At 43.4% G+C, this 68,841-nt stretch overlaps 1 protein-coding gene and 1 long non-coding RNA gene across 8 annotated transcripts; one reads left to right on the top strand and one right to left on the bottom strand.

Annotated features, from left to right (window-relative positions):
• The first annotated feature begins 13,795 nt into the window (after nt 1–13,795).
• Nucleotides 13,796–18,896, top strand: LOC135099665 (uncharacterized). Its single transcript, XR_010268234.1, has 3 exons — nt 13,796–13,937; nt 15,202–15,459; nt 18,730–18,896. It is a non-coding gene; the product is annotated as an uncharacterized LOC135099665 (long non-coding RNA).
• Nucleotides 18,897–26,835: 7,939 nt separating this feature from the next.
• On the bottom strand, nt 26,836–42,308 carry LOC135099666 (uncharacterized). 7 transcript variants are annotated; one of them, XM_064002075.1, is made up of 10 exons: nt 42,164–42,305; nt 37,702–37,886; nt 35,213–35,460; nt 33,006–33,282; nt 32,081–32,248; nt 28,854–28,980; nt 28,090–28,275; nt 27,756–27,931; nt 27,517–27,639; nt 26,836–26,948 (listed from the first exon to the last, which is right to left on the bottom strand). In XM_064002075.1, exons 5-8 carry the CDS (start codon nt 32,132–32,134, stop codon nt 27,897–27,899), a joined length of 402 nt encoding a protein of 133 aa, XP_063858145.1. In that variant the 5' UTR covers nt 32,135–32,248; nt 33,006–33,282; nt 35,213–35,460; nt 37,702–37,886; nt 42,164–42,305; the 3' UTR covers nt 26,836–26,948; nt 27,517–27,639; nt 27,756–27,896. The 7 variants fall into 7 exon arrangements, 5 of the variants coding, with proteins under 5 accessions (XP_063858145.1, XP_063858140.1, XP_063858143.1 ...); XR_010268235.1 differs by lacking the exon at nt 28,854–28,980 and adding an exon at nt 30,039–30,146 and having other exon boundaries at nt 27,517–27,931; nt 42,164–42,298; XM_064002070.1 differs by having other exon boundaries at nt 27,517–27,931.
• Between the last annotated feature and the right edge of the window lie 26,533 nt (nt 42,309–68,841).

The following is a 68,841-nucleotide window of genomic DNA, read 5'->3' as shown; positions in this document are numbered from 1 at the left end:
ATTACACTACTTCCCTGGCATTTGAAAACATTTTGCTCTACATGAACTCATATGGAAGCTTTACTGCAACATTAAATCTCAGCTAGATGCCAGATGGTGCAACCTCCATCACAGAGCAAGGTAATGATATGAGAGAGCTTAGTACTTTGGTCAACACCTGAATAGGGAGAACATTTGAGATGCAGCAGAGATCACTAACCTGCCAGCAATTGAATAAGAAGTGTGTGAGATGCAGCAGAGATCCACTAACCTGCCAGCAATTGAATAAGAAGTGTGAAGATCCAGCAGAAATCACTAATCTACCATGACATGAATAAGAAGTGTGTGAGATGCAAAAGAGAGCACTAACCTACAGAGTGGTTTTGCTTCATTTCCTCTCATTCATGATGGAGGCTGGCAAGGTCTAACCTAGCGTTCTCCCGAGCTTGTTGCTTCATCACTCCTACAGCACCACCAGCTGGTAGATGGTGATGTAGTCACCTGAAGAAGGATAAAATTCTTCGACAAAGACCAAGGAAATGGCATGCAGTAAACAGTAAACACTTCCTCCACTTCCCTTTTACAGATGATTCAAATGAGCAAAAAACATGCACTCACCTGATGGACTCTGTCTCCTCATGCCTTCCAGCATGCTTAAGCTGCTGCTTCCTGGTCATAAAGCTCAGCCACCTCTCCTTCATGCTGCAAGTTAACCTGCTCTGGGGACCCTGTGAGCCTCCTGCAGTTATTTTTGCAGAAGCTGTTAAAGCTCAGTTCCTCCCAATCCTGTTGTTTCTCCTGATAAAACAATAAAGTTTGTTTTCTCTCAACTTTTCTTAATACAGCCTCAATAAAACAAATCCAATAACAATGCTTTTATTTTATTCTTCAGTCAAAAAATTGAGCAACAGTGAGGAAAAAATTATTTGCTTTATTATTAGAGAATATAAACTTTCTTACCTTTTGGTTCCAGTTATGACATCTTCAAGACAACTTTTCATGAGCAAGAGATTCTCCCAGCCAGTTTGTTATACTTATCCCTCTCTCAGTCTAGCTGAACCTGAAGACTGCTGCACTCCACTCTCCAACCTGCTAACCTCAGATGTCAGTGTAGCCACTTGACCCAGCAATTTCCCCTTGGTATCTGTACCTGGAGGTGAAGAAAATTGGTGCAACAGAGAGCCAGACTAAGAATGACCAATGGAAGTAATTAGACGTAATGTAAGAAGTGGGTATAAGACTAAGGGAAATAGAAGGGCAATGGAGAGAGGGTTAGATGCACCAGAAATGTCTGTGGAGCCAGGAAAAATTTTAACTTGTAACAGAGATAACTAAGAGCAACTGTGAATGAATAAATGTGATGTAGCCTCATCCCATGACTGGGAAAATGCAAAAACAGCACCTCAGACACCAGGACCATGATGACTGGCAGCTCCCAAAATTAGCTGCTGGCTTTTATTTCTCCTGGTCACCACAGGAGGCTCCATCCACAGCTGAAATCCTATCAGCTGATCATCTTGGGGTGGAAGTTAATTGTTTATCAGTCTTGGCTGTTGAGTCCTGATGCAGAGATGTGTGTGTGTGTGTGTGTGTGTGTGTGTGTGTGTGTGTGTGTGTGTGTGTGTGTGTGTGTGTGTGTGTGTGTGTGTGTGTGTGTGTGTGTGTGTGTGTGTGTGTGCACTTTGGAAAGCCTCCCTCCAAGGAGAATGTCAGTTTGATATACAAATATATATTCATGTGGATGGTAGCTCTACATTTGGCTTCTGAGTTCTCACATGAGAAGACATGCCATCCTTGTCTTTTTTCCTCTGAGGGAGTGACTTTATTACTCTGTGATAAGTGCATGCAGCTCACTATTCTGTCTTGTGACGTTTTTGATTTCTATCTGTGAAAGACACAAGAAGGCAGTAAGTTAACTTGTTTAACATACCACATCATTTTATATATATTATGCCAAGTTTAAACAGGAAAGCCTCACCAGAAGCATCAACTAAAGGAGCCAAAGTGATTAACAAATCTTTCACTTTACCACCCTTAATGACAAAAGCTGCTGATGTAGCATCCCATCCTGCTCCTGCATTTTTACACCTTCATGATTCCATTAGATGCATTAGATTACATTTAGAACAGTATGTGACCAATGACGTCTCCATCTCTATTTGCTACATGTGACAAGAATACAGGGCTTTTACTAGACACACGAAAACCAAGGACGCCTCCATTCTACATTGCCATGACAAGAATACGGGGCTTTACTGAACATAAACCAAGGACGCCTCCATCTCTACATTGCCATGACAAGAGCCCCAGGCTTTTACTGAACATAAACCAATGACGCCTCCATTCTACATTGCCATGACAAGAATACAGGGCTTTACTGAACATAAACCAAGTTTCCCTCCTCCTCTCTCTAAGGGTTATGGTTCTCTCAACAGTTACAGCGTGGTGTGAGAGATGCAGTGCTGTCAAGGCTTTACTATTTTAGGAAGCAACACACCAATAAATAAATGTTACTTTGGAAATGAAACTGAATAATCAAAGGCTTTATATCTCATGAACTTCCCTTCTTTAATAAACTGTCTTCAAGCTGACAGACTCCAGTATTATTGCATCTTAGTGGAATATTCTACAGCTGATTTCATAATAACTGCTCTCTAAAACTGACTACATGCACTCCTTCCCTGCCTCCTACAGACTCTACTCAACAATTGTTGTTATTCTGTTCATGCTGGTGTGACAGTTAACCAGTATATTAATTCCTTAGTTATGTACACTCTAGAATGGTGGTTCATTTTATCTACCAGTGATTTGAATTCCCAACTTCTAAGTATTACATTATTATTTGTTGATTGGTACCATTTGTATGCAATCAGAGAAAGATTTCAATATAAAAACATACATCCATGTTACTGTTACCTTTCAGAATGTAAAACCAAAAATGAAAGCTATGTAAATTCTTACTTTAGATTATGTTGTCATTTCATTGAATGATGTAATTTCTTGGTTCTTGTGCTTCTTCAAATACAGTCCCTTGTCTGGTTTTCTCTGTCAATTCTAATTTCCTTATTGCTCTGTGGAAAAACAAAGTGCAAATGTTTAGGATGAACTGGATTCAATAATATTGCTTTCACAATTTCAATATTGTTCACAATTTCTGCAGGAAGTTTACTCCCATATATTTTCCCTCTGATTAAAGAAAAAATGTTTGGCCTTGTGGAAGTTTAAAGCGTTTGGGTATAATCTTGAATCTGTCATTTCTTGTTCAGTAGAATGAAGGAGGAGGAGGAGGAGGAGGAGGAGGAGGAGGAGGAGGAGGAGGAGGAGGAGGAGGAGGAGGAGGAGGAGGAGGAGGAGGAGGAGGAGAAGGAGGAGGAGGAGGAGGAGGAGGAGGGAGAAACAAAGATAGGAGGGAAGGAAGAAAGGAAGAAAAGGGAATAAGAGAGAGAGAGAGAGAGAGAGAGAGAGAGAGAGAGAGAGAGAGAGAGAGAGAGAGAGAGAGAGAGAGAGAGAGAGAGAGAGAGAGAGAGAGAGAGAGAGAGAGAGAGAGAGAGAGAGAGAGAGAGAGAGAGAGAGAGAGAGAGGAGTTGGTACAGTAAAATTATTACAGTAATTCAAGGTGAAGAACAGGGACTGGAATGAGGAAGTGGAAGAAGCATATAGAATTGGAAAATATAGTGAAGGAGGTAAAAGACCATTGGCCAAAAGTGAGAATGAGATCCCAAGTTACAGTAAAGGAGATCCTAGTGAGAACTGGGAAGCTGGCTGAAAATTCAGAATACAAAGAATATTTGGGTAAAAAAGAGATATGAACTTGGAAGAAAGGGAAAAAGAGAAAAGGATCTGAGGAATGAAGCCAAGCAAAAAAAACGAGAGAAGTACAGGGAGCCGAGAAGCAGAAATTTTATTGGAGTGGTACTAGATATGAAACTAAGGAAATGGTATATTCAGGAAAGGGGAACAAGAAATGAAAGAACCACAACAGCAGACAGACAAATTGCATGTGGTGGGAGAAGTAGTATATTAAGAGTAATATATATGAAACAAGCTTCATGTAAACAAATAAAATTTTCAGAAAACTTGTCACACAAAACAGCAGTAACAACTCACCTTCTCCTTCTGCGGCATTTCCTTCCTTCTTATCTTTCTCCTTTCCCTTCTCCATCTTCCTCCTCCTCCTCCTCCTCCTCTCCTTCCTCTTCTTTCCACCTTCCTCCTCCTCTTGTGACTCTCTAACTCTCTTCCTCCTCGTCCTCCTCTTCCCCTGTGCTTCCCCTCCTCTGAAAGAAAAGGAGAACTTTTATTTTAAAAAGCAAGCAAATATAGTAGTAATAATCAAAAAAAAGTCAATGAAATGAAAGTTTATACACATATGAAATTAGTGAAAATTTGACACCAAACATTCTCTATCTGTAACATTACCTCAGAATGACGAGAACACAAGATATAGAAAGTGAAAGAGAATGATGTATATAACAAAGAAAAACATTGTATAATGACATATGACAGGAAAATAATCTTGTATACTTGTCCCTTAAATACTTACTTCCTTGTATATTAACTCCCAAAATGCTCATTCCCTCTTTGTACTCTCATTTTCAAAACACCTCTTCCTTATATATTGTCACTCAAACACTCCTTTCTTGTACACTTATTCCTAAATCACTCCTGTCTTCCTGCTGTTCTCATTCTCCAAACACATCGTGCCCTCTGCACACCCAGTTCCTCAAAAACATTTCTTCATTGTTTACTCATCCCGCAAACACAGCAACTTTCTTGTATACTCAGCTCTCAAAGAATTAATTTTTAAACCTCCATAACTCCTTTTATTTTCATTCCCCAAACACTCCCGGCTGTGCACACTCCAGCACGTTAACACAATAACCAAGCAATACACACGACTACTGGCACCATCCAGATCTGGCCCCAGCACCCCTGCCTCCTTGCGTGCCAGCTCCAGCAATGCACGGCCACAGCGGCAGTACGCGCGTCACCACACTGCGGGCGCCTGCTCCCCACACAGCTCCACCAGGGACTCTGTTGCCTCCTGGAGTGGTAAGGAGTGTCAGTTAAACCTAGTGTTTACTTTCACCTATGATATGAAACAATTAACAACACAGAAAACAACACAACTAGGTAACATGCAACACATACCACACCTAAGCAACAGACACACCTCGAAGGCAGCGACCTTGGGTGGATTTGAAGTCCCCCACCAGGAGGTGTCGCTTGCCCCTAGAGAAACGGTCGAACGCTGCTGCACTTGCCGCACGTCCAAGGGGAGCAAGCAAACAGGCCATCATCAAACAAGTCTCGACTTTAACCATTCGTAATTTACACCATCATATATTGTGGAGTAACTTCATGTTTAGTATATCTTAACATGGAACATTATCAAGAATGTGTACATGCTTGTACTATTTGATAAATTATGTGGTCAGCTACACTTTCCACTCACACTCTCATCCATCACCAAAATTAAACTAACCCCCTATTATACTTTCCCTCCCACCCTCAGAATTATTAAACTAACCTCCAGTCACATTCTTCTGACACCCTCATCCCTCACTAAAAAATTAATACCAACTGGCAAAATTACTCAAACTAACCTCTAAATATCATCCTCCCACCATCTGATCTCTCACTAAAATTAATCTCATAAACACGATTATCAAGCTAATATCCAATCACTCTCCTCTGACCCTCAAAATCCTTTCCAGCTGGTAGAATTATTAACCTATACTCCAGTCACTTCCACCCTCTCATCCCTCATTAAAATTAATCCCAGCCTTTCAAAATTGTTGAACTAACCTCCAGTCAAAGAAATATCACTGGTTTTGTGGGGGGATATTGTCACTGCACTAAGGGATGCACACAATTTCTCGTAAGTTTTCACATTTTGCGTTCAACTGCTTTTGGTCTAAGTGGAGGAGTGAAAAAGCATGACACCTAATGAATAGTTGCCACAGAGCTTATTCTCATTACTTTTTGTTCCTTGTCATTTTTCTTTCAGGCTTTTTTTTAAATCACAGCAGCTTGAAATTTTGAGAAAATACATGCTATTTGAGGAGGTAGCTGTACATGTGAAAAAAGAAAAAGAAAGGAAACAAACATCCATACTTGTGACTGATATGAAAAATAAACTATACATATAAATGTATATTTCACTTTTCTTTTCTAGCAATTAAAAAATGTACATACGACAGTATTTCTTTCTTTTCCTCAATAAATACGACAACAGTATTTTTCCTTCCCTTCAGTACACCCAGCCTTTCCCTTAGTACATATCACCAGTACTTTTTCCTTTTTGCTCAGTCTGCATATGAGAATAATTTTCCTTTTCCTCCATGCATATGACACTACTTGCCCTTTTCCTTTTCTTTCCCTAAATAGAGAAGACAGGAACAGAAATTTTCTTTCCCTCAATACACATACTATTTTTTCTCCCACTCTCTCTCTTGTACAGAGTCAGTTTCAATGTACTGGGAAGGTTATGCCTACGGGAAACTGAAGGACAACTCAAGCAACGAGTGGACGGGCACGGTAGGAGCTCTGCAGTCAGGGGAAGCTGACCTCACTGTCTCTAATTTGTGCATCCCACTGAGGAGAGGTTGAAAGTTGTTACCTACACCCAGCCTATCTATATCATCAGGTGAGAGATACAGGTGATGATCAAATAATATTTTAAAGATGTTGAACAAAGTGCTCCGCCAACAGATTAATTGGATCAGCAAAATGTTCAGAATATGAAATGTCAAATAATTAGATTGATCTGCTCTATATGCCAGGCTGGCAGTCCTAGTACAGGGTGGCCCAGACACTACACTATACACTCACATACAACGACATTGACACTGTCCCCAATCCAAATTCTAATCTGTTTATCTATATGCCAGGCCAACAATCCTCCCCAAGACACCGCAGACAAATCACCACACATTCACACTCTTAACTTCATTATTGGTAACGATTTAGCTGTCGCCATCCAGGCTGGCAATCACACACAAAATGGCCCAAGCAAAAGGCACCACACACACATTCATTCACTCTTAATATCATCTGTCAGCCCCTAGTGGGAAAGGGACAATCTTGTGGCCCACCATACTACACCTCAGGAGGTCAGACACAGCATTCGGTTAACAAAAAATCACATTAACACCCACTCCCCCACAGAACACTAATGTAACACAAAATCCAGATTAACACTCACCCCAATGTCACATTCACAAGACAAGTTCTCGCCATCCCACAGCCGTAAACTTGTTGAGGCCACCCACGAGGACCTTTGCCAAGGAAGATGTTTGCCTACACAACCCCAACGGACACAGCTCTGTACCGGCGCATCCCGGCTGGCTGCATGACAGGCCTCGCCAGCATCCCACTCTTGCTGGCCATCGGGCGACTCCTCCAGAGGGTGCTACATGCCCACGGGGAGAAGCCTGTTAGCATGGGAGTTGCTGCTGGCTGGTACATGTTGTCAGCTCTCCTACAACAAGGTGAGGACCTGTTGAGGAGCCAGCAAGGAACTGGTCAGTTCAAGTGGTGGAGCATTTTACAGTGTTTGGTAAGATGGCTGGTACATGTTGCCAGCCTCTACCCCAACAGGGTGAGGACCTGTTGGGGTATGAGACTAAGTTGAATGCAAGGGTAGTGGTGTTTAATGTTTGATAAGATGGGAATACAGAAAGACAGTTATTAAAGGATATATTTAAAACTGAGGAAACTTTACATGATGCCTGGTGTATTTTCTTAATTGAGCTGATATTAACTTGAATTAGTTCTGGCATGAGCAATATAAGCAAGTGGTGTTAATATGACTGAAATATGGATATCAAGTAATGTATTTAATTTTATCAGTAGTTCTCTTCATATGATGATATCAACAGTTTTCTTAGTTGAGATATGAGATATGAATATTTTAGAAATGATGAGAAAAACTATGAAATTGCATTTTCATCTCTGAAACATTTTTAAAAATGGTCTTTTCTACATTTTTTAAATTTAAAAAAGATGTGTTACTTTCAAAGATTTTTAAATTGTACCTTTGCATCATCCTCCTTGTCTTAAAATTTGCCTTTTCATGGCATCTTTCCCTCCTCCTCTTCCTCCTGCAGGCTCCAACACCTGCTTCCAATCCTGACACTGCAGCACGGGTAATCTGCTGGGTTGGCTCCCAGGTGTGTCCCTCATTGTCTTCCCATCACCTCTGCCACACTGGTCTCACATCACACTGTGGAGACAGCCTGCACCTCTGCTGTTCAGCAGCCTCTGCGGGACCTGTCTAGGCAGTCAGGCCTGGATCACTGGATGTAACAGCAATGACCTCTTCCAAGTGACCAGCCTGGGTGGGTCCTTGGCTTCTTGCTCATGTGAACTGATATACCATCCAGTGGTTGAGAGTTGAGGAGAGAGAGAGAGAGAGAGAGAGAGAGAGAGAGAGAGAGAGAGAGAGAGAGAGAGAGAGAGAGAGACAGAGAGAGAGAGAGAGAGAGAGAGAGAGAGAGAGAGAGAGAGAGAGAGAGAGAGAGAGAGAGAGACAGAGAGAGAGAGAGAGAGAGAGAGAGAGAGAGAGAGAGAGAGAGAGAGAGAGAGAGAGAGAGAGAGAGAGAGAGAGAGAGAGAGAGAGAGAGAGAGAGAGAGAGAGAATTTTGTTCAGTGCCAGATTTAAGAGTCCACAAAGGAGCCAAGCTGCCTAGGAGCCTCCACAATCTGGGGTCTCCACAATCTGGGGAGTCTCCCCACATAAATATTCTGTGAAATTGAAGAGAAACTTAAATTAATCAAACACTAGTTTTCTATGAACTAAATATTTTTTATTACTATCAAAATAACACTTGTTTCCATTTTTACTAAATAACATATCATTACTTTCACTGCATAATACATATTATATGTGTTAAAAACTGCATGGAATACAGATACAAAAATATTAATATAAATAACAGTGGGAGATGGCCTCCACACTCAGGAGGCTGCTCACAAGCCTCCACTGAGCCTAAAATCCAGCCCTTGATTTGTAAATTTAATTATTTTTATTTAGGTATTTATTTTTCCTTTGTAGCAGAGGAGCACTTGCCTTAGGGAGGGAGAGAGAGAGAGAGAGAATAATAAAAAACAAAAAAAAAAAAAAAACAGATGCCATTTCTTTAAATGAAAATGGCATCTGTAATAATAATCTGTTTATATGCCATAATAAATTATGGCATATAACATAAAATGTTATATACCATTTGATAACAAGGGTTTTCTATAGATCTAAGTGTAAACTCAGTAGAGGTTTGTAACACAGTCTCCCTTTCCTAAATCAGAATTTGCTTTGTTATGCTGGAGGAGGCAGGGATGGACTGGGAGAGGCTGGAATGCACTGAGGAGGAGGCTGGGATGGACTGGGAGAAGCTGGGATGGACTGGGAGAGGCTGGAATGCCACTGGGAGAGGCTGGGATGGACTGGGAGAGGGCTGGAATGCACTGAGAGAGGCTGGGATGGACTGGGAGAGGCCAGGAAATGCACTGGGAGAGGCTGGGATGAGGCCTGGGAGAGGCTGGGATGGACTGAAATGCACTGGGAGAGTCTAGGATGCACTGGGAGAGGCTGGGATGGACTGGGAGAGGCTGAGATGGACTGGGAGAGGCTGGAATGCACTGAGAGAGGCTGGGATGGACTGGGAGAGGCTGGGATGGACTGAGGAGAGGCTGGAATGCACTGAGAGGAGGCTGGGATGGACTGGGAGAGGCCTGGATGCACTGGGAGAGGGCTGGGATGAAAAGGCAGACTGGGGGCTGAGGCTGGGGGAAAAGGTCAAGGAATGTTGGGGTGTATCTCCAAGACAGTCAGGAATACGAGTGGCGTGTTTGCACCAATTGCTCTAGGTCATGGAGAGATGGCAAAAGTGTGGAGCTGCAGGTTCACCAGGATGGTCAGTGAAGGGAGAGTGAAAGCCAAAGCTGGTGGTGAACATTCAAGTCTCCAAGAGATGGAGATCTCTGCAAAAGGAAGAGAGGGTCAGAATGTGCTCCACTTTGGAAGTTAAATGGATTAAAGAATTTCTTATAATCAGAGGGGAGTTAGGTGAGAGGTATACAGCACAGATAAATTTAAAATATAAGGAGTGGCTCTCCTTAGTATTTAGTAGCCAGATGGTGGAAAACTCAGAAGATTCAAGAGCGTGGGGCACGAGAGCAGGTTAAATCATTGCGCACATAAACGCAGCATCCCAGCTTTGGACTGAAAATGAGGATAGAGAAAGTAAGAGGGAACAGAGAAAGGGGCTTCTGTCAGTTACCTCAGACACCTGAGTTTCAGTGAGGAAAGAGAAAGATGAGGTTTAGAAGAGGAGAGGTGGTGTTCTACAGATTGAGAAAATTAGATCTTTGACTGCGAATGTTGCAGAAGTTAATGAAGAAAAAGGGTGAGGGGGGGTGTCAAGACACTTAGGGTCTGCTGACAGAAAGGCAGTCTGACCTGGGGACATTTATGGTCCCCTCCCCAGATGGGGACTACGAGACCGTCTTGTAGGAGTGGCCACGATGATTTTAAAATTTTTGAGTGAAGGGTGTGTGTGTGTTATTAGGTGCTTGTAGTTTTGTGTGGAGGAAGAGGATTCTGTCTTTAGGGGGCAGGCTATGACTGCCCCCTTGTGTGTTGTGAGACACAAAGGGAAACGTTCAGCGAGGTCACAGCTGGGTTTAATGAAAGTAAGTTCACACAGCACCCCCTGAACAGTGCTTTAGACCTCACTGGTAGTAATTATCATTTAGGCAGATGTCTACTGCCTCCTCATATATATATATATATATATATATATATATATATATATATATATATATATATATATATATATATATATATATATATATATATATATATATATATATATATATACCCAACCAACATTGGATAATGGGAGGCATGTGAATTGTTTGTGGGCTACTTTATGGGTCCCATGTGAGGCTACCCACATTACTGTAAAACACAGAGTTGTTCTTGGAGATTCAAACTTTTTGCATTTGTCAATATTCATTCACATGACAGTAAAGATTCATTTTACTAACATGCCAGTTTCTCTTAAACCAAGCAATTTACGTGTAATCTTATCTTACAAAATGGCTTGAGGCATTCTCTAACCCTCTTGGAAAGTTGACAGATATAAGTAATACTGCTAATTTTCATTGAAATATTAAAAGAAAATTAAATAAATAAATAAATAAATAAAATAAATAAATAAATAAATAAATAAAAATCTTTTGGTTCCAGTGATGTTCCTCATTTTTTGTCCAAGAGTTCTAACCATACCTAAACTAACTTAACAACACCAAAACTAACCCTATTACCATACCTGCTGTAACCCTTCCTAACCATACCTAAACTAACTTGACCACACCAAAACTAACCCTAACCATACCTGCTGTAATCTAACCATACCTAAACTAACTTAACCACATCCAAGCCTAACTACACCCAAACTAACCTAACTGTACTTGCTGTAACCTAACCATACACAAAACTAACCTAACTACACCCAACCATATCAAACCTAACCTAACCATACCTAAACTCAAGGCAAAGGTATGGCGTGTCTGAGCCAGTGGTAGCAACCCATAATTATTTCCTATTTTCATCAATAAGAAAAGGCATTGAATTCAATTTAAAAAAAACGTTTCAATTATTGTTAAAGAGTTTTGTAGAAAAGAATATATCAAGGAAGCTAGTGTTATTTCATAAGATAGGTAATGAAATACTGGCACATTAATAAAAGTGATATCCAAGCCTCAATATACTGACATACGGTAATAACAGTGTAGTACCATCACAATCACCAGCACCACCACCTTACCATTTATATCACTAGACAACCACCTCTACACCGTACGTAATGTACTGCTTTCCACACCATAATGCCATACCTTTGGGCAAATTGGTGTCAGCTGGAGCATTGAATGAATGCCTCTTGGCACTTGCTGGGAGACTGGATGCCTTTGGTAATCTGCAGGGATCACCACTTTTTAACACAGGCTAACTTCTTACTTTACACGTTATGGAGAGGGCATCAAGTATGGCTTCAAGCATTTTAAAAGAATATTCACAACATTTGTCGAGTGCAATTTAAGATACCTTACTTCTACGAACTGGTGTGAACCGCCAACGTACTGTTTACAGCACCCGCTGGGATTCTGAAAACGTATGTTCACTTTTTAAATCTCTGAATTAAAGTATATTGCATTTTCAAGTTCAAAAAAATTAAAAATATTATTGCATAAAAATAATGCACTTTTCTTTCTCTTTCCACAAAGTTACCTCCAGCAGATTATTAAAGGTAGGTGGAAATTTTATTTAGAGCATGATGAACCCAGCCGTTAGCCAGGAAGGCGGCACAACAACGTCAGCGGCGCACCTACAAGAGTGAGAAAGAAGATATTTTTCGCTGAGTACGACGATGCTGAGTTACTGAAAAGATTCAGATTGGACGATGCTGGTATTGTTGCAGTGACTGATATAGTGAGAGACAAGCTGCAAAAGTAAAACTGAAAGAAATACGAGCCTTGACCCCTGAGATGGTGGCCATCACATTACGATATTTAGCCACAGGAAAAATGCATGAGTGCAGTTGTGATGATTTTGGAACTTAACGCAGCCCACTATCAGCCGTGCAATATCACAGACAATTGATGCACTGGCTGACCCAGAAGTAATCTGCCAGTTCGTGGCTTTCCCTCACACCCAGCGTGAAGTGCAGCAAAAACAGGCAGAGTTCATGCAAGTAACTCAGTTTCCCGGTGTTGTGGGAGTGATTGATGGCACTCATATGCCAGAATTGTGTCTCCTCATGTCGATGAGAACATGTATATGTGAACAGGAAACGCTATCACAGGCATAAATGTGCAAGTAGTATTTTGATGCTCACTATAAGATTCTTGACATTGTGGCAAGGTGGCCTGGCTCAGTCCAACGATGCAAAGAATACTAGATAAGTCAGCACTCAAACTGATGTTTTTGAGGAACAACATGTACCTGCAGGATGCTACCTTCCCGGGGACAGTGGCTATCCCTGTAAGCAGTGGCTCCTCACTCCTTACCTTCGCAGCCTCAAACTGTTGCACAAGCTAATTATAACAGGTGGGTTTATTTGTAAATAGTGTTCTGTTAGGTTTAAGAATGTGCTTTGGGCAACGAATCTAGTAGCTTTCTCCCCAGGGCCGCCCTCCCGCGTGTGCCCGCAGCCCTACAAGAACCGGTCCCTGCCCCCCTTTGGGCACGTCTCTGCCTCCCAAGGCCCCTAGAATCCCCGAGCGTGGCCGCCCAAACTAACCCCCTCCTCCCAAGCTAGTTTCCAGTACCTTACGATGCAGCAAGCCGGGCCTGACGCCACCACCACACACTGCCACCACCGCCACAACAAGGGGTTATTCAAATGGGAGACATCGCTTCAGGTGTTGCCCCAAGATGCCTCAGCCCCGCGGCCCCACTTCCCCCACATGATAGTGCAGGCAGGGAATGTCTATGCAGGTGAGAGAGAGAGAGAGAGAGAGAGAGAGAGAGAGAGAGAGAGAGAGAGAGAGAGAGAGAGAGAGAAAGTTTTTTACATACAGAAAGGAGAGACAGAGATAGAAAATCAATCTTACTACTACTACTACTACTACTACTACTACTACTACTACTACCCTTCTGAGCACCCCTCCTTCCTCTCAGGTTGTTCCAGCTGACAACACTTGCAGGTATTAGGGGCAGAAGTCGTTGGAGTTGGTCAAGAATCATGCAAGTGCGTCGGAGTCCCAGGCTTTCCCCCCGACCCACAGCCCCAGACCCCCTGCCCCAGCCACCCCTCTCCCTGTGACCCCTGCCCAGTCATCCCTCACCCCCTCCTGCCCCCCTGCACGGTGCTGCCAGCGGGGGTGATGGGAGGTGGAGGTGGGCCACACACACCTGGGTTAGCTGTGGCTTGGCTTATCTCCCTCCTCAGCAGGTGAGAGAGAGAGAGAGTGTATATACATCTGTTCGTTATTGTATTTATTTGTCTATATTTTTCCTTACAGAGTGATTGATTGATTAAATGAATATATATTGGGTGTTAATATATACAGACAGACTGGTATATAGACATTGTTCTGATATGTGATGGCCAGTGTGCATGGAGCACAAGGTCTTTGTGGACTAATGAATATTTTACACTAAGGTTTAAGACCAGTGTTTTAAATTCAGCTATCATGAAAAAAAAAAAGAAAAAGACAGTACATAATTATTTAGTAAGTAATTCATAACTTTAACCCAAAATCAAATTATAGATACATGCAAAAAGAAGAATTATATCAATAACAAAAGTAAATAATAATAATAATAATAATAATAACTATTACAAATTACAAACAATTACATATGTTTATAATAGTAGAGCTGATTACAATTTGAAAACTAATAAATACAATGAATAATTACTTGTTAAAGTGTTGTTTTATCAGTAATTTAAAGGAATGTAATGGTTTGTTTTTAACTGTGTCCGAGAGCCGGGTCCAGTGCTTGGTTCCTCGTGAGACGACACTCTGTTGGAGCACGGGAGGTTCAGCAGAAGGAGTGTCCTCAAGTTACCTGTCTGTCTTAACTGAATATCATGAGCCCGTGTCTCTTGTGTTTGTATTAAGAGCTTTGTATACAAACGCCAAAGGTCTGGAATACAGTAATGTCTCCAGTTTCTAGGAGTTTAAGATCCACTGCTATGTTCGGACTTGTTACTGTTTGTCTTATTCCAAATTAGCTTTTTTGGGGCAAGAAATAATTTATGAGTGTAGGTTGCACTAGGAGAAAGAGAGAGAGAGAGAGAGAGAGAGAGAGAGAGAGAGAGAGAGAGAGAGAGAGAGAGAGAGAGAGAGAGAGAGAGAGAGAGAGAGAGAGAGATGAGAGAGAGGAATGTTTGATATTATTATTATTATTATTATTATTATTGATGTATGTATGTATGTATGTATTATTATTATTATTATTATCTATCTATCTATCTATCTATCTATTACTGCTACATATTTCTCTCTCTCTCTCTCTCTCTCTCTCTCTCTCTCTCTCTCTCTCTCTCTCTCTCTCTCTCTCTCTCTCTCTCTCTCTCTCTCTCTCTCTCTCTCTCTCTCTCTCTCTCTCTCTCTCTCTCTCTCTCTCTCTCTCTTACAATAATAGTTTTACCCTTCTCTCTCATCCTCTCTCCCACTTCCCACTCACTCACTCTCTCCCTCCTTTTGCAGCAAATCCCGAGGATCAACGGGGACATGGTGGACCCAGAGATTGCAGCAGCAGCAAGAGAGAGAGAAGCAAGAAAGAGAGGAGGGAGAGGAAGGAGAGGAGGAGGAGAGAGAGGGAGGCCAGGAGGGAGGCACGTCAGAGAGAGAGGGAGAGGAAGAGGTTGATTCTGTTACAACAACAACTGCAACAACAACAACAGTTAGTCAGTGAGGAGGGGGAGGGAGCCGTCCTCTGATGCTGAGGATGAGGTATTGTTCAGGGTAAGTAGTAGTAGTAATGCATCATTTTTAAACTTTCCGAGATAATCTTATTTCAACAGGTAGAGATGAGAAAAGTCCTCTAACTGACAAAAAAAAAAACATTATCTATTTATTTTGTTATGTAGGCCAGCCAGCCGTGGGGGGGACAAAACTTCAATAAAAGAGAGCTCTCTGAGGTGTGGCTCCCCAAAATAGAGATTGCCAAATGGTAGCCAGAATTTACATGAATACTGGAGGGTGCTGTCAGGCCAAACCAGCTCCCCATCTGTGCCTATGCAGTGTCTGGCCAGCCACTAGTGTGTTTTGGGGGCTCAGACCAGCAGATTCCACTGTTTATTCACTGTTTGTGTTGATGCAGTGTCTGGCCACCCACTTGTGTGTTTTGGGGGCTCAGACCAGCAGATTCCCAGTGTTTATTCACTGTTTGTGTTGATGCAGTGTCTGGCCAGCCACTTGTGTGTTTTGGGGGCTCAGACCAGCAGATTCCCAGTGTTTATTCACTGTTTGTGTTGATTTAGTGTTTGGCCAGCCACTTGTGTGTTTTGGGGGCTCAGACCAGCAGATTCCCACTGTTTATTCACTGTTTGTGTTGATCTAGTGTTTGGCCAGCCACTTGTGTGTATGTAGGGGGACTCAGACCAGCAGATTCCCACTGTTTATCCACTGTTTGTGTTGATGCAGTGTTTGGCCAGCCACTAGTGTGTTTTGGGGGCTCAGACCAGCAGATTCCTACTATTTATCCACTGTTTGTGTTGATCTAGTGTTTGGCCAGCCACTTGTGTCTATGTAGGGGATTCAGACCAGCAGATTCCCACTGTTTATCCACTGTTTGTGTTGATCTAGTGTTTGGCCAGCCAGTTGTGTGTTTTGGGGGCTCAGACCAGCAGATTTTCCCACTGTTTATTCACTGTTTGTGTTGATCTAGTGTTTGGCCAGCCACTTGTGTGTTTTAGGGGGCTCAGACCAGCAGATTCTCACTGTTTATTCACTGTTTGTGTTGATCTAGTGTTTGGCCAGCCACTTGTGTGTATGTAGGGGACTCAGACCAGCAGATTCCCACTGTTTATCCATTGTTTGTGTTGATGCAGTGTTTAGCCAGCCACTTGTGTGTATGTAGGGGACTCAGACCAGCAGATTCCTGTTTATCCACTGTTTGTGTTGATGCAGTGTTTGGCCAACCACTTGTGTGTATGTAGGGGACTCAGAACCAGCAGATTCCCACTGTTTATTCACTGTTTGTGTTGATGCAGTATTTGGCCAGCCACTTGTGTGTATGTAGCGGACTCAGACCAGCAGATTCCCACTGTTTATCCACTGTTTGTGTTGATGCAGTGTTTGGCCAGCCACTTGTGTGTTTTGGGGGCTCAGACCAGCCAGATTCCTACTATTTATCCACTGTTTGTGTTGATCTAGTGTTTGGCCAGCCACTTGTGTTTATGTAGGGGACTCAGACCAGCAGATTCCACTGTTTTGTCACTGTTTGTGTTGATGCAGTGTTTGGCCAGCCACTTGTGTGTTTTGGGGGCTCCAGACCAACAGATTCCTACTATTTATCCACTGTTTGTGTTGATCTAGTGTTTGGCCAGCCACTTGTGTTTATGTAGGGGACTCAGACCAGCAGATTCCCCACTGTTTATCCACTGTTTGTGTTGATCTAGTGTTTGGCCAGCCATTTGTGTGTTTTGGGGGCTCAGACCAGCAGATTCCCACTGTTTATTCACTGTTTGTGTTGATCTAGTGTTTGGCCAGCCACTAGTGTGTTTTTGGGGGCTCAGACCAGCAGATTCTCACTGTTTATTCACTGTTTGTGTTGATCTAGTGTTTGGCCAGCCACTTGTGTGTATGTAGGGGACTCAGACCAGCAGATTCCCACTGTTTATTCACTGTTTGTGTTGATGCAGTATTTGGCCAGCCACTTGTGTGTATGTAGCGGACTCAGACCAGCAGATTCCCACTGTTTATCCACTGTTTGTGTTGATGCAGTGTTTGGCCAGCCACTTGTGTGTTTTTGGGGGGCTCAGACCAGCAGATTCCTACTATTTATCCACTGTTTGTGTTGGTCTAGTGTTTGGCCAGCCACTTGTGTTTATGTAGTGGGGACTCAGACCAGCAGATTCCCACTGTTTATCCACTGTTTGTGTTGATCTAGTGTTTGGCCAGCCACTTGTGTGTATGTAGGGGACTCAGACCAGCAGATTCCCACTGTTTTATTCACTGTTTTGTGTTGATCTAGTGTTTGGCCAGCCACTTGTGTGTATGTAGGGGACTCAGACCAGCAGATTCCCACTGTTTATCCATTGTTTGTGTTGATGCAGTGTTTGGCCAGCCACTTGTGTGTATGTAGGGGACTCAGACCAGCAGATTCCCACTGTTTATCCACTGTTTGTGTTGATGCAGTGTTTGGCCAGCCACTTGTGTGTATGTAGGGGACTCAGACCAGCAGATTCCCACTGTTTTTATTCACTGTTTGTGTTGATGCAGTGTTTGGCCAGCCACTTGTGTGTATGTAGGGGACTCCAGACCAGCAGATTCCCACTGTTTATCCACTGTTTGTGTTGATGCAGTGTTTGGCCAACCACTTGTGTGTTTTGGGGAGCTCAGACCAAGCAGATTCCTACTATTTATCCACTGTTTGTGTTGATCTAGTGTTTGGCCAGCCACTTGTGTTTATGTAGGGGACTCAGACCAGCAGATTCCCACTGTTTATCCACTGTTTGTGTTGATCTAGTGTTTGGCCAGCCACTTGTGTGTTTTTGGGGGCTCAGACCAGCAGATTCCCACTGTTTATTCACTGTTTGTGTTGATCTAGTGTTTGGCCAGCCACTAGTGTGTTTTGGGGGCTCAGACCAAAGCAGATTCTCACTGTTTATTCATGTTTGTGTTGATGCAGTGTTTGGCCAGCCACTTGTGTGTATGTAGGGGACTCAGACCAGCAGATTCCCACTGTTTATCCATTGTTTGTGTTGATGCAGTGTTTGGCCAGCCACTTGTTGTGTATGTAAGGGGACTGAGACAAGTTTATTTAATGTTCAGTGACCCGTTTGCAGGCACAGGGGTGTTGACGAGCTGGGTGTGCAGGAGAGTCCAGACAATTACAAAGGTTTACAGTTCAAATGGTACATGTATCTTACAAAATACAGATAATAAGTAGATAAATATTGAAATTAATATAGAGTACCATTCTTTATTTAACACTTAACCAAACTTAACCAACATACACACACACGCCTAACTCAGACAGTTCCCTAACTACCTTACCATCCATGGCAGGAGGCCATGTCGGAGGTGCCGGTGGTGGGGTCGCCAGTTCCGGAGTACGAGGTGGAGGAGGAAAAGGAAGAGGAGGACGAGGAGGAGGCACGGATAAGGAAGAAGAAAAGATTATTACCTGTAGCCCTCCCTCCAGCTGATAAGGGGATATTAAGGAGCCCTTCCCTACAGGTGTGTCTGTCTACCTGTGTGTCTCTTTCCCCATCTCTCCTTTTTCATTTTTCCAGTTTCCCATTATTTTCTCCACCCTCTCCACTGTCTTTTCTCAGCCTCTCACAACCTATCACACCCTCTCCCAGCTATTCACAGCCACTCACAGCCTCTCTCTCACTCCTATCTCATTCCCAGTGTATCCAGACCATTCCAGACTCACCCCAAACTGTCCCAAACTGTTGGGATGGACTTCCAGTCCATCCCAACTTCTCCCCAGCCTCTTCCAGCCTTTCACAGCCTCTCTCTCTCTCTCTCTCTCTCTCTCTCTCTCTCTCTCTCTCTCTCTCTCTCTCTCTCTCTCTCTCTCTCTCTCTCTCTCTCTCTCTCTCTCTCTCTCTCTCTCTCTCTCTCTCTCTCTCTCTCTCTCTCTCTCTCTCTCTCTCTCTCTCTCTCTCTCTCTCTCTCTCTCTCTCATTCCCAATGTATCCAGACCATCCCAGACTCACCCCAAACCCATCTCCAAGACTCCCCTTCTCTCTTCCTCTCCCTCTCCCTCTCTCTCCCTCCCCTCTCTCACTCTCCTAACTCTCTCCCAGGAGAGTCCCCAGTGGTGAGCAGATGGTGATGCTGGAGATGATACTGGCATATTGAGTATTTATAATTAGCCATAAACACTTGCTTGCTTACTTTCATGTCTACACAGGTTCGTTCGATGCAAGGAGTTGGCACAGGAGGCGTCCGAGGCTGTGTAGAGCGGCCGTCTGAACCTGGTGCCACAGCTTACTATGTTCAACAGGTGCGTGTGTGTGTGTGTGTGTGTGTGTGTGTGTGTGTGTGTGTGTGTGTGTGTGTGTTTTGTGTGGTCATTTCACTATCTATCTATCTGTTTAGTTTGTCTCCATCTGTCTGTCTTTCTGTCATTGGTCTGTCTGTCTGTCTGTGTATTGCAATGATTTTTCAGTTATGTATTTTATTTTTTATTCTTGTGTACTTGTGTCTGTCTGTATGTATGTATGTATCAGTCAGTGAGTCAGTCAGTCAGTCACTCAGTTAGTCAGTTAGTCAGTCATTCAGTCAGTCAGTTAGTCAGTCATTCAGTCAGTTAGTGAGTTGAGTCAGTTAGTCAGTCTGTCAGTCACTCACACAGTGTTAATCCTCCTCTTCCTCCTCCTCCTCCTCCTCCTCCTCCTCCTCCTCCTCCTCCTCCTCCTCCTCCTCCTCCTCCTCCTCCTCCTCCTCCTCCTCCTCCTCCTCCTCCTCCTCACCTCCTCGTCCACCTCCTCCTCCTCCTCCTCCTCCTCCTCCTCCTCCTCCTCCTCCTCCTCCTCCTCCTCCTCCTCCTCCTGTTCCCCACCACCCCTGCACGAGAGGTGAGTGTATGTACGTGTGTGTGTGTGTGTGTGTGTGTGTGTGTGTGTGTAGTAATAATAGTAATGCTATGTACATATATAAATACTGTTAATATTATTGATAAAAAATATTGATGATGATGATGATGATGATTCAGTGGTGATTATGAAAATGTGCATTACAATATAGGGTAGATATTATTGTTATTACCTGTGTGTGTGTGTGTGTGTGTGTGTGTGTGTGTGTGTGTGTGTGTGTGTGTGTGTGTGTGTGTGTGTGTATGTGTGTGTGTGAGGAATAATTGAATAATTGAATAATTGATGCTCTCTCCTTACTGCTATTCATTATATACATGGACAAGATGCCTGAAGGAAGTGTGTGTAAGGGAGGATAAAGAGATCATGCTGGCCTATGCAGACGATGTCAGCTAAGCTGTGTCGTGACAGGAAGCCAACAAAGATCTTCAAGAGAGCCATGACAAGATGGAATGATGTTTTAAATAGGGAAGGAATGAGAATGAACAAAGCAAAAAACTTATTTACTAGTGAGACAAGCAACAAGTGATGGTGTGGCTCTGAGCCACTGTAGTAGGGATGTTATGGTTTAAGTGTAGGAAGTTGCATAATGCTTTCCACCCTAACAATTGCACCTTAGTAGAAAAACACAAACAGGAAGTTTATGCAAGTTTTTATCCTTATATAAAATGTTGTATTGCATCAAACCTCCATACATTACTGTCTCTATCCAGTATGAGACCGGTGTTCAGGGAAGCACAAGCATGTGCTGAATAACAAGAAGCCGGCATTGGTGAAGAATTTTGACAACTATTTCATCTATTTATACATACTTTTTATTATTAAAGCTTATCTTATAATTATTTCTGAAGAGATTGACTAATTTTTGTAGTATTTATGACTTAGAACTACGAGTATGATAAAGCTATGAATTGATACTAATTCCTGATTTGTTTTATCTTTTCATTTATCCTTCCTTTGTTAATTGAGCATTTTATATTACTTGAAAGCTTAAAAAATGCAAGAACGGTTCAGAAGTATCCAACCTTGGGCTAAGGGCCAAAATTATGGTATCATTCAAAATGTCCTTCAAAGAAAGCCCCTCTGTAATCCAACACACTTAGCCCATTAATCCTTCCATTTCTACCATCAATTTGTTCAACATTCATATTTTTTCCCTTATAGGGTTGAGACAATTTTCATGGAGTTCAGAGCAAAAGGCTTCCTCATTCCTCCCCAAGGTAATTCTCGGATGGTAAGCAGGTTTGACTCTGGAGCAAACCCTGACCAAGGGCTACTGCCCAAGGCTACAGAGGGTTCCTCTCCCTGAGGCTGAATGCACCATGTAGAGATGGTTCTGTTATGTGGATGAATGTCATTGGTGGATAGCAGTGCCACCACATTCCTACAATCATCCATCACTCCCACTGCTCAAACAGCTTCTGCAACACAATGATAGGTATGCTGCCACATTCTGCATGGTCTCCTTGGCTCTCAGATAAGGATACTGTCAACAGGTTTGGGATTGCCAAAAAAATCATAAGGAGCTATGTCTGAAAAGTCCAGAGAGAGAGAGAGAGAGAGAAAGAATGAGCAAGAGAAAGAGTAGGATGAAGCAAAGGAAGAGTCAAGAGGGAGGAAGAGAGAGTAGGGACAAGAAAAAACAGAACAAATAAATCCCCTACACGTCTTGTCTCCATTCACACAAGGCCATGAAAAGCTTGTCCATCCCTGAGTGCTCAGAAGCAGTGTTCCACTGATGATGTGGAAACTTGAGACACCCAATCATTTTAATGGGCTTTAGTAGGTTTTGTCACCAGTCTTCTGTGTGTCACTGACTACATTTTGAAATTTTTATCTGTTCTATTTAATTTTGTGTGTATGTACACAATGTTTATAGTCCAATAAACTATTTATAAAAACTATTTATCTTCGTGTGAGTAAGATAAAAAGCAGTTATTGTTATTATTATTATTATTATTATTATTATTATTATTATTATTATTATTATTATTATTATTACATTTCTCCTCCTTGTATTTAAATATTATTATTATTATTATTATTATTATTATTATTATTATTATCATGAATTGTTCTTGTTTATAAATAAAATACTGTAACTGATTATTATTTTTTTTATCATTCATTTAGACTCTCTCTCTCTCTCTCTCTCTCTCTCTCTCTCTCTCTCTCTCTCTCTCTCTCTCTCTCTCTCTCTCTCTCTCTCTCTCTCTCTCTCTCGAATAAAAATGACTGGTGAGGAACTCTAATAATTAAAGTGCTAAAATAATCCATTAAACTACGAGAAATAAGACAAATAATTAATGACACACCTAATAACACAAACAAAGGAGTAATAAACAAAACTTAAGCCAGAAAACACGAAAAGATAAAACTATCATATAAAGAAATACGAAGTTAAAAAAAAAATCATGAATATCAAATAAATAACTCACATATAATCAATAAACACGTAAGGAGACAGTAAATAAACAATTAAGCCATTCATTGCAAAGGGCCACAGTCAGAAAAGTTGAAAAAAAAAATGTAACTTAGTTAAATACCGAGGCTAAAATAAAAAACAAGGAATTAGACAAATGACAAAATAATTAATAAATACATAAGGAATAATGAATAAACAAAAAAAAGAAATTAAGCCAGGAAGACTATTATAATTATTGCAAGGAGACATTATATACATTATATGTATGTATTGTATGTAATTCGAGGTTAAAATGGCTCAAATCTGACCCAACAGCAGGCCATAAGTGAGAAGGTGTTCCTCAAGGCAGGAGTGGGGGGAGCAATGAATAGGGGAGGGGCTATAAACTATTGGGGGGATATTAATTAATGACGCATCCAGTTTAGCGTGTGTGTATATTTCGCTGGTGCTGTGATAATTTAAAGGTTTTCTCGCTGTTTTTATCTTTATTTATTAGTAGATTGATTTTATTTATTTTATTTTATTTTTTTTGGCAGGTGTTATATTTGTTGAGTGTTTTAAGTAACTGTGGCTCATTGCATCAAAACTCCATTCATTACACTTTCGTGGGAAGGTTCAATTTGGCAAGGGTTTTATTTCGCATTTTGGGTTTTTTGTAGTAAATTATGCCATTTTCTCATATTTTTTCTTTGCTGGTATTGTCCCTTCCCACGCCATATATGACTGGAAAGTTGGGGGCGCCTTCCCCCCCCCCACACCCTCCACTGCTACGTTTTTTTTTTCTTAATCAGTCAGTCAACCAATCAATCAATCCCTTCATGAATCATACCCATTTCCAGGTGTCATCACCCCCACTGCCATAGATCTCTCATTCTGTCATGTATGAACAAGTGCTAAGGGCAAAGCTGAACAAGTACAAAGGGCAAGCCAGCTGTCTCTTTTAATATTCTTGCCTGAAATAACATTACAAATGAGGGTCTATTAATCATCCATTAAATAATCCATTTTTTATTGCTTTCTCATTCTTCTTGCTCTGTGTATTGTTAAATTGGATGGTTATATCATTGTCCCTTCCTGTTGTTTGGTAGTGTGCCATTACCTGTGTCCTCTCTTCCAGCTGATATTTAGTTTGTACTAAAATAGACTGGCATAACTTTACAATTTATACACAAATAACAACATAAACCAATAATGCATTGATATTATGCATGATAGAGAGTGGACATTTCCACATCTACATCATTAATGAATGCATGATGAGACGCACACTATTACAAAAGCTAATGTGAGTTCAATACAAAACACTCAATAACAATTTCAATAACTTTATTAAAAATAGCAATCTTTATTAAATCATGAGTTAAACTGAAAACTTTAAGAACCTGGGGCTATATTTTGATCATCTAAATGCACAATAATGCATTGGATGAGACCTGGACAGCTTTTTACACACACACACAGGTACTCCACTACTCTTTAGACACTTGATATTTCCTAATATACAGTATAATTCCAAACACCATCCTTGACAAAGTCAGCATGGCCCACTCATCCACAGGAACCCAGCCATCTCTAAGGAGCAAATTAATGCTGCCCAGTGTCACTCCTTGTCACTTTTAGGGAATAAGAAGTAGATCCCACCCCAGCACCATCTACATAGAATATAATACAGAGGATAGAGAAGGAATACAAACAGGGCACATGGTATGGTATAGAACACCAACCCTCACTTTTGGAAAACCCCAGCCACTCAGTAGGAGACCAGCCAGTCACCATGGCTATCACCTGGGGATTCTTAGGAACAGGTGTTAGGTATAGAATGAGAGATAGTCTATACGCAATACAATTTCAAGTCACATAGACAAAAAAATGTTCATGAATTAAATGCACATTAAAGCTCTAAATGTTATGTGGTACCTAGATAGATGGACAGGTCACTTGAGAAGAGAAAGCCAAGAAATGTCTTAGGAAGAGTATTTTGTCATATGTATGAATATATATGACTGTATGACATAGATGACTGGTGAAGTAGATTTTGTCCCTTATCAGAGTGGTTGTGTAGCTGAAAATAAATTAATGATTATCAAAACAGAGACACATTTGAGCTGATTGGTGAATTACAGTTTCAGAGTGGATACGGCATACACTGGATGATAAAACTACTGCAGTCATAAAGTAGATGAAAAAATACTGTGGGGAGTGAATGTAAAGCAGTAAAATATGCAAAAGAAAGAAAGAAAGAAAGAAAGAAAGAAAGAAAGAGAGAGAGAGAGAGAGAGAGAGAGAGAGAGAGAGAGAGAGAGAGAGAGAGAGAGAGAGAGAGAGAGAGAGAGAGAGAGAGAGTGATGAACCACCAGGGTCATAAATGTATAGTACAGGTATCAGTCAGGCAAAGCATAGTGCTTGCCTGTCTCATATGGGAATGTAAAAACATGGCTTCATATCATTCAGACCTGGGATTATGGCCAAAAGTTACCAAGCAGTGGTGAGCAAAATCCAGTAGAGTAATATTCAGTATCATTGAATTACTGACAAAGTAGAATCATTATGTGCAATGATACTCACTACCTGGGAGCATTTCAGGTTACTGCAGAATCTGACCATGCTGGCAGGGATGGTTAGGCTACAACACATTACATACTTCTCCATTCAAATCAGTCAGCTGATTAAATGGTGAGTTAAACCATTTTGATCATCTAAATCATATTAAGGCATTGGATGAGACCTGGACAGCTTGGGTCAACACCATACATAGGTACTCCACTACTCTGTGGAGACACTTGATTGTGGCAGAGTCATCACAATACCAAACACCATCCTTGACAAAGCACAGCATGGCCCACTCATCCACAGGAACCAATACAATTTCAAGTCTACATAGACAAAAAAATGTTCATGAATTAAATGCAATATTGTAAGTTTTTAAATGTTATGTGTTACCTTAGATAGATGGACAGGTCACTTGAGAAGAAAATAAGAAATGTCTTAGGAGGAGTATTTTGTCATATGTATGAATATATGACTGTATGACATAGATGACTGGTGAAGTAGATTTTGTCCCTTATCAGAGTGGTTGTGTAGCTGAAACAAATTAATGATTATCAAAACAGGGGTACATTTGAGCTGATTGGTGAATTACAGTTTCAGGTGCATGGCATACACTGGGATGATAAAACTACTGCAGTCATAAAGTGAATGAAAAAATACTGTAGGAGGAATGTAAAGCAGTAAAATATGCAAAAGAAAGAAAGAAAGAAAGAAAGAAAGAAAGAAAGAGAGAGAGAGAGAGAGAGAGAGAGAGAGAGAGAGAGAGAGAGAGAGAGAGAGAGGAGAGAGAGAGAGAGAGAGAGAGAGAGAGAGAGAGAGAGAGAGAGAGAGAGAGAGAGAGAGAGAGAGAGAGAGAGAGAGAGAGAGAGAGAGAGAGAGAGAGAGAGAGAGAGAGAGAGAGAGAGAGAGAGAGAGAGAGAATGATGTGACATGACATCTTTAAGTACCAAATGAGTATATAGTAACCATACACTGATACTTGTCCCACTTATACAGTGATAAGTTTACCCAAACACAATGGACACGGATGGAACTTTTGGAGGCTAAAGTGCTCCAGGTGACTGGTGGACTCCATTTCATTGCGGAGGTCCAGGATTCTCTGCACAGTTGGGCTTTTTGGTGTCAGTGGGGGAAGTGGTGGCAGTGTGGCAGCAGTAACAGTTTTGGTCTTTCTATGGGCAAGTTCTGTAGGATTCATATTCTGCCTCCTCATGAGGGACAATATCAGTGTGAAGGGTCAACAGAGCATCAATTCCCTCCTCAGGCAGAAGAATGATGGATGCAATTTTCTGTTTCTTGTTGTTGCTCCACCTTTTCAGAGTGCTTGAAGGGCGCTCATTGTCAGCCAGCTTTCCACTGCTGGTGGGTGTCTCAGACTCACTGGTTCCCTGTTCCACATCAAGAGTGTTAGCAGATGCCACTTGTATTTACATCTACTTAGTACATTACATCATTACATAAATAACTGGTGTTATCTGATATTAAAGTGCTAATGAGCAACATGCCACAGAAATCTGTTTATTTCAAGAAAATTATGAAGATAATAATAATGTTTCGTTGCACTTCTTCATAAGATGGCTCAGTTTTTACTACTCACCAACACTGCTAAAGATAGCAACTGGACTCTTAAGGACGCTGCTTATCTTCTCGAAGAGCTGCTGAAGGTCATGATCTGCTTCCTTTTCCTGCACCAGCTTTGATATCAAATCCTGCAGGAAACAACTGTGTTAATTCACATTTTGAATAAATCTAATAGATGAAATTTCACTTACAACACCTTATGTGTCTCTGGTGACTCATGGAGGACAGATACATCACCTGAGAGTAAATGGTCAGTGAAGAAGTTGACCCTTGATCCTGGCTAATCACATTAAGTACATTAAACACTCCTGTTAACTAATAAATGAGGGATAGATTTCTCTGGAAGGTTACATTACACTACTTCCCTGGCATTTGAAAACATTTTGCTCTACATGAACTCATATGGAAGCTTTACTGCAACATTAAATCTCAGCTAGATGCCAGATGGTGTAGCCTCCATCACAGAGCAAGGTAATGATATGAAGGCTTAGTACTTTGGTCAACACCTGAATAAGAACCGTTTGAGATGCAGCAGAGATCACTAACCTGCCAGCAATTGAATAAGAAGTGTGTGAGATGCAGCAGAGATCACTAACCTGCCAGCAATTGAATAAGAAGTGTGTGAGATGCAGCAGAAATCACTAATCTGCCATGACATGAATAAGAAGTGTGTGAGATGCAAAAGAGAGCACTAACCTGCAGAGTGGTTTTGCTTCATTTCCTCTCATTCATGATGGAGGCTGGCAAGGTCTAACTCGCGTTCTCGAGCTTGTTGCTTCATCACTCCTCGCTGCAACTGGTAGATGGTGATGTAGTCACCTGAAGAAGGATAAAATTCTTCATTAAAAGACCAAGGAAATGGCATACAGTAAACAGTAAACACTTCCTCCACTTCACTTTTACAGATGATTCAAATGAGCAAAAAACATGCATACACCGATGGACTCTGTCTCCTCATGCACTACAGCATGCTTAAGCTGCTACTTCCTGTCACTTAGCTCAGCCACCTCCTTCATGCTGCAAGTTAACCTGCTCTCCAGGACCCTGTGAGGCTCCTGCAGTTGTTGCAGCTTCTGTTAAAGCTCAGTTCCTCCCAATCCTGTTGTTTCTCCTGATAAAACAATAAGTTTGTTTCTCTCAACTTTTCTTAATACAGCCTCAATAAACAAATCCAATAACAATGCTTTTATTTTGTTATTAATTCAAAAAATTGAGCAACAGTGAGGAAAAATTATTTGCTTTATTATTAGAGAATATAAACTTTCTTACCTTTTGGTTCAGTTATGACATCTTCAGACAACTTTTCATGAGCAAGAGATTCTCCCAGCAGTTTGTTATACTTATCCCTCTCACAGTCTAGCTGAACCTGAAGACTGCTGCACTCACTCTCCAACCTGCTAACCTCAGATGTCAGTGTAGCCACTTGACCCAGCAATTTCCCCTTGGTATCTGTACCTGGAGGTGAAAAATTGATGCAACAGAGGGCCAGACAAGAATGACCAATGGAAGTAATTAGACGTAATGTAAGAAGTGGGTATAAGACTAAGGGAAATAGAAGGGCAATGGAGAGAGGGTTAGATGCACCAGAAATGTCTGTGGAGCCAGGAAAAATTTTAACTTGTAACAGAGATAACTAAGAGCAACTGTGAATGAATAAATGTGATGTAGCCTCGACCCATGACTGGGAAAATGCAAAAGCAGCACCTCAGACACCAGGACCATGATGACTGGCAGCTCCCAAAATTAGCTGCTGGCTTTTGTACTCCTAGTCACCACAGGAGGCTCATCCACAGCTAATCCTATCAGCTGATCATCTTGGGTGAAGTAATTGTTTATCAGTCTGGCTGTTGAGTCCTGATGCAGAGATGTGTGTGTGTGTGTGTGTGTGTGTGTGTGTGTGTGTGTGTGTGTGTGTGTGTGTGTGTGTGTGTGTGTGTGTGTGTGTGTGTGTGTGTGTGCACTTTGGAAAGCCTCCCTCCAAGGAGAATGTCAGTTTGATATACAAATATATATTCATGTGGATGGTAGCTCACATTTAGCTTCTGAGTTCTCACATGAAGACATGCCATCCTTGTCTTTTTCCTCTGAGGGAGTGACTTTATACTCTGTGATAAGTGCATGCAGCTCACTATTCTGTCTTGTGACGTTTTTGATTTCTATCTGTGAAAGACACAAGAAGGCAGTAAGTTAACTTGTTTAACATGCCACATCATTTTATATATATTATGCCAAGTTTAAACAGGAAAGCCTCACCAGAAGCATCAACTAAAGACCAAAGTGATTAACAAATCTTTCACTTTACCACCCTTAATGACAAAAGCTGCTGATGTAGCATCCCATCCATATCCTGCATTTTTACACCTTCATGATTCCATTAGATTACATTAGATTACATTAGAACAGTATGTGACCAATGACGTCTCCATTCTACATTGCCATGACAAGAATACAGGGCTTTACTGAACATAAACCAAGGACGCCTCCATTCTACATTGCCATGACAAGAATACGGGGCTTTACTGAACATAAACCAAGGACGCCTCCATTCTACATTGCCATGACAAGAATACAGGGCTTTACTGAACATAAACCAATGACGCCTCCATTCTACATTGCCATGACAAGAATACAGGGCTTTACTGAACATAAACCAAGGATTCCCTCCTCCTCTCTCTAAGGGTTAGGGTTCTCTCAACAGTTACAGCGTGGTGTGAGAGATGCAGTGCTGTCAAGGCTTTACTATTTACAGGAAGCAACACACCAATAAATAAATGTTACTTTGGAAATGAAACTGAATAATCAAAGGCTTTATATCTCATGAACTTCCCTTCTTTAATAAACTGTCTTCAAGCTGACAGACTCCAGTAGTATTGCATCTTAGGAATATTCTACAGCTGATTTCATAATAACTGCTCTCTAAAACTGACTACATGCCTCCTTCCCTGCCTCCTACAGACTCTACTCAACAATTGTTGCTATTCTGTTCATGCTGGTGTGACAGTTAACCAGTATATTAATTCCTTAGTTATGTACACTCTAGAATGGTGGTTCATTTTATCTACCAGTGATTTGAATTCCCAGCTTCTAAGTATTACATTATTATTTGTTGATTGGTACCATTTGTATGCAATCAGAGAAAGATTTCAATATAAAAACATATCCATGTTACTGTTACCTTTCAGAATGTAAACCAAAATGAAAGCTATGTAAATTCTTACTTTAGATTATGTTGTCATTTCATTGAATGATGTAATTTCTTGGTTCTTGTGCTTCTTCAAATGCAGTCCCTTGTCTGGTTTCTCTGTCAATTCTAATTTCTTATTGCTCTGTGGAAAAACAAAGTGCAAATGTCCTATCCACTCCTATGCTGATGATACCACCCTGCACTTTTCCACGTCTTTTCATAAGGACGTCCAACCCTTCAGGAGGTAAACATATCACGCAGGGAAGCCACAGAACGCCTGACTTCTGATCTTTCTAAAATTTCTGATTGGGGCAGAGCAAACTTGGTATTGTTCAATGCCTCAAAAAACTCAATTCCTCCATCTATCAACTCGACACAATCTTCCAGACAACTATCCCCTCTTCTTCAATGACACTCAACTGTCCCCCTCTTCTACACTGAACATCCTCGGTCTGTCCTTTACTTATAATCTGAACTGGAAACTTCACATCTCATCTCTAGCTAAAACAGCTTCTATGAAGTTAGGTGTTCTGAGACGTCTCCGCCAGTTTTTCCCTCACCCCCCAGCTGCTAACTCTGTACAAGGGCCTTATCCGTCCATGTATGGAGTATGTCTTCACATGTCTGGGGGTTTCCACTCATACTGCTGTTCCTACAGACAGGGTGGAATCAAAAGCTTTTCGTCTCATCAACTCCTCTCCTCTAACTGACTGTCTTCAGCCCCTCTCTCACCGCCGCAATGTTGCATATCTAGCTGTCTTCTACACCGCTATCGCCAACTGCTCTTCTGATCTTGCTAACTGCATGCCTCCCCTCCTCCCGCGGCCTCGCTGCACAAGACTTTCTTCTTTCTCTCACTCCTATTCTGTCCACCTCTCTAACGCAAGAGTTAACCAGTATTCTCAATCATTCATCCCTTTCTCTGGTAAACTCTGGAACTCCTTGCCTGCTTCTGTATTTCCACCTTCCTATGACTTGAATTCCTTCAAGAGGGAGGTTTCAAGACACTTATCCACCAATTTTTGACCACTGCTTTGACCCTTTTAAGGGACTGGCATTTCAGTGGGCATTTTTTTTTATTAGATTTTTGTTGCCCTTGGCCAGTATCCTTCCTACATAAAAAAAAAAAAAAAAAAAAGGATGAACTGATTCAATAATATTGCTTTCACAATTTCAATATTGTTCACAATTTCTGCAGGAAGTTTACTCCATATATTTACTATACGATTAAAGAAAAATGTTTGGCCTTGTGGGATTTAAAACGTTTGGGTATAATCTTGAATCTATTATTTCTTGTTAGGTAGAATGGAGGAGGAGGAGGAGGAGGAGGAGGAGGAGGAGGAGGAGGAGGAGGAGGAGGAGGAGGAGGAAGGAAGGAGGAGGAGGAGGAGGAGGAGAAACAAAGATAGGAGGAAGAAAGGAAGAAAGAAAGGGAGAGAGAGAGAGAGAGAGAGAGAGAGAGAGAGAGAGAGAGAGAGAGAGAGAGAGAGAGAGAGAGAGAGAGAGAGAGAGAGAGAGAGAGAGAGAGAGAGAGAGAGAGAGAGAGAGAGAGAGAGAGAGAGGAGTTGGTAAGGAAAATTATTACAATGGTCCAAGGTGAAGAACAGGGACTGGAATGAGAAGTGGAAGAAGCATATAGAATTTGAAAATATAGTGAAGGAGGTAAAAGACCATTAAAAGTGAGAATGAGATCCCAAGTTACAGTAAAGGAGATCCTAGTGAGAACTGGGAAGCTGGCTGAAAATTCAGAATACAAGAATATTTGGGTAAAAAAGAGATATGAACTTGGAAGAAAGGGAAAAAGAGAAGGATCTGAGGAATGAAGCCAAGCAAAAAAAACGAGAGAAGTACAGAGACCGAGAAGCAGAAATTTTATTGGAGGGTACTAGATATGAAACTAAGGAAATGGTATATTCAGGAAAGGGAACAAGAAATGAAAGAACCACAACAGCAGACAGACAAATTGCATGTGGTGGGAGAAGTAGTATATTAAGAGTAATATATACAAAACGAACTTCATGTAAACAAATAAAATTTTCAGAAAACTTGTCACACAAAACCTTATTAACAACTCACCTTCTCCTTCTGCGGCATTTCCTTCCTTCTTATCTTTCTCCTTTCCTTCTCCATCTTCCTCCTCCTCCTCCTCCTCCTCTCCTTCCTCTTTCTTTCCACCTTCCTCCTCCTCTTGTGACTCTTAACTCTCTTCCTCCTCGTCCTCCTCTTCCCCTGTGCTTCCCTCCTCTGAAAGAAAAGACTTGTTTAAAAAGCAAGCAAATATAGTAGTAATAGTAAAAAAAAGTCAATGAAATGAAAGTTTATACACATATGAAATTAGTGAAAATTTGACACCAAACATTCTCTATCTGTAACATTACATCAGAATGACGAGAACACAAGATATGAAAAGTGAAAGGGAATGATGTATATAACAAAGAAAAACATTGTATAATGACATATGACAGGAAAATAATCTTGTATACTTGTCCCTTAAATACTTGCTTCCTTGTATATTAACTCCCAAAATGCTCATTCCTTGTACTCTCATTTTCAAAACACCTCTTCCTTATATATTGTCACTCAAACACTCCTTTCTTGTACACTTATTCCCAAATCATTCCTGTCTTCCTGTATTCTCATTCTCCAAACACTCCTGCCTCTGCACACCCAGTTCCTCAAAACATTTCTTCATTGTTTACTCATTCCCCAAACACACCAACTTTCTTGTATACTTAGCTCTCAAAAGATGCATTTTTAAACATCCATAACTCCTTTTATTTTCATTCCCCAAACACTCCTGGCTGTGCACACTCCAGCACGTTAACACCACACACACATTCACACTCTTAATATCATCTGTCAGCCCCTAGTGGAAAGGGACAATCTTGTGGCCCACCATACTACACCTCAGGAGGTCAGACACAGCATTCAGTTAACAAAAAATCACATTAACACCCACTCCCCACAGAACATAGTAACACAAAATCAGATTAACACTCACCCCAACGTCACATTCACAAGACAAGTTCTCATCCCACAGCCGTAAACTGTTTGCGGCCACCTACGAGGACCTTGCCAAGAAGATGCTTGCCTACACAACCCCAACGGACACAGCTCTGTACCGGCGCATCCCGGCTAACACGACAGGCCTCGCCAGCATCCTCTTCTTCATCGAGCGACTCCAGAGGTGCTACATACCCGCGGGGGAGAAGCCTGTTAGCATGGGAGTTGCTGCTGGCTGGTACATGTTGTCAGCTCTCCTACAACAAGGTGAGGACCTGTTGAGGTGTAAGACTGGTCAGTTCAAGTGTTGGAGCTAGCCATTCAACCAACTAGCCAATCAATCAGTCACTCAGCTAGTCAGTCAGTCAGTCAGTCAGTCATTCCATTTTGGCCATAAGTCACTGTTTACTTAATCAATCCCTCCTAAGACACTGCACTTTTTCAGATTATAGAGCTGATAGGTCTCGGTAGGGGGTTGACAGGCCTTGGTGGGGCTTGAGAGCGCCTTGGTGGGGGCTGACAGGGTTTGGTAGGGCTTGGCAGGGGTGACAGCAAAGGCTTCTGTTTAAAATCTCACATCTCAAGCCACCTCATTACTTGAGAGGTAACAAAGGGCTTGGCAGAGCTTGACAGGGATTGGTAGAGGTGACAGGGGCAGGCAGGACTGACAGGGGATGACCTAACCTAACCTAACTTAACCTGACCTGACCTAACCTAATGTAAGCTAACTTAACCTAACCTAACGTAACCTAACTTAACCTAACGTAAATTATTCTAGACTAACCTGACCTGACGTAACCTAACCTGACCTAACTTTGATGAACTGAAGCCAACCTAACTCAGCTGAGCTAACCTAACCAAATCTAATTATATAGAAATAAATAAATAAAATAATAAAAATAAATAGAAAAAAAAAACACATGATTCAGGATTCTGAAGCAAACCAAAACAATAGATAAAAAATTGTAATAAATAAATAAATAAACAAATATATCAGAGGAAAAGAAGAAAAACAGTCTTACAGGTGTTTTTGAGGTACTATGGCACATGGTACACTGCCAGGCCCTTGTACTGCACCATTAACACCACAATGTACACTGACATGGTACTGCAACAGTGGAGTCTTGCAAGTTGATTCACCACTCTTGGAAATCGTTTAGGAGGTCTAGGAACATCACAGTTAGGTTAAGTTTTTGTGCTACAGTTTAAAGTTACAGTGATGCATGGTACAGTGGTTTATGGTGTAGGTAGACAAGGCCTTCCTGCACCACTAGCACCATAGGGTACAGTGCTGTGGTATAGTGACATGAAGAAATTAAGAAAACAAACTGAAGATTCATTTACCTGCCAGACCCAAGGCATACATTTATACTTTTATCATTACAGGTAGAAATCTATATATACAGAGAAACATGACATGTATGTATGTATGAAATATGTATGAACAGTATATTGGCATATAAATAAGCGTAGGTGAGGAGAAATTAATATTGTCAGTCTGGGATGACAGAGAGGGAGGGGATGGAGATGCAGGCATAGGTGACGCTGACTAACACAAAGTATCTTATTTAACTACAGACTAGGATTATCGGGCTGGGATGTGAATAGTAGATGTGTAAATGAATAATTCACCTATGGGCGTGAATGAGAAGAAACAATGAAAAAAAGAAGGGCACCGATGTTTTGGTGAGGGCGGGGAAAGGAAGGAAAAATATGGAAAAATTATCTTGTTATTTTTCGTACTATAGACACATTTTTTACATGCACAGGAACTCAGGGTACATGTATCAATGTATAATCTATGTATGAACGCAGTATAGATGTATAAATAAGCGTATCAGGGAAGAAATAAGGAAAAATGTTAGCGACAAGGCGGTTGTTTGGTGTCGGATGGTGGGGAGAGGGGTCCAAACACGTACTATCAATCTCACTGACAGCTTGGACTATCACGGTAATACATTCATGGCAGATGTATGGGTGTATAAACTATCTATACACGCAGTATGGCGGTAATAATAAGCGCAGGAGATAAGAAAACTGAAAAAAAAACGAATGAAGAGAGGGCCAAGTTGGTGACAGGCAGCGGAGAGAGAGAGAGAGAGAGAGAGAGGGAGAGAGGGAGGCGGACATTGAAGAACCACTAATGTCACTACTATCTTGGACTATCAGGGTGATAAGTGCAGGGTGAGCATGTGTGACTATTACCTTCGCGATCTCTGAAGGCATCAGCTTGCAGCGTCTTCACAACCTGTATTTCGTCAATCTCTTGCTTGTTGGTGGTCTGCACGGAGGACCTGAGCCCATCAAAGACAGTCTTCGTAAATGTCTTGATCTTTTACGTTACGGCTCTGTTTTTTTTTACCTGACCTTGACCTGCAGGCTTACATGGCTCTACAGGCTAGGGGAAGGCCTGGGACACATGTCTGGCGGGTCAGGCTAGGGCTGGCTGCAGGCTGGGAGACAAGATTCGCTATTATACTTTTCGATCACTGGAATGAACCGAGTAGCTGCGCGCGCGCGCGCCATGACGTCACTACGAAGATGCCAGATTTGTTTCACTCCCCTGGTCTGGCACTGTAGGGCTCTATGTGGCACTGTACGCACTCACACACCTTATACACGTAATACACACCTGCACACGAAGCACCATCACTTATGGCATTGTGACACTAGAGAAGAGGCCTGTACACAAACACACATAGACACACACACACATACACATATTCAGCCACACACACGTACATAAAGAATCAGAGTCTTTCACTCATTCAATTAAGAAAAAAAAAACCCAGACTGTTCGCCACTCAAAAAACATCATAATATTTTTTCAGTGGCACTGCGGCATTGTGAAGCCACCATGCAAAATATTTACACTCGTATTATAAAAAAAAAAAAAAAACTGGAGGGTTCATTAGAGAGAGAGAGAGAGAGAGAGAGAGAGAGAGAGAGAGAGAGAGAGAGAGAGAGAGAGAGAGAGAGAGAGAGAGAGAGTTAGGTTTCATAATTAGATGGAAAAGAATCTGTTCTGAAAAATGAGAAACAGATTCAGAGAGAGAGAGAGAGAGAGAGAGAGAGAGAGAGAGAGAGAGAGAGAGAGAGAGAGAGATTAAATTGATATATGAGGCGCGCGGCGCAACAACGACGTAACCGAGAAATGGAAGTTTCGAGAAAAACGCGCTCAAAGTTAAACACTGATTGCGCACAAAAGGATACCCTTAAATAAGTAAGTATTATACATCATTTGAAAGGTCTTGGGTAGTTCTGTTTGGGGATGTAGGTTTCGAAGTGATAGGTGACGATTTTGGGTGGATGACTTACGCGTTAATTAACGCGTATACCGTAGGTAATAATTTTTTTTCCCGATATTGTTTTCATTTGTTAATAATGTGTTAGAGCCTAGTACACATAGTATTAAGTGAAAGTTTCATGAAGATTGGTACATAAATAAATTTTTTATGAATTTTTTTCCGAGCGTAAAAAAATAAAACTTACTCATTACCGGCACGTTATTACTCCTACCATAACTTTGACGTCCTGCTATGACTAACAGTGTGTAATGCTGATAATTTTATGTTTGTGCATGCATTCTGGTAAGTATTAATGGAAAGCCGCTATGTCAAGAACATTATGAAGAAACGAATTTTTTTTTTTTTTTTTTGTATTCAATGAATATAGTTGGCTCTCATCCTTTACACTGGCTTGAGACAGTTAAGTTGATTACCAGGATACGTCTGTTTGATCCTGGCAATGCCCTTAGCGGATTTACCAACCCTTTAAATCCCCCTTCAACCCACTAAGTCGGGTTGACTGGGGATTTAAAAACTTACGTAAGGCTGGTGGCCACAGCAGGATGCTGTGACACTTTCGTCTGCACTCTAGTAGCCATAGTTGCGTAAAGAGTCACGAGAAAGGTAGCGTGCGTCTGTGCTCGGGCGTGTTAAAGGGCAGAGTGGATGAGCACATGGTGAGTGTGTTGTCACCATGGCAACGGCGCTGGTAAACATGGCAGCGGTGCTGTGATTGGCTCGCCCGCGCCGGGCGGCTGCAACCGCGCCGCTGATTGGCCATACGCACGTGAGGCTGGGAGGAGCAGGTTGCGTCGTTGTTGTACCGCTTTCGAGATGTTAGTCCAGAGAAATTTTCTCCGCACTACGCTCGACTTTGAGCCTTAGTACAGGTGCTTAGATGGTCGAATATGACTTGGCCGACATCACCACGAGACTTTTACACCCTTCTACCACACGGAGCAGGCAAAAACACGGTTACGTCGTTGTTGTACGTACGTCGTTGTTGTACCGCGCGCCTCATATGTTAATAATTTCTTTTCATCAAAATAAAGAAACGGATGAATAAATAAATAAATAATTATAGAGAGAGAAGAGAAATATAATAATAATAATAATAATAATAATAATAATAATAATAATAATAATAATAATAATAATAATAATAATAATAATGTGTGTGTGTGTGTGTGTGTGTGTGTGTGTGTGTGTGTGTGTGTAGTGAAGTCTGGGTGGGTGAGTGTATGTCAGGAATGATGACAGGTCAGGTGTGTTCTTTGTGTCCTGGTGAGATGAGGTCAAGTGAAGTCAGTGTGTGCCAGGAAGGTTGTGTCCACACAACATACGAGTACATACATGAACAAGATTACAGTACACTACATGCATATAAATACTAATTGCTGTACTCACCAATCACTGACTCTTGATGTGGTGATGTGGTGGTGATGTTCTATTTCACTGGGGCAGGACAGGAGGTGGTGGTGTGGTGATGTGGTGATGCAATGATGTGATGTTAGTGGTGCTCTGTTCATTCACCAAGCAAGACAGGAAGTGTAATGGTGGTGTGGTGGTGCATAACACTGTCTTCACCACATCTGCCAAGACAATACAAGATAAACATTAATGACTTACAATGAAAAACAAGATGGAGATAGACAAATTAGGAAAGAAATAGGTTTCTATAGAGTATTACTGTGTGTGTGTGTGTGTGTGTGTGTGTGTGTGTGTGTGTGTGTCACTAATTTCTATCTCTTTCTCTCTCTCCTGAGAACTATTTCATATTGCTGTACATCAACATGAAATATCACCACACAAGCCCCTCTCTCTTTCTCTGGCACCTCACAACACAACACAACACTTTATCACACTAATCAGTAAACAATACCAAAAGCTCCCCTTTCTGCAGGCCTGACTCCTCCCTTTCCTTCAGACCCTTTCTTTCCCTCTCTCTCAGCTTGCCCGCCTTCGTATCTGCGTCTATATTTACTCTTGATTCAAGTATACAACTCTACACCATACTGACCTATAGGTACAGTGCAAATAGCTTTTCTTCCTCCCTGTTTTTTCCTGTCTCTCTGCCTGTCTGCCTCTTTCTCCCTCTCTACTGACTCATGGCTCAAAGATACAAGTCTAATTAAGCTTTGAACCTCTCTGTCTCTACAATATCATAAAACCTCAACACTCCAAACCAAAACCAACCCTGCCAACAGCTACCTGTCTCTCTGCCTCAGTCAGTCAGTCAGTCAGTCAGTCAGTCAGTCAGTCAGCCATTCAACCAGCCAGCTAGCCATTCAACCAACCAGCCAATCAATCAGTCACTCAGCTAGTCAGTCAGTCAGTCAGTCAGTCAGTCAGTCAGTCAGTCAGTCAGTCACGTCAGCCAGTCAGTCAGCCATTCAACCAGCCAGCTAGCCATTCAACCAACTAGCCAATCAATCAGTCACTCAGCTAGTCAGTCAAGGTCAGTCAGTCTGTCAGTCAGTCAGTCAGGTCAGTCAGTCAGTCAGTCAGCCATTCAAACCAGCCAGCTAGCCATTCAACCAACCAGCCAATCAATCAGTCACTCAGCTAGTCAGTTAGTCAGTCAGTCAGTCAGTCAGTCAGTCAGTCAGTCAGTCAGTCAGTCAGTCAGTCTGTCAGCCATTCAACCAGCCAGCATAGCCATTCAACCAACCAGCCAATCAATCAGTCACTCAGTTAGTCAGTCAGTCAGTCAGTCAGTCAGGTCAGTCAGTCAGTCAGTCAGTCAGTCAGTCAGTCAGTCAGTTAGCCATTCAACCAGCCAGCTAGCCATTCAACCAACCAGCCAATAAATCAGTCACTCAGCTAGTCAGTCAGTCAGTCAGTCAGTCAGGTCAGTCAGTCAGTCAGTCAGTCAGTCAGCCATTCAACCAGCCAGCTAGGCATTCAACCAACCAGCCAATCAATCAGTCACTCAGCTAGTCAGTCAGTCAGTCAGTCAGTCAGTCAGTCAGTCAGTCAGTCAGTCAGCCAGTCAGTCAGCCATTCAACCAGCCAGCTAGCCATTCAACCAACTAGCCAATCAATCAGTCACTCAGTCAGTCAGTCAAGTCAGTCAGTCAGTCAGTCAGTCAGTCAGTCAGTCAGTCAGTCAGTCAGTCAGTCAGCCATTCAACCAGCCAGCTAGCCATTCAACCAACCAGCCAATCAATCAGTCACTCAGCTAGTCAGTTAGTCAGTCAGTCAGTCAGTCAGTCAGTCAGTCAGTCAGTCAGTCAGTCAGTCAGTCAGTCAGTCAGCCATTCAACCAGCCAGCTAGCCATTCAACCAACCAGCCAATCAATCAGTCACTCAGTTAGTCAGTCAGTCAGTCAGTCAGTCAGTCAGTCAGTCAGTCAGTCAGTCAGTTAGCCATTCAACCAGCCAGCTAGCCATTCAACCAACCAGCCAATCAATCAGTCACTCAGCTAGTCAGTCAGTCAGTCAGTCAGTCAGTCAGTCAGTCAGTCAGTCAGTCAGTCAGTCAGTCAGCCATTCAACCAGCCAGCTAGGCATTCAACCAACCAGCCAATCAATCAGTCACTCAGCTAGTCAGTCAGTCAGTCAGTCAGTCAGTCAGTCAGTCAGTTAGTCAGTCAGTCAGCCAGTCAGTCAGCCATTCAACCAGCCAGCTAGCCATTCAACCAACTAGCCAATCAATCAGTCACTCAGCTAGTCAGTCAGTCAGTCAGTCAGTCAGTCAGTCAGTCAGTCAGTCAGTCAGTCAGTCAGTCAGTCAGTCAGCCATTCAACCAACCAGCCAATCAATCAGTCACTCAGCTAGTCAGTTAGTCAGTCAGTCAGTCAGTAAGTCAGTCAGTCAGTCAGTCAGTCAGCCATTCAACCAGCCAGCTAGCCATTCAACCAACCAGCCAATCAATCAGTCACTCAGTTAGTCAGTCAGTCAGTCAGTCAGTCAGTCAGTCAGTCAGTCAGTCAGTTAGCCATTCAACCAGCCAGCTAGCCATTCGACAAACCAGCCAATCAATCAGTCACTCAGCTAGTCAGTCAGTCAGTTAGTCAGTCAGTCAGTCAGTCAGTCAGTCAGTCAGTCAGTCAGTCAGTCAGTCAGTCAGCCATTCAACCAGCCAGCTAGGCATTCAACCAACCAGCCAATCAATCAGTCACTCAGCTAGTCAGTCAGTCAGTCAGTCAGTCAGTCAGTCAGTCAGCCATTCAACCAACCAGCTAGCCACCCAACTAGCTAACCAGCCAGTCAATCAGTCACTCAGCCAGCCAGTCAGTCAGTCAGTCAGTTAGTAAGCCAGCCAGCAAGCCAGCCAGCCAGCCAGTCAGTCAGTCAGTCAGTCAGTCACTCAGCCAGCGAGTCAGCCGGCCAGCCAGTCAGTTAGTTCTGTGGGCCTGTGTATGGTTCTGGTGGGCGTCTGTTTGGTTTGTGTTAGGTTCAGCTAGCCCTCTGTTTGGTCTGTGTTTGGTCTCTGGGCCATAGATGCAGCAAGACCGGTTCAAAATTCCAAGCACTGACGCACTGCACAGACTACCACCTCATGCCTGCTTGGTGTGAAAGAGTCTGCTGGGACAAATGACCTACACAGCAACTTGTATCAGTCCCCCAGATGTGTTCCTGGAAGCTCAGTGTTATGGATGCAGTGTGACATGCTGACTTAGGGAAGGCTGTCTGTCGTGGCTGCACCTTGCTGTGGCTAAGAAAAGGCTGTGTTTGTTTGAAGTGCTGTACTGGTCATGCTGGGAAGTGTACAGGCCACCATTAGTAGTAGAAATGTTGCACTAGAATGAAATTAGTTGGGAAATGTAATGCATAATTATTGGCAGGGAAAAGATGGTGACAGGGATGCTGGGACGTGCTTCACTGTGCACCGTGGTGGCCGCCCCTTGGTGCTTGGCGGTACCTTATAGGGCATCAAGGGGCAGTTATTGTAGTCTCATCTTACAGCAAAACAAGTAAAAGAAAAAAAAATAGTAATAATAATAATAATATAAAAATTTTTTTTATCATTGTCTTGATGAGCATAAATCTTTCCCTGCCAATACATAAACAGCACATTTTTTCACTAAATTTCACCATTGTAGTACACATTTATACTAGTAATGATGACCTGTAGACTTTCCAGGCATGAAAACACTTGAAACACAACCATTTTGTTAGCTACAGCATAGAGCAGCCACCAGACAGCCTTCCCCCACGTCAGCATGTCACACACTGAATCTGTCAGTCTGCTTTCAAGAACACATGAGGGACTAACAGGAGTTGCCATGTACTTAATTTCCTGCAGATTCTTTCACACCAAGGAGTAGCAAGTTGGAAGTCTGTGATTGTAACTATCCTGCTCAATTTCAGCTTCTATTCTAATCTCTACTTAATCTCCATATAGTTCCATTTTGGCCATAAGTCACTGTTTACTTAATCAATCCCTCCTAAGACACTGCACTTTTTTCAGATTATAGAGCTGATAGGTCTCGGTAGGGGGTTGAGTGGTGGCTTGAGAGGGCCTTGGTGGGGGCTGACAGGGTTTGGTAGGGCTTGGCAGGGGTGACAGCAAAGGCTTCTGTTTAAAATCTCACATCTCAAGCCACCTCATTACTTGAGAGGTGACAAAGGGCTTGGCAGAGCTTGACAGGGATTGGTAGAGGTGACAGAGGCAGGCAGGAGTGACAGGGGATGACAAGGAACACCTCAAAATTAATGTACACGCATGTACGAGTACAGACCGACTGCCCCTCTAAAAATGCTTCAAACTTTCCTTGTTTTGTATAAGCTTGAGCACCTGGTACACTCACGGGCACACAGCACCCCCGGGCCGTCCACCAACACCTCAGGACTCGGGAAAGGGGCGGTCCCAGGCCGGGATGGAAATAAATAAATAAAAATAAAAGCTGGAACCGGCCTTACCTTTCTTGAGGGCGTCTTCTTTATGTCTGTACATATTTCCACGGTGGCACACGCTACTAGCCGCCCCCTGGACACGCCTCTCGCCACCTCACGCATGTACAGACCGACTGCCCCTCTCTGAAAAGCAACAAATTCAGCCCTATATCAAGTCTGACTCGTGCCTGTTTACATTTCTCTGGGTCTCTGTCAGGGCTCAGGCGTGTAGAATGAAAGAATGATAGAAAACGAAAGATTTCCAGGGGAAACTAGTTATAAGTCTATTATAAAATACCGTGATACAACCACTAATAATGTCTTAATAATGCACTTTTTCCTAACAGTATACTGAGGTCGACAAACTGAAAGGCTTTGGAGTAGTCAACAAAGACTGATTTCACTAATTAATTGCTTGGTATGTCAGTCACTTTGAATCGTCTTTTTGCCTTGTGACTAATTTTTAATGTCTCGGTTAGGTTAGGATAGGTTAGGTTAGGTTAGGTTAGGTTAGGTTAGGTTAGGTTAGGTTAGGTCAGGTCAGGTTAGGTTAGGTTAGGTTAGGTTAGGTCAGGTTAGGTTAGGTTAGGTTAGGTTAGGTCAGGTCAGGTCAGGTTAGGTTAGGTTAGGTTAGGTTAGGTAAGGTTAGGTTAGGTTAGGTTAGGTTAAAAAAAAAAGAGATTTTTTTTCAGGTGAGGGCCAGTTAGGTTGTTTTTGTGGTACAGATTTAAGGTACAGTGACACATGGTACAGTGGCTTATGGTGAAGGTAGACAAGGCCTTCCTGCACCATTAGCACCATAGAGTACAGTGCTGTGGTACTGTAGCACTGAAATATTAAGCAAACACAAAAAAAAAAAAGATATTTTTTTTCAGGTGAGGGCCAGTTAGGTTGTTTTTGTGGTACAGTTTTAAGGTACAGTGACGCATGGTACAGTCGCTTATGGTGAAGGTAGACAAGGCCTTCCTGCACCATTAGCATCATAGGGTACAGTGATGTGGTATTGTAGCACTGAAATATTAAGAACACGAAAAAAAAACGATATATTTTTTTTTAAGTGAGGGCCAGTTAGGTTAAGTTTTTGGGGTACAGTTTAAATGTACAGTGACGCATGGTATAGTGGCTTATGGTGCAGGTAGACAAGGCCTTCCTGCACCATTAGCACCACACAGAGAGAGAGAGAGAGAGAGAGAGAGAGAGAGAGAGAGAGAGAGAGAGAGAGAGAGAGAGAGAGAGAGAGAGAGACTTAACCAAACCTAACTAACTGAATTAATATAAACCTAACCTGATGGAAAGAAATAAAGAAAAAATAAAAGCTGCAACCGGCCTTACCTTTCTTGAGAAGCGTCTTTTTTATGTTTTTACATATTTCCCTGGTGGCAGACGCTACTAGCCGCCCCCTGGCGACACCCCTCGCCACCTCACACATGTACAGACCGACTGCCGCTTTAAAAAGCAACAAATTCACTCCTATATCAAGTCTGACTGGTGCGTTTGTTTACATTTCTCTGGGTCTCGGTCTGGACTCAGGCCTGCAGGATGGGAGAATGTTAGAAAACGAGAGATTTTCAGGCAAAACTAATATAAGTTAATGTTGTGATACAAAACTACAACCACTAATAATAATATACCTCATGTTTTAATAATGCCAAGACAATACAAGATAAACATTAATGACTTACAATGAAAAACAAGATGGAGATAGACAAATTAGGAAAGAAATAGGTTTCTATAGAGTATTACTGTGTGTGTGTGTGTGTGTGTGTGTGTGTGTGTCACTAATTTCTATCTCTTTCTCTCTCTCCTGAGAACTATTTCATATTGCTGTACATCAACATGAAATATCACCACACAAGCCTCTCTCTCTTTCTCTGCACCTCACAACACAACACAACACTTTATCACACTAATCAGTAAACAATACCAAAAGCTCCCCTTCTGCAGGCCTGACTCCTCCCTTTCATTCAGACCCTTTCTTTCCCTCTCTCTCAGCTTGCCCGCCTTCGTATCTGCGTCTATATTTACTCTTGATTCAAGTATACAACTCTACACCATACTGACCTATAGGTACAGTGCAAATAGCTTTTCTTCCTCCCTGTTTTTCCTGTCTCTCTGCCTGTCTGCCTCTTTCTCCCTCTCTACTGACTCATGGCTCAAAGATACAAGTCTAATTAAGCTTTGAACCTCTCTGTCTCTACAATATCATAAAACCTCAACACTCCAAACCAAACCAACCCTGCCAACACCTACCTGTCTCTCTGCCTCAGTCAGTCAGTCAGTCAGTCAGTCAGTCAGTCAGTCAGCCATTCAACCAGCCAGCTAGCCATTCAACCAACCAGCCAATCAATCAGTCACTCAGCTAGTCAGTCAGTCAGTCAGTCAGTCAGTCAGTCAGTCAGTCAGTCAGTCAGTCAGCCAGTCAGTCAGCCATTCAACCAGCCAGCTAGCCATTCAACCAACTAGCCAATCAATCAGTCACTCAGCTAGTCAGTCAGTCAGTCAGTCAGTCAGTCAGTCAGTCAGTCAGTCAGTCAGTCAGTCAGCCATTCAACCAGCCAGCTAGCCATTCAACCAACCAGCCAATCAATCAGTCACTCAGCTAGTCAGTTAGTCAGTCAGTCAGTCAGTCAGTCAGTCAGTCAGTCAGTCAGTCAGTCAGTCAGTCAGTCAGCCATTCAACCAGCCAGCTAGCCATTCAACCAACCAGCCAATCAATCAGTCACTCAGTTAGTCAGTCAGTCAGTCAGTCAGTCAGTCAGTCAGTCAGTCAGTCAGTCAGTCAGTCAGTCAGTTAGCCATTCAACCAGCCAGCTAGCCATTCAACCAACCAGCCAATAAATCAGTCACTCAGCTAGTCAGTCAGTCAGTCAGTCAGTCAGTCAGTCAGTCAGTCAGTCAGTCAGTCAGCCATTCAACCAGCCAGCTAGGCATTCAACCAACCAGCCAATCAATCAGTCACTCAGCTAGTCAGTCAGTCAGTCAGTCAGTCAGTCAGTCAGTCAGTCAGTCAGTCAGCCAGTCAGTCAGCCATTCAACCAGCCAGCTAGCCATTCAACCAACTAGCCAATCAATCAGTCACTCAGTCAGTCAGTCAGTCAGTCAGTCAGTCAGTCAGTCAGTCAGTCAGTCAGTCAGTCAGTCAGTCAGCCATTCAACCAGCCAGCTAGCCATTCAACCAACCAGCCAATCAATCAGTCACTCAGCTAGTCAGTTAGTCAGTCAGTCAGTCAGTCAGTCAGTCAGTCAGTCAGTCAGTCAGTCAGTCAGTCAGTCAGTCAGCCATTCAACCAGCCAGCTAGCCATTCAACCAACCAGCCAATCAATCAGTCACTCAGTTAGTCAGTCAGTCAGTCAGTCAGTCAGTCAGTCAGTCAGTCAGTCAGTCAGTTAGCCATTCAACCAGCCAGCTAGCCATTCAACCAACCAGCCAATCAATCAGTCACTCAGCTAGTCAGTCAGTCAGTCAGTCAGTCAGTCAGTCAGTCAGTCAGTCAGTCAGTCAGTCAGTCAGCCATTCAACCAGCCAGCTAGGCATTCAACCAACCAGCCAATCAATCAGTCACTCAGCTAGTCAGTCAGTCAGTCAGTCAGTCAGTCAGTCAGTCAGTTAGTCAGTCAGTCAGCCAGTCAGTCAGCCATTCAACCAGCCAGCTAGCCATTCAACCAACTAGCCAATCAATCAGTCACTCAGCTAGTCAGTCAGTCAGTCAGTCAGTCAGTCAGTCAGTCAGTCAGTCAGTCAGTCAGTCAGTCAGTCAGTCAGCCATTCAACCAACCAGCCAATCAATCAGTCACTCAGCTAGTCAGTTAGTCAGTCAGTCAGTCAGTAAGTCAGTCAGTCAGTCAGTCAGTCAGCCATTCAACCAGCCAGCTAGCCATTCAACCAACCAGCCAATCAATCAGTCACTCAGTTAGTCAGTCAGTCAGTCAGTCAGTCAGTCAGTCAGTCAGTCAGTCAGTTAGCCATTCAACCAGCCAGCTAGCCATTCGACAAACCAGCCAATCAATCAGTCACTCAGCTAGTCAGTCAGTCAGTTAGTCAGTCAGTCAGTCAGTCAGTCAGTCAGTCAGTCAGTCAGTCAGTCAGTCAGTCAGCCATTCAACCAGCCAGCTAGGCATTCAACCAACCAGCCAATCAATCAGTCACTCAGCTAGTCAGTCAGTCAGTCAGTCAGTCAGTCAGTCAGTCAGCCATTCAACCAACCAGCTAGCCACCCAACTAGCTAACCAGCCAGTCAATCAGTCACTCAGCCAGCCAGTCAGTCAGTCAGTCAGTTAGTAAGCCAGCCAGCAAGCCAGCCAGCCAGCCAGTCAGTCAGTCAGTCAGTCAGTCACTCAGCCAGCGAGTCAGCCGGCCAGCCAGTCAGTTAGTTCTGTGGGCCTGTGTATGGTTCTGGTGGGCGTCTGTTTGGTTTGTGTTAGGTTCAGCTAGCCCTCTGTTTGGTCTGTGTTTGGTCTCTGGGCCATAGATGCAGCAAGACCGGTTCAAAATTCCAAGCACTGACGCACTGCACAGACTACCACCTCATGCCTGCTTGGTGTGAAAGAGTCTGCTGGGACAAATGACCTACACAGCAACTTGTATCAGTCCCCCAGATGTGTTCCTGGAAGCTCAGTGTTATGGATGCAGTGTGACATGCTGACTTAGGGAAGGCTGTCTGTCGTGGCTGCACCTTGCTGTGGCTAAGAAAAGGCTGTGTTTGTTTGAAGTGCTGTACTGGTCATGCTGGGAAGTGTACAGGCCACCATTAGTAGTAGAAATGTTGCACTAGAATGAAATTAGTTGGGAAATGTAATGCATAATTATTGGCAGGGAAAAGATGGTGACAGGGATGCTGGGACGTGCTTCACTGTGCACCGTGGTGGCCGCCCCTTGGTGCTTGGCGGTACCTTATAGGGCATCAAGGGGCAGTTATTGTAGTCTCATCTTACAGCAAAACAAGTAAAAGAAAAAAAATAGTAATAATAATAATAATATAAAAATTTTTTTTATCATTGTCTTGATGAGCATAAATCTTTCCCTGCCAATACATAAACAGCACATTTTTTCACTAAATTTCACCATTGTAGTACACATTTATACTAGTAATGATGACCTGTAGACTTTCCAGGCATGAAAACACTTGAAACACAACCATTTTGTTAGCTACAGCATAGAGCAGCCACCAGACAGCCTTCCCCCACGTCAGCATGTCACACACTGAATCTGTCAGTCTGCTTTCAAGAACACATGAGGGACTAACAGGAGTTGCCATGTACTTAATTTCCTGCAGATTCTTTCACACCAAGGAGTAGCAAGTTGGAAGTCTGTGATTGTAACTATCCTGCTCAATTTCAGCTTCTATTCTAATCTCTACTTAATCTCCATATAGTTCCATTTTGGCCATAAGTCACTGTTTACTTAATCAATCCCTCCTAAGACACTGCACTTTTTTCAGATTATAGAGCTGATAGGTCTCGGTAGGGGGTTGAGTGGTGGCTTGAGAGGGCCTTGGTGGGGGCTGACAGGGTTTGGTAGGGCTTGGCAGGGGTGACAGCAAAGGCTTCTGTTTAAAATCTCACATCTCAAGCCACCTCATTACTTGAGAGGTGACAAAGGGCTTGGCAGAGCTTGACAGGGATTGGTAGAGGTGACAGAGGCAGGCAGGAGTGACAGGGGATGACAAGGAACACCTCAAAATTAATGTACACGCATGTACGAGTACAGACCGACTGCCCCTCTAAAAATGCTTCAAACTTTCCTTGTTTTGTATAAGCTTGAGCACCTGGTACACTCACGGGCACACAGCACCCCCGGGCCGTCCACCAACACCTCAGGACTCGGGAAAGGGGCGGTCCCAGGCCGGGATGGAAATAAATAAATAAAAATAAAAGCTGGAACCGGCCTTACCTTTCTTGAGGGCGTCTTCTTTATGTCTGTACATATTTCCACGGTGGCACACGCTACTAGCCGCCCCCTGGACACGCCTCTCGCCACCTCACGCATGTACAGACCGACTGCCCCTCTCTGAAAAGCAACAAATTCAGCCCTATATCAAGTCTGACTCGTGCCTGTTTACATTTCTCTGGGTCTCTGTCAGGGCTCAGGCGTGTAGAATGAAAGAATGATAGAAAACGAAAGATTTCCAGGGGAAACTAGTTATAAGTCTATTATAAAATACCGTGATACAACCACTAATAATGTCTTAATAATGCACTTTTTCCTAACAGTATACTGAGGTCGACAAACTGAAAGGCTTTGGAGTAGTCAACAAAGACTGATTTCACTAATTAATTGCTTGGTATGTCAGTCACTTTGAATCGTCTTTTTGCCTTGTGACTAATTTTTAATGTCTCGGTTAGGTTAGGATAGGTTAGGTTAGGTTAGGTTAGGTTAGGTTAGGTTAGGTTAGGTTAGGTCAGGTCAGGTTAGGTTAGGTTAGGTTAGGTTAGGTCAGGTTAGGTTAGGTTAGGTTAGGTTAGGTCAGGTCAGGTCAGGTTAGGTTAGGTTAGGTTAGGTTAGGTAAGGTTAGGTTAGGTTAGGTTAGGTTAAAAAAAAAAGAGATTTTTTTTCAGGTGAGGGCCAGTTAGGTTGTTTTTGTGGTACAGATTTAAGGTACAGTGACACATGGTACAGTGGCTTATGGTGAAGGTAGACAAGGCCTTCCTGCACCATTAGCACCATAGAGTACAGTGCTGTGGTACTGTAGCACTGAAATATTAAGCAAACACAAAAAAAAAAAGATATTTTTTTTCAGGTGAGGGCCAGTTAGGTTGTTTTTGTGGTACAGTTTTAAGGTACAGTGACGCATGGTACAGTCGCTTATGGTGAAGGTAGACAAGGCCTTCCTGCACCATTAGCATCATAGGGTACAGTGATGTGGTATTGTAGCACTGAAATATTAAGAACACGAAAAAAAAACGATATATTTTTTTTTAAGTGAGGGCCAGTTAGGTTAAGTTTTTGGGGTACAGTTTAAATGTACAGTGACGCATGGTATAGTGGCTTATGGTGCAGGTAGACAAGGCCTTCCTGCACCATTAGCACCACAGAGAGAGAGAGAGAGAGAGAGAGAGAGAGAGAGAGAGAGAGAGAGAGAGAGAGAGAGAGAGAGAGAGACTTAAGCAAACCTAACTAACTGAATTAATATAAACCTAACCTGATGGAAAGAAATAAAGAAAAAATAAAAGCTGCAACCGGCCTTACCTTTCTTGAGAAGCGTCTTTTTTATGTTTTTACATATTTCCCTGGTGGCAGACGCTACTAGCCGCCCCCTGGCGACACCCCTCGCCACCTCACACATGTACAGACCGACTGCCGCTTTAAAAAGCAACAAATTCACTCCTATATCAAGTCTGACTGGTGCGTTTGTTTACATTTCTCTGGGTCTCGGTCTGGACTCAGGCCTGCAGGATGGGAGAATGTTAGAAAACGAGAGATTTTCAGGCAAAACTAATATAAGTTAATGTTGTGATACAAAACTACAACCACTAATAATAATATACCTCATGTTTTAATAATGCCAAGACAATACAAGATAAACATTAATGACTTACAATGAAAAACAAGATGGAGATAGACAAATTAGGAAAGAAATAGGTTTCTATAGAGTATTACTGTGTGTGTGTGTGTGTGTGTGTGTGTGTGTGTGTGTGTGTGTGTGTGTCACTAATTTCTATCTCTTTCTCTCTCTCCTGAGAACTATTTCATATTGCTGTACATCAACATGAAATATCACCACACAAGCCTCTCTCTCTTTCTCTGCACCTCACAACACAACACAACACTTTATCACACTAATCAGTAAACAATACCAAAAGCTCCCCTTCTGCAGGCCTGACTCCTCCCTTTCATTCAGACCCTTTCTTTCCCTCTCTCTCAGCTTGCCCGCCTTCGTATCTGCGTCTATATTTACTCTTGATTCAAGTATACAACTCTACACCATACTGACCTATAGGTACAGTGCAAATAGCTTTTCTTCCTCCCTGTTTTTCCTGTCTCTCTGCCTGTCTGCCTCTTTCTCCCTCTCTACTGACTCATGGCTCAAAGATACAAGTCTAATTAAGCTTTGAACCTCTCTGTCTCTACAATATCATAAAACCTCAACACTCCAAACCAAACCAACCCTGCCAACACCTACCTGTCTCTCTGCCTCAGTCAGTCAGTCAGTCAGTCAGTCAGTCAGTCAGTCAGCCATTCAACCAGCCAGCTAGCCATTCAACCAACCAGCCAATCAATCAGTCACTCAGCTAGTCAGTCAGTCAGTCAGTCAGTCAGTCAGTCAGTCAGTCAGTCAGTCAGTCAGCCAGTCAGTCAGCCATTCAACCAGCCAGCTAGCCATTCAACCAACTAGCCAATCAATCAGTCACTCAGCTAGTCAGTCAGTCAGTCAGTCAGTCAGTCAGTCAGTCAGTCAGTCAGTCAGTCAGTCAGCCATTCAACCAGCCAGCTAGCCATTCAACCAACCAGCCAATCAATCAGTCACTCAGCTAGTCAGTTAGTCAGTCAGTCAGTCAGTCAGTCAGTCAGTCAGTCAGTCAGTCAGTCAGTCAGTCAGTCAGCCATTCAACCAGCCAGCTAGCCATTCAACCAACCAGCCAATCAATCAGTCACTCAGTTAGTCAGTCAGTCAGTCAGTCAGTCAGTCAGTCAGTCAGTCAGTCAGTCAGTCAGTCAGTCAGTTAGCCATTCAACCAGCCAGCTAGCCATTCAACCAACCAGCCAATAAATCAGTCACTCAGCTAGTCAGTCAGTCAGTCAGTCAGTCAGTCAGTCAGTCAGTCAGTCAGTCAGTCAGCCATTCAACCAGCCAGCTAGGCATTCAACCAACCAGCCAATCAATCAGTCACTCAGCTAGTCAGTCAGTCAGTCAGTCAGTCAGTCAGTCAGTCAGTCAGTCAGTCAGCCAGTCAGTCAGCCATTCAACCAGCCAGCTAGCCATTCAACCAACTAGCCAATCAATCAGTCACTCAGTCAGTCAGTCAGTCAGTCAGTCAGTCAGTCAGTCAGTCAGTCAGTCAGTCAGTCAGTCAGTCAGCCATTCAACCAGCCAGCTAGCCATTCAACCAACCAGCCAATCAATCAGTCACTCAGCTAGTCAGTTAGTCAGTCAGTCAGTCAGTCAGTCAGTCAGTCAGTCAGTCAGTCAGTCAGTCAGTCAGTCAGTCAGTCAGTCAGCCATTCAACCAGCCAGCTAGCCATTCAACCAACCAGCCAATCAATCAGTCACTCAGTTAGTCAGTCAGTCAGTCAGTCAGTCAGTCAGTCAGTCAGTCAGTCAGTCAGTTAGCCATTCAACCAGCCAGCTAGCCATTCAACCAACCAGCCAATCAATCAGTCACTCAGCTAGTCAGTCAGTCAGTCAGTCAGTCAGTCAGTCAGTCAGTCAGTCAGTCAGTCAGTCAGTCAGCCATTCAACCAGCCAGCTAGGCATTCAACCAACCAGCCAATCAATCAGTCACTCAGCTAGTCAGTCAGTCAGTCAGTCAGTCAGTCAGTCAGTCAGTTAGTCAGTCAGTCAGCCAGTCAGTCAGCCATTCAACCAGCCAGCTAGCCATTCAACCAACTAGCCAATCAATCAGTCACTCAGCTAGTCAGTCAGTCAGTCAGTCAGTCAGTCAGTCAGTCAGTCAGTCAGTCAGTCAGTCAGTCAGTCAGTCAGCCATTCAACCAACCAGCCAATCAATCAGTCACTCAGCTAGTCAGTTAGTCAGTCAGTCAGTCAGTAAGTCAGTCAGTCAGTCAGTCAGTCAGCCATTCAACCAGCCAGCTAGCCATTCAACCAACCAGCCAATCAATCAGTCACTCAGTTAGTCAGTCAGTCAGTCAGTCAGTCAGTCAGTCAGTCAGTCAGTCAGTTAGCCATTCAACCAGCCAGCTAGCCATTCGACAAACCAGCCAATCAATCAGTCACTCAGCTAGTCAGTCAGTCAGTTAGTCAGTCAGTCAGTCAGTCAGTCAGTCAGTCAGTCAGTCAGTCAGTCAGTCAGTCAGCCATTCAACCAGCCAGCTAGGCATTCAACCAACCAGCCAATCAATCAGTCACTCAGCTAGTCAGTCAGTCAGTCAGTCAGTCAGTCAGTCAGTCAGCCATTCAACCAACCAGCTAGCCACCCAACTAGCTAACCAGCCAGTCAATCAGTCACTCAGCCAGCCAGTCAGTCAGTCAGTCAGTTAGTAAGCCAGCCAGCAAGCCAGCCAGCCAGCCAGTCAGTCAGTCAGTCAGTCAGTCACTCAGCCAGCGAGTCAGCCGGCCAGCCAGTCAGTTAGTTCTGTGGGCCTGTGTATGGTTCTGGTGGGCGTCTGTTTGGTTTGTGTTAGGTTCAGCTAGCCCTCTGTTTGGTCTGTGTTTGGTCTCTGGGCCATAGATGCAGCAAGACCGGTTCAAAATTCCAAGCACTGACGCACTGCACAGACTACCACCTCATGCCTGCTTGGTGTGAAAGAGTCTGCTGGGACAAATGACCTACACAGCAACTTGTATCAGTCCCCCAGATGTGTTCCTGGAAGCTCAGTGTTATGGATGCAGTGTGACATGCTGACTTAGGGAAGGCTGTCTGTCGTGGCTGCACCTTGCTGTGGCTAAGAAAAGGCTGTGTTTGTTTGAAGTGCTGTACTGGTCATGCTGGGAAGTGTACAGGCCACCATTAGTAGTAGAAATGTTGCACTAGAATGAAATTAGTTGGGAAATGTAATGCATAATTATTGGCAGGGAAAAGATGGTGACAGGGATGCTGGGACGTGCTTCACTGTGCACCGTGGTGGCCGCCCCTTGGTGCTTGGCGGTACCTTATAGGGCATCAAGGGGCAGTTATTGTAGTCTCATCTTACAGCAAAACAAGTAAAAGAAAAAAAATAGTAATAATAATAATAATATAAAAATTTTTTTTATCATTGTCTTGATGAGCATAAATCTTTCCCTGCCAATACATAAACAGCACATTTTTTCACTAAATTTCACCATTGTAGTACACATTTATACTAGTAATGATGACCTGTAGACTTTCCAGGCATGAAAACACTTGAAACACAACCATTTTGTTAGCTACAGCATAGAGCAGCCACCAGACAGCCTTCCCCCACGTCAGCATGTCACACACTGAATCTGTCAGTCTGCTTTCAAGAACACATGAGGGACTAACAGGAGTTGCCATGTACTTAATTTCCTGCAGATTCTTTCACACCAAGGAGTAGCAAGTTGGAAGTCTGTGATTGTAACTATCCTGCTCAATTTCAGCTTCTATTCTAATCTCTACTTAATCTCCATATAGTTCCATTTTGGCCATAAGTCACTGTTTACTTAATCAATCCCTCCTAAGACACTGCACTTTTTTCAGATTATAGAGCTGATAGGTCTCGGTAGGGGGTTGAGTGGTGGCTTGAGAGGGCCTTGGTGGGGGCTGACAGGGTTTGGTAGGGCTTGGCAGGGGTGACAGCAAAGGCTTCTGTTTAAAATCTCACATCTCAAGCCACCTCATTACTTGAGAGGTGACAAAGGGCTTGGCAGAGCTTGACAGGGATTGGTAGAGGTGACAGAGGCAGGCAGGAGTGACAGGGGATGACAAGGAACACCTCAAAATTAATGTACACGCATGTACGAGTACAGACCGACTGCCCCTCTAAAAATGCTTCAAACTTTCCTTGTTTTGTATAAGCTTGAGCACCTGGTACACTCACGGGCACACAGCACCCCCGGGCCGTCCACCAACACCTCAGGACTCGGGAAAGGGGCGGTCCCAGGCCGGGATGGAAATAAATAAATAAAAATAAAAGCTGGAACCGGCCTTACCTTTCTTGAGGGCGTCTTCTTTATGTCTGTACATATTTCCACGGTGGCACACGCTACTAGCCGCCCCCTGGACACGCCTCTCGCCACCTCACGCATGTACAGACCGACTGCCCCTCTCTGAAAAGCAACAAATTCAGCCCTATATCAAGTCTGACTCGTGCCTGTTTACATTTCTCTGGGTCTCTGTCAGGGCTCAGGCGTGTAGAATGAAAGAATGATAGAAAACGAAAGATTTTCAGGGGAAACTAGTTATAAGTCTATTATAAAATACCGTGATACAACCACTAATAATGTCTTAATAATGCACTTTTTCCTAACAGTATACTGAGGTCGACAAACTGAAAGGCTTTGGAGTAGTCAACAAAGACTGATTTCACTAATTAATTGCTTGGTATGTCAGTCACTTTGAATCGTCTTTTTGCCTTGTGACTAATTTTTAATGTCTCGGTTAGGTTAGGATAGGTTAGGTTAGGTTAGGTTAGGTTAGGTTAGGTTAGGTTAGGTTAGGTCAGGTCAGGTTAGGTTAGGTTAGGTTAGGTTAGGTCAGGTTAGGTTAGGTTAGGTTAGGTTAGGTCAGGTCAGGTCAGGTTAGGTTAGGTTAGGTTAGGTTAGGTAAGGTTAGGTTAGGTTAGGTTAGGTTAAAAAAAAAAGAGATTTTTTTTCAGGTGAGGGCCAGTTAGGTTGTTTTTGTGGTACAGATTTAAGGTACAGTGACACATGGTACAGTGGCTTATGGTGAAGGTAGACAAGGCCTTCCTGCACCATTAGCACCATAGAGTACAGTGCTGTGGTACTGTAGCACTGAAATATTAAGCAAACACAAAAAAAAAAAAGATATTTTTTTTCAGGTGAGGGCCAGTTAGGTTGTTTTTGTGGTACAGTTTTAAGGTACAGTGACGCATGGTACAGTCGCTTATGGTGAAGGTAGACAAGGCCTTCCTGCACCATTAGCATCATAGGGTACAGTGATGTGGTATTGTAGCACTGAAATATTAAGAACACGAAAAAAAAACGATATATTTTTTTTTAAGTGAGGGCCAGTTAGGTTAAGTTTTTGGGGTACAGTTTAAATGTACAGTGACGCATGGTATAGTGGCTTATGGTGCAGGTAGACAAGGCCTTCCTGCACCATTAGCACCACAGAGAGAGAGAGAGAGAGAGAGAGAGAGAGAGAGAGAGAGAGAGAGAGAGAGAGAGAGAGAGAGAGAGAGAGAGAGAGAGACTTAAGCAAACCTAACTAACTGAATTAATATAAACCTAACCTGATGGAAAGAAATAAAGAAAAAATAAAAGCTGCAACCGGCCTTACCTTTCTTGAGAAGCGTCTTTTTTATGTTTTTACATATTTCCCTGGTGGCAGACGCTACTAGCCGCCCCCTGGCGACACCCCTCGCCACCTCACACATGTACAGACCGACTGCCGCTTTAAAAAGCAACAAATTCACTCCTATATCAAGTCTGACTGGTGCGTTTGTTTACATTTCTCTGGGTCTCGGTCTGGACTCAGGCCTGCAGGATGGGAGAATGTTAGAAAACGAGAGATTTTCAGGCAAAACTAATATAAGTTAATGTTGTGATACAAAACTACAACCACTAATAATAATATACCTCATGTTTTAATAATGCCAAGACAATACAAGATAAACATTAATGACTTACAATGAAAAACAAGATGGAGATAGACAAATTAGGAAAGAAATAGGTTTCTATAGAGTATTACTGTGTGTGTGTGTGTGTGTGTGTGTGTGTGTGTGTGTGTGTGTGTGTCACTAATTTCTATCTCTTTCTCTCTCTCCTGAGAACTATTTCATATTGCTGTACATCAACATGAAATATCACCACACAAGCCTCTCTCTCTTTCTCTGCACCTCACAACACAACACAACACTTTATCACACTAATCAGTAAACAATACCAAAAGCTCCCCTTCTGCAGGCCTGACTCCTCCCTTTCATTCAGACCCTTTCTTTCCCTCTCTCTCAGCTTGCCCGCCTTCGTATCTGCGTCTATATTTACTCTTGATTCAAGTATACAACTCTACACCATACTGACCTATAGGTACAGTGCAAATAGCTTTTCTTCCTCCCTGTTTTTCCTGTCTCTCTGCCTGTCTGCCTCTTTCTCCCTCTCTACTGACTCATGGCTCAAAGATACAAGTCTAATTAAGCTTTGAACCTCTCTGTCTCTACAATATCATAAAACCTCAACACTCCAAACCAAACCAACCCTGCCAACACCTACCTGTCTCTCTGCCTCAGTCAGTCAGTCAGTCAGTCAGTCAGTCAGTCAGTCAGCCATTCAACCAGCCAGCTAGCCATTCAACCAACCAGCCAATCAATCAGTCACTCAGCTAGTCAGTCAGTCAGTCAGTCAGTCAGTCAGTCAGTCAGTCAGTCAGTCAGTCAGCCAGTCAGTCAGCCATTCAACCAGCCAGCTAGCCATTCAACCAACTAGCCAATCAATCAGTCACTCAGCTAGTCAGTCAGTCAGTCAGTCAGTCAGTCAGTCAGTCAGTCAGTCAGTCAGTCAGTCAGCCATTCAACCAGCCAGCTAGCCATTCAACCAACCAGCCAATCAATCAGTCACTCAGCTAGTCAGTTAGTCAGTCAGTCAGTCAGTCAGTCAGTCAGTCAGTCAGTCAGTCAGTCAGTCAGTCAGTCAGTCAGCCATTCAACCAGCCAGCTAGCCATTCAACCAACCAGCCAATCAATCAGTCACTCAGTTAGTCAGTCAGTCAGTCAGTCAGTCAGTCAGTCAGTCAGTCAGTCAGTCAGTCAGTCAGTCAGTTAGCCATTCAACCAGCCAGCTAGCCATTCAACCAACCAGCCAATAAATCAGTCACTCAGCTAGTCAGTCAGTCAGTCAGTCAGTCAGTCAGTCAGTCAGTCAGTCAGTCAGTCAGCCATTCAACCAGCCAGCTAGGCATTCAACCAACCAGCCAATCAATCAGTCACTCAGCTAGTCAGTCAGTCAGTCAGTCAGTCAGTCAGTCAGTCAGTCAGTCAGTCAGCCAGTCAGTCAGCCATTCAACCAGCCAGCTAGCCATTCAACCAACTAGCCAATCAATCAGTCACTCAGTCAGTCAGTCAGTCAGTCAGTCAGTCAGTCAGTCAGTCAGTCAGTCAGTCAGTCAGTCAGTCAGCCATTCAACCAGCCAGCTAGCCATTCAACCAACCAGCCAATCAATCAGTCACTCAGCTAGTCAGTTAGTCAGTCAGTCAGTCAGTCAGTCAGTCAGTCAGTCAGTCAGTCAGTCAGTCAGTCAGTCAGTCAGCCATTCAACCAGCCAGCTAGCCATTCAACCAACCAGCCAATCAATCAGTCACTCAGTTAGTCAGTCAGTCAGTCAGTCAGTCAGTCAGTCAGTCAGTCAGTCAGTCAGTTAGCCATTCAACCAGCCAGCTAGCCATTCAACCAACCAGCCAATCAATCAGTCACTCAGCTAGTCAGTCAGTCAGTCAGTCAGTCAGTCAGTCAGTCAGTCAGTCAGTCAGTCAGTCAGTCAGCCATTCAACCAGCCAGCTAGGCATTCAACCAACCAGCCAATCAATCAGTCACTCAGCTAGTCAGTCAGTCAGTCAGTCAGTCAGTCAGTCAGTCAGTTAGTCAGTCAGTCAGCCAGTCAGTCAGCCATTCAACCAGCCAGCTAGCCATTCAACCAACTAGCCAATCAATCAGTCACTCAGCTAGTCAGTCAGTCAGTCAGTCAGTCAGTCAGTCAGTCAGTCAGTCAGTCAGTCAGTCAGTCAGTCAGTCAGCCATTCAACCAACCAGCCAATCAATCAGTCACTCAGCTAGTCAGTTAGTCAGTCAGTCAGTCAGTAAGTCAGTCAGTCAGTCAGTCAGTCAGCCATTCAACCAGCCAGCTAGCCATTCAACCAACCAGCCAATCAATCAGTCACTCAGTTAGTCAGTCAGTCAGTCAGTCAGTCAGTCAGTCAGTCAGTCAGTCAGTTAGCCATTCAACCAGCCAGCTAGCCATTCGACAAACCAGCCAATCAATCAGTCACTCAGCTAGTCAGTCAGTCAGTTAGTCAGTCAGTCAGTCAGTCAGTCAGTCAGTCAGTCAGTCAGTCAGTCAGTCAGTCAGCCATTCAACCAGCCAGCTAGGCATTCAACCAACCAGCCAATCAATCAGTCACTCAGCTAGTCAGTCAGTCAGTCAGTCAGTCAGTCAGTCAGTCAGCCATTCAACCAACCAGCTAGCCACCCAACTAGCTAACCAGCCAGTCAATCAGTCACTCAGCCAGCCAGTCAGTCAGTCAGTCAGTTAGTAAGCCAGCCAGCAAGCCAGCCAGCCAGCCAGTCAGTCAGTCAGTCAGTCAGTCACTCAGCCAGCGAGTCAGCCGGCCAGCCAGTCAGTTAGTTCTGTGGGCCTGTGTATGGTTCTGGTGGGCGTCTGTTTGGTTTGTGTTAGGTTCAGCTAGCCCTCTGTTTGGTCTGTGTTTGGTCTCTGGGCCATAGATGCAGCAAGACCGGTTCAAAATTCCAAGCACTGACGCACTGCACAGACTACCACCTCATGCCTGCTTGGTGTGAAAGAGTCTGCTGGGACAAATGACCTACACAGCAACTTGTATCAGTCCCCCAGATGTGTTCCTGGAAGCTCAGTGTTATGGATGCAGTGTGACATGCTGACTTAGGGAAGGCTGTCTGTCGTGGCTGCACCTTGCTGTGGCTAAGAAAAGGCTGTGTTTGTTTGAAGTGCTGTACTGGTCATGCTGGGAAGTGTACAGGCCACCATTAGTAGTAGAAATGTTGCACTAGAATGAAATTAGTTGGGAAATGTAATGCATAATTATTGGCAGGGAAAAGATGGTGACAGGGATGCTGGGACGTGCTTCACTGTGCACCGTGGTGGCCGCCCCTTGGTGCTTGGCGGTACCTTATAGGGCATCAAGGGGCAGTTATTGTAGTCTCATCTTACAGCAAAACAAGTAAAAGAAAAAAAATAGTAATAATAATAATAATATAAAAATTTTTTTTATCATTGTCTTGATGAGCATAAATCTTTCCCTGCCAATACATAAACAGCACATTTTTTCACTAAATTTCACCATTGTAGTACACATTTATACTAGTAATGATGACCTGTAGACTTTCCAGGCATGAAAACACTTGAAACACAACCATTTTGTTAGCTACAGCATAGAGCAGCCACCAGACAGCCTTCCCCCACGTCAGCATGTCACACACTGAATCTGTCAGTCTGCTTTCAAGAACACATGAGGGACTAACAGGAGTTGCCATGTACTTAATTTCCTGCAGATTCTTTCACACCAAGGAGTAGCAAGTTGGAAGTCTGTGATTGTAACTATCCTGCTCAATTTCAGCTTCTATTCTAATCTCTACTTAATCTCCATATAGTTCCATTTTGGCCATAAGTCACTGTTTACTTAATCAATCCCTCCTAAGACACTGCACTTTTTTCAGATTATAGAGCTGATAGGTCTCGGTAGGGGGTTGAGTGGTGGCTTGAGAGGGCCTTGGTGGGGGCTGACAGGGTTTGGTAGGGCTTGGCAGGGGTGACAGCAAAGGCTTCTGTTTAAAATCTCACATCTCAAGCCACCTCATTACTTGAGAGGTGACAAAGGGCTTGGCAGAGCTTGACAGGGATTGGTAGAGGTGACAGAGGCAGGCAGGAGTGACAGGGGATGACAAGGAACACCTCAAAATTAATGTACACGCATGTACGAGTACAGACCGACTGCCCCTCTAAAAATGCTTCAAACTTTCCTTGTTTTGTATAAGCTTGAGCACCTGGTACACTCACGGGCACACAGCACCCCCGGGCCGTCCACCAACACCTCAGGACTCGGGAAAGGGGCGGTCCCAGGCCGGGATGGAAATAAATAAATAAAAATAAAAGCTGGAACCGGCCTTACCTTTCTTGAGGGCGTCTTCTTTATGTCTGTACATATTTCCACGGTGGCACACGCTACTAGCCGCCCCCTGGACACGCCTCTCGCCACCTCACGCATGTACAGACCGACTGCCCCTCTCTGAAAAGCAACAAATTCAGCCCTATATCAAGTCTGACTCGTGCCTGTTTACATTTCTCTGGGTCTCTGTCAGGGCTCAGGCGTGTAGAATGAAAGAATGATAGAAAACGAAAGATTTCCAGGGGAAACTAGTTATAAGTCTATTATAAAATACCGTGATACAACCACTAATAATGTCTTAATAATGCACTTTTTCCTAACAGTATACTGAGGTCGACAAACTGAAAGGCTTTGGAGTAGTCAACAAAGACTGATTTCACTAATTAATTGCTTGGTATGTCAGTCACTTTGAATCGTCTTTTTGCCTTGTGACTAATTTTTAATGTCTCGGTTAGGTTAGGATAGGTTAGGTTAGGTTAGGTTAGGTTAGGTTAGGTTAGGTTAGGTCAGGTCAGGTTAGGTTAGGTTAGGTTAGGTTAGGTCAGGTTAGGTTAGGTTAGGTTAGGTTAGGTCAGGTCAGGTCAGGTTAGGTTAGGTTAGGTTAGGTTAGGTAAGGTTAGGTTAGGTTAGGTTAGGTTAAAAAAAAAAGAGATTTTTTTTCAGGTGAGGGCCAGTTAGGTTGTTTTTGTGGTACAGATTTAAGGTACAGTGACACATGGTACAGTGGCTTATGGTGAAGGTAGACAAGGCCTTCCTGCACCATTAGCACCATAGAGTACAGTGCTGTGGTACTGTAGCACTGAAATATTAAGCAAACACAAAAAAAAAAAGATATTTTTTTTCAGGTGAGGGCCAGTTAGGTTGTTTTTGTGGTACAGTTTTAAGGTACAGTGACGCATGGTACAGTCGCTTATGGTGAAGGTAGACAAGGCCTTCCTGCACCATTAGCATCATAGGGTACAGTGATGTGGTATTGTAGCACTGAAATATTAAGAACACGAAAAAAAAACGATATATTTTTTTTTAAGTGAGGGCCAGTTAGGTTAAGTTTTTGGGGTACAGTTTAAATGTACAGTGACGCATGGTATAGTGGCTTATGGTGCAGGTAGACAAGGCCTTCCTGCACCATTAGCACCACAGAGAGAGAGAGAGAGAGAGAGAGAGAGAGAGAGAGAGAGAGAGAGAGAGAGAGAGAGAGAGAGAGAGACTTAAGCAAACCTAACTAACTGAATTAATATAAACCTAACCTGATGGAAAGAAATAAAGAAAAAATAAAAGCTGCAACCGGCCTTACCTTTCTTGAGAAGCGTCTTTTTTATGTTTTTACATATTTCCCTGGTGGCAGACGCTACTAGCCGCCCCCTGGCGACACCCCTCGCCACCTCACACATGTACAGACCGACTGCCGCTTTAAAAAGCAACAAATTCACTCCTATATCAAGTCTGACTGGTGCGTTTGTTTACATTTCTCTGGGTCTCGGTCTGGACTCAGGCCTGCAGGATGGGAGAATGTTAGAAAACGAGAGATTTTCAGGCAAAACTAATATAAGTTAATGTTGTGATACAAAACTACAACCACTAATAATAATATACCTCATGTTTTAATAATGCCAAGACAATACAAGATAAACATTAATGACTTACAATGAAAAACAAGATGGAGATAGACAAATTAGGAAAGAAATAGGTTTCTATAGAGTATTACTGTGTGTGTGTGTGTGTGTGTGTGTGTGTGTGTGTGTGTGTGTGTGTCACTAATTTCTATCTCTTTCTCTCTCTCCTGAGAACTATTTCATATTGCTGTACATCAACATGAAATATCACCACACAAGCCTCTCTCTCTTTCTCTGCACCTCACAACACAACACAACACTTTATCACACTAATCAGTAAACAATACCAAAAGCTCCCCTTCTGCAGGCCTGACTCCTCCCTTTCATTCAGACCCTTTCTTTCCCTCTCTCTCAGCTTGCCCGCCTTCGTATCTGCGTCTATATTTACTCTTGATTCAAGTATACAACTCTACACCATACTGACCTATAGGTACAGTGCAAATAGCTTTTCTTCCTCCCTGTTTTTCCTGTCTCTCTGCCTGTCTGCCTCTTTCTCCCTCTCTACTGACTCATGGCTCAAAGATACAAGTCTAATTAAGCTTTGAACCTCTCTGTCTCTACAATATCATAAAACCTCAACACTCCAAACCAAACCAACCCTGCCAACACCTACCTGTCTCTCTGCCTCAGTCAGTCAGTCAGTCAGTCAGTCAGTCAGTCAGTCAGCCATTCAACCAGCCAGCTAGCCATTCAACCAACCAGCCAATCAATCAGTCACTCAGCTAGTCAGTCAGTCAGTCAGTCAGTCAGTCAGTCAGTCAGTCAGTCAGTCAGTCAGCCAGTCAGTCAGCCATTCAACCAGCCAGCTAGCCATTCAACCAACTAGCCAATCAATCAGTCACTCAGCTAGTCAGTCAGTCAGTCAGTCAGTCAGTCAGTCAGTCAGTCAGTCAGTCAGTCAGTCAGCCATTCAACCAGCCAGCTAGCCATTCAACCAACCAGCCAATCAATCAGTCACTCAGCTAGTCAGTTAGTCAGTCAGTCAGTCAGTCAGTCAGTCAGTCAGTCAGTCAGTCAGTCAGTCAGTCAGTCAGCCATTCAACCAGCCAGCTAGCCATTCAACCAACCAGCCAATCAATCAGTCACTCAGTTAGTCAGTCAGTCAGTCAGTCAGTCAGTCAGTCAGTCAGTCAGTCAGTCAGTCAGTCAGTCAGTTAGCCATTCAACCAGCCAGCTAGCCATTCAACCAACCAGCCAATAAATCAGTCACTCAGCTAGTCAGTCAGTCAGTCAGTCAGTCAGTCAGTCAGTCAGTCAGTCAGTCAGTCAGCCATTCAACCAGCCAGCTAGGCATTCAACCAACCAGCCAATCAATCAGTCACTCAGCTAGTCAGTCAGTCAGTCAGTCAGTCAGTCAGTCAGTCAGTCAGTCAGTCAGCCAGTCAGTCAGCCATTCAACCAGCCAGCTAGCCATTCAACCAACTAGCCAATCAATCAGTCACTCAGTCAGTCAGTCAGTCAGTCAGTCAGTCAGTCAGTCAGTCAGTCAGTCAGTCAGTCAGTCAGTCAGCCATTCAACCAGCCAGCTAGCCATTCAACCAACCAGCCAATCAATCAGTCACTCAGCTAGTCAGTTAGTCAGTCAGTCAGTCAGTCAGTCAGTCAGTCAGTCAGTCAGTCAGTCAGTCAGTCAGTCAGTCAGCCATTCAACCAGCCAGCTAGCCATTCAACCAACCAGCCAATCAATCAGTCACTCAGTTAGTCAGTCAGTCAGTCAGTCAGTCAGTCAGTCAGTCAGTCAGTCAGTCAGTTAGCCATTCAACCAGCCAGCTAGCCATTCAACCAACCAGCCAATCAATCAGTCACTCAGCTAGTCAGTCAGTCAGTCAGTCAGTCAGTCAGTCAGTCAGTCAGTCAGTCAGTCAGTCAGTCAGCCATTCAACCAGCCAGCTAGGCATTCAACCAACCAGCCAATCAATCAGTCACTCAGCTAGTCAGTCAGTCAGTCAGTCAGTCAGTCAGTCAGTCAGTTAGTCAGTCAGTCAGCCAGTCAGTCAGCCATTCAACCAGCCAGCTAGCCATTCAACCAACTAGCCAATCAATCAGTCACTCAGCTAGTCAGTCAGTCAGTCAGTCAGTCAGTCAGTCAGTCAGTCAGTCAGTCAGTCAGTCAGTCAGTCAGTCAGCCATTCAACCAACCAGCCAATCAATCAGTCACTCAGCTAGTCAGTTAGTCAGTCAGTCAGTCAGTAAGTCAGTCAGTCAGTCAGTCAGTCAGCCATTCAACCAGCCAGCTAGCCATTCAACCAACCAGCCAATCAATCAGTCACTCAGTTAGTCAGTCAGTCAGTCAGTCAGTCAGTCAGTCAGTCAGTCAGTCAGTTAGCCATTCAACCAGCCAGCTAGCCATTCGACAAACCAGCCAATCAATCAGTCACTCAGCTAGTCAGTCAGTCAGTTAGTCAGTCAGTCAGTCAGTCAGTCAGTCAGTCAGTCAGTCAGTCAGTCAGTCAGCCATTCAACCAGCCAGCTAGGCATTCAACCAACCAGCCAATCAATCAGTCACTCAGCTAGTCAGTCAGTCAGTCAGTCAGTCAGTCAGTCAGTCAGCCATTCAACCAACCAGCTAGCCACCCAACTAGCTAACCAGCCAGTCAATCAGTCACTCAGCCAGCCAGTCAGTCAGTCAGTCAGTTAGTAAGCCAGCCAGCAAGCCAGCCAGCCAGCCAGTCAGTCAGTCAGTCAGTCAGTCACTCAGCCAGCGAGTCAGCCGGCCAGCCAGTCAGTTAGTTCTGTGGGCCTGTGTATGGTTCTGGTGGGCGTCTGTTTGGTTTGTGTTAGGTTCAGCTAGCCCTCTGTTTGGTCTGTGTTTGGTCTCTGGGCCATAGATGCAGCAAGACCGGTTCAAAATTCCAAGCACTGACGCACTGCACAGACTACCACCTCATGCCTGCTTGGTGTGAAAGAGTCTGCTGGGACAAATGACCTACACAGCAACTTGTATCAGTCCCCCAGATGTGTTCCTGGAAGCTCAGTGTTATGGATGCAGTGTGACATGCTGACTTAGGGAAGGCTGTCTGTCGTGGCTGCACCTTGCTGTGGCTAAGAAAAGGCTGTGTTTGTTTGAAGTGCTGTACTGGTCATGCTGGGAAGTGTACAGGCCACCATTAGTAGTAGAAATGTTGCACTAGAATGAAATTAGTTGGGAAATGTAATGCATAATTATTGGCAGGGAAAAGATGGTGACAGGGATGCTGGGACGTGCTTCACTGTGCACCGTGGTGGCCGCCCCTTGGTGCTTGGCGGTACCTTATAGGGCATCAAGGGGCAGTTATTGTAGTCTCATCTTACAGCAAAACAAGTAAAAGAAAAAAAATAGTAATAATAATAATAATATAAAAATTTTTTTTATCATTGTCTTGATGAGCATAAATCTTTCCCTGCCAATACATAAACAGCACATTTTTTCACTAAATTTCACCATTGTAGTACACATTTATACTAGTAATGATGACCTGTAGACTTTCCAGGCATGAAAACACTTGAAACACAACCATTTTGTTAGCTACAGCATAGAGCAGCCACCAGACAGCCTTCCCCCACGTCAGCATGTCACACACTGAATCTGTCAGTCTGCTTTCAAGAACACATGAGGGACTAACAGGAGTTGCCATGTACTTAATTTCCTGCAGATTCTTTCACACCAAGGAGTAGCAAGTTGGAAGTCTGTGATTGTAACTATCCTGCTCAATTTCAGCTTCTATTCTAATCTCTACTTAATCTCCATATAGTTCCATTTTGGCCATAAGTCACTGTTTACTTAATCAATCCCTCCTAAGACACTGCACTTTTTTCAGATTATAGAGCTGATAGGTCTCGGTAGGGGGTTGAGTGGTGGCTTGAGAGGGCCTTGGTGGGGGCTGACAGGGTTTGGTAGGGCTTGGCAGGGGTGACAGCAAAGGCTTCTGTTTAAAATCTCACATCTCAAGCCACCTCATTACTTGAGAGGTGACAAAGGGCTTGGCAGAGCTTGACAGGGATTGGTAGAGGTGACAGAGGCAGGCAGGAGTGACAGGGGATGACAAGGAACACCTCAAAATTAATGTACACGCATGTACGAGTACAGACCGACTGCCCCTCTAAAAATGCTTCAAACTTTCCTTGTTTTGTATAAGCTTGAGCACCTGGTACACTCACGGGCACACAGCACCCCCGGGCCGTCCACCAACACCTCAGGACTCGGGAAAGGGGCGGTCCCAGGCCGGGATGGAAATAAATAAATAAAAATAAAAGCTGGAACCGGCCTTACCTTTCTTGAGGGCGTCTTCTTTATGTCTGTACATATTTCCACGGTGGCACACGCTACTAGCCGCCCCCTGGACACGCCTCTCGCCACCTCACGCATGTACAGACCGACTGCCCCTCTCTGAAAAGCAACAAATTCAGCCCTATATCAAGTCTGACTCGTGCCTGTTTACATTTCTCTGGGTCTCTGTCAGGGCTCAGGCGTGTAGAATGAAAGAATGATAGAAAACGAAAGATTTCCAGGGGAAACTAGTTATAAGTCTATTATAAAATACCGTGATACAACCACTAATAATGTCTTAATAATGCACTTTTTCCTAACAGTATACTGAGGTCGACAAACTGAAAGGCTTTGGAGTAGTCAACAAAGACTGATTTCACTAATTAATTGCTTGGTATGTCAGTCACTTTGAATCGTCTTTTTGCCTTGTGACTAATTTTTAATGTCTCGGTTAGGTTAGGATAGGTTAGGTTAGGTTAGGTTAGGTTAGGTTAGGTTAGGTTAGGTCAGGTCAGGTTAGGTTAGGTTAGGTTAGGTTAGGTCAGGTTAGGTTAGGTTAGGTTAGGTTAGGTCAGGTCAGGTCAGGTTAGGTTAGGTTAGGTTAGGTTAGGTAAGGTTAGGTTAGGTTAGGTTAGGTTAAAAAAAAAAGAGATTTTTTTTCAGGTGAGGGCCAGTTAGGTTGTTTTTGTGGTACAGATTTAAGGTACAGTGACACATGGTACAGTGGCTTATGGTGAAGGTAGACAAGGCCTTCCTGCACCATTAGCACCATAGAGTACAGTGCTGTGGTACTGTAGCACTGAAATATTAAGCAAACACAAAAAAAAAAAGATATTTTTTTTCAGGTGAGGGCCAGTTAGGTTGTTTTTGTGGTACAGTTTTAAGGTACAGTGACGCATGGTACAGTCGCTTATGGTGAAGGTAGACAAGGCCTTCCTGCACCATTAGCATCATAGGGTACAGTGATGTGGTATTGTAGCACTGAAATATTAAGAACACGAAAAAAAAACGATATATTTTTTTTTAAGTGAGGGCCAGTTAGGTTAAGTTTTTGGGGTACAGTTTAAATGTACAGTGACGCATGGTATAGTGGCTTATGGTGCAGGTAGACAAGGCCTTCCTGCACCATTAGCACCACAGAGAGAGAGAGAGAGAGAGAGAGAGAGAGAGAGAGAGAGAGAGAGAGAGAGAGAGAGAGAGAGAGAGACTTAAGCAAACCTAACTAACTGAATTAATATAAACCTAACCTGATGGAAAGAAATAAAGAAAAAATAAAAGCTGCAACCGGCCTTACCTTTCTTGAGAAGCGTCTTTTTTATGTTTTTACATATTTCCCTGGTGGCAGACGCTACTAGCCGCCCCCTGGCGACACCCCTCGCCACCTCACACATGTACAGACCGACTGCCGCTTTAAAAAGCAACAAATTCACTCCTATATCAAGTCTGACTGGTGCGTTTGTTTACATTTCTCTGGGTCTCGGTCTGGACTCAGGCCTGCAGGATGGGAGAATGTTAGAAAACGAGAGATTTTCAGGCAAAACTAATATAAGTTAATGTTGTGATACAAAACTACAACCACTAATAATAATATACCTCATGTTTTAATAATGCCAAGACAATACAAGATAAACATTAATGACTTACAATGAAAAACAAGATGGAGATAGACAAATTAGGAAAGAAATAGGTTTCTATAGAGTATTACTGTGTGTGTGTGTGTGTGTGTGTGTGTGTGTGTGTGTGTGTGTGTGTCACTAATTTCTATCTCTTTCTCTCTCTCCTGAGAACTATTTCATATTGCTGTACATCAACATGAAATATCACCACACAAGCCTCTCTCTCTTTCTCTGCACCTCACAACACAACACAACACTTTATCACACTAATCAGTAAACAATACCAAAAGCTCCCCTTCTGCAGGCCTGACTCCTCCCTTTCATTCAGACCCTTTCTTTCCCTCTCTCTCAGCTTGCCCGCCTTCGTATCTGCGTCTATATTTACTCTTGATTCAAGTATACAACTCTACACCATACTGACCTATAGGTACAGTGCAAATAGCTTTTCTTCCTCCCTGTTTTTCCTGTCTCTCTGCCTGTCTGCCTCTTTCTCCCTCTCTACTGACTCATGGCTCAAAGATACAAGTCTAATTAAGCTTTGAACCTCTCTGTCTCTACAATATCATAAAACCTCAACACTCCAAACCAAACCAACCCTGCCAACACCTACCTGTCTCTCTGCCTCAGTCAGTCAGTCAGTCAGTCAGTCAGTCAGTCAGTCAGCCATTCAACCAGCCAGCTAGCCATTCAACCAACCAGCCAATCAATCAGTCACTCAGCTAGTCAGTCAGTCAGTCAGTCAGTCAGTCAGTCAGTCAGTCAGTCAGTCAGTCAGCCAGTCAGTCAGCCATTCAACCAGCCAGCTAGCCATTCAACCAACTAGCCAATCAATCAGTCACTCAGCTAGTCAGTCAGTCAGTCAGTCAGTCAGTCAGTCAGTCAGTCAGTCAGTCAGTCAGTCAGCCATTCAACCAGCCAGCTAGCCATTCAACCAACCAGCCAATCAATCAGTCACTCAGCTAGTCAGTTAGTCAGTCAGTCAGTCAGTCAGTCAGTCAGTCAGTCAGTCAGTCAGTCAGTCAGTCAGTCAGTCAGCCATTCAACCAGCCAGCTAGCCATTCAACCAACCAGCCAATCAATCAGTCACTCAGTTAGTCAGTCAGTCAGTCAGTCAGTCAGTCAGTCAGTCAGTCAGTCAGTCAGTCAGTCAGTCAGTTAGCCATTCAACCAGCCAGCTAGCCATTCAACCAACCAGCCAATAAATCAGTCACTCAGCTAGTCAGTCAGTCAGTCAGTCAGTCAGTCAGTCAGTCAGTCAGTCAGTCAGTCAGCCATTCAACCAGCCAGCTAGGCATTCAACCAACCAGCCAATCAATCAGTCACTCAGCTAGTCAGTCAGTCAGTCAGTCAGTCAGTCAGTCAGTCAGTCAGTCAGTCAGCCAGTCAGTCAGCCATTCAACCAGCCAGCTAGCCATTCAACCAACTAGCCAATCAATCAGTCACTCAGTCAGTCAGTCAGTCAGTCAGTCAGTCAGTCAGTCAGTCAGTCAGTCAGTCAGTCAGCCATTCAACCAGCCAGCTAGCCATTCAACCAACCAGCCAATCAATCAGTCACTCAGCTAGTCAGTTAGTCAGTCAGT

The sequence above is a fragment of the Scylla paramamosain genome, unplaced genomic scaffold (assembly GCF_035594125.1).
Source record: "Scylla paramamosain isolate STU-SP2022 unplaced genomic scaffold, ASM3559412v1 Contig173, whole genome shotgun sequence".
Lineage (NCBI taxonomy): Eukaryota > Metazoa > Arthropoda > Malacostraca > Decapoda > Portunidae > Scylla > Scylla paramamosain.
Note: the sequence above shows the minus strand (reverse complement) of the source record. Positions and strands in the feature narration are given on the sequence as shown.

What these genes read in the sequence shown, in the direction of transcription:
- LOC135099666 (XM_064002073.1), bottom strand. Translation starts at nt 32,134, where the DNA reads ATGGAGAAGGAAAGGAGAAAGATAAGAAGGAAGGAAATGCCGCAGAAG. An exon ending in TGAGAACTCAGAAGCTAAAT is followed by an intron (nt 28,276 to 28,853) that starts GTGAGCTACCAT and finishes TTTCACCTCCAG; the next exon opens with GTACAGATACCAAGGGGAAA. An exon ending in TGTCATAACTGAACCAAAAG is followed by an intron (nt 27,932 to 28,089) that starts GTAAGAAAGTTT and finishes TTGTTTTATCAG; the next exon opens with GAGAAACAACAGGATTGGGA.